Source organism: Aquarana catesbeiana, linkage group LG06 (genome assembly GCF_042186555.1).
Source record: "Aquarana catesbeiana isolate 2022-GZ linkage group LG06, ASM4218655v1, whole genome shotgun sequence".
NCBI classification, from domain to species: Eukaryota; Metazoa; Chordata; class Amphibia; order Anura; family Ranidae; genus Aquarana; species Aquarana catesbeiana.
The window spans coordinates 78,357,878-78,429,966 of NC_133329.1; the positions used below are offsets into that span (position 1 = coordinate 78,357,878).

General features: G+C 42.9%; 1 protein-coding gene across 1 annotated transcript; it reads right to left on the minus strand.

Annotated features, from left to right (window-relative positions):
* Positions 1-22,967: 22,967 nt before the first annotated feature.
* LOC141148020 (olfactory receptor 1500-like) lies at positions 22,968-23,903 on the minus strand. Its single transcript, XM_073635178.1, has one exon. It carries the CDS (start codon positions 23,901-23,903, stop codon positions 22,968-22,970), a length of 936 nt encoding a protein of 311 aa, XP_073491279.1.
* Between the last annotated feature and the right edge of the window lie 48,186 nt (positions 23,904-72,089).

The following is a 72,089-nucleotide window of genomic DNA, read 5'->3' on the forward strand; positions in this document are numbered from 1 at the left end:
GTGGCATTGTCGCAAACCACCATTCCTGGCTGAAGCTGGCGTGGCGTCAACCACCTCTGAGCCTGCCCCTGCAGAGCTGACAGAATCTCTGCCCCATTGTGGCTCCTGTCCCTTAAGCAGACCAACTCAAGCACCGCATGGCATCTTTTTGCCTGAGTGCTTGCATAGCCCCTTGAACGTCTATGGAACACAGCTGGTTCAGAGGACAAATCTGCAGAGGAAGAGGCCATAGAGGAAGAAGAAGAGGAGGGGGTGGAGGATAAAGTTGTGGCAGAATCACCACTACTAGCATTTTGGAGGCGTAGTGGCAGAACAAGCTCCAACAATACTGAACCCTGTCCTGCATCCTTCCCAGCTGCCAGAAGAGTTACCCAGTGCACCGTGAAAGAAAGGTAACGTCCCTGTCCATGCCTGCTGGACCATGAGTCAGCGGTAATATGCACCTTACTGCTGACCGCCCTGTCCAACGAGGCCAAGACATTGCCTTCCACATGCTGGTAGAGAGCCGGAATGGCCTTCCGTGAAAAGAAATAGCGTTTGGGAACCTGCCACTGAGGTACCGCACATTCCACAAATTCATGAAAGGGGGCAGAGTTTAACAGCTAAAAAGGTAGCAGTTCCAGTGCTAGCAATTTGGCCAAGCTAGCATTCAGACGCTGAGCATGTGGATGGCTGGGACTGAGTTTCTTTTGACGGTTTAGCAACTGGGGTAGGGAAATTTGCCTGCTAAAATCGGATGTTGGGGTACAGCTAGCAGATTGGCCGCAAGTACTTGGGACACCTACAGTCAGGTCCATAAATATTGGGACATCAACACAATTCTAATCTTTTTGGCTCTATACACCACCACAATGGATTTGAAATAAAACGAACAAGATGTGCTTTAACTGCAGACTTTCAGCTTTAATTTGAGGGTATTAACATCCAAATCAGGTGAACGGTGTAGGAATTACAACAGTTTGTATATGTGCCTCCCACTTTTTAAGGGACTTAAAGTAATGGGACAATTGGATGCCCAGTTGTTCCATGATCAATATGGGGAGTGTTATTCCTGCGCTACCAATCAGTGCTACTAAGATAGTTTTAAATAAGGAGAAGCAGCTTGCACCGAATGGGGTTCAGCCTTAAACCCTGATAAATGGCAATTATGAACTGGGGGTTGGTGCTGCGCTAGTCCTGAGGATGAATCAAGTGGCTGAGTGTGCTGGGTAAGGATTCCAGCCTACACTGCAGTGAGGGGTGGTAATACAATCCTAAACAACAAGTAAAGTGTTTGGTGCCAAACCGGGTGATCCAGATAATAAAAAAATCTATATCATACTATAATGTATCTATGTAATATACATAATGTTATGTAATAACATAAAAATGTTAAACCAATAAAGTAATATAAAAATAAAAACCAGTAGCTGAGCAACAAAAAAAAATATTAAATATTCTCCAAAAAACACAGTAATTTGCCTCTAACACATATAAAGTGCTGTGCATATATATCCAAAAATTGATGCAGTATATAAAACCGTGATAAGTAATTGAAACATGTGACTGAAACAATCAATGCCAAAAAAAAACGCAGAAAAAACAGAAAAAAATTCTTAATACAATATTACAATTAATAGCCTTAGTGATCTTAAGCAAAGTGCATCATGCAATAAAGTGTCCAGCAAACAGCGGGTGCTCAAAATTCAAGTAATAAGTTCAAATGAAAGTGACCAAGTGCAGCATAAATCAGCTTCAATGTTTCCTTGGTGGTGTCACAATATCATAACATGCAGATGAACTTAGGTAACATAACTTCAGAGGAATGGTGACTGTGCAGTATATAGCAAGAATTATATCCATGCAGGAATCCTCAAACGGTGGGCAGTGGCCTCTTACCTCACTATACTGAGGTTCCAGCATAGAGCAGCAAACGCTATTGGTGTCTCCTATGCAGGGGGGTCCTAGGTGGTGTGTAGTCAGTTAGTCAGACCTCAAGCCCATAGGAAACATCATGTTGGAATGAAGAGATAAAATCCCATATAGTGTAGTATTTTGTATAAAAAGTTAGACTTTATTTAGTTTAAAACATCACACAGGGTACTCACACAGTGTACAGTGGACGGTGCCTGTCCCTACGCGTGGCGTGGCATGGCGTCACGGGTCAGGGGGATCCCCTGATGAAGCCACGCGACCCGTGACGCCACGTGTAGGGACAGGCACCGCCCACTGGTAGCAGTGTACGAGTTCGCCGCTCGTCCGGATACATTGTACCGTCCACTGTAAACCATTGGTGAGCCTCAAAAACAGGAAGGCTAAAAAAGCCTTCACAGTTCTGGAACAACATCCTATGGACAGATGAGACCAAGATCAACTTGTACCAGAGTGATGGGAAGAGAAGAGTATGGAGAAGGAAAGGAACTGCTCATGATCCAAAGCATACCACCTCATCAGTGAAGCATGGTGGTGGTAGTGTCATGGTGTGGGCATGTATGACTGCCAATGGAACTGGTTCTCTTGTATTTATTGATGATGTGACTGCTGACAAAAGCAGGAGGATGAATTCTGAAGTGTTTCGGGCAATATTATCTGCTCCTATTCAGCAAAATGCTTCAGAACTCATTGGACGGCGCTTCACAGTGCAGATGGACAATGACCTGAAGCATACTGCGAAAGCAACCAAAGAGTTTTTTTAAGGGAAAGAAGTGGAATGTTATGCAATGTCCAAGTCAATCACCTGACCTGAATCCGATTGAGCATGCATTTCACTTGCTGAAGTCAAAACTGAAGGGAAAATGCCCCACGAACAAGCAGGAACAGTAGAGGCCTGGCAGAGCATCACCAGGTATGAAACCCAGCATCTGGAGATGTCTATGCGTTCCAGACTTCAGGCTGTAATTGACTGCAAAGGATTTGCAACTAAGTATGAAAAAGTGAACGTTTGATGGATGATTGTTAATCTGTCCCATTACTTTTGGTTCCTTAAAAAGTGGGAGGCACATATGCAAATTGTTGTAATTCCTACACCGTTCACCTGATTTGGATGTAAATACCCTCAAATTAAAGCTGAAAGTCTGCAGTTAAAGCACATCTTGTTTGTTTCATTTCAAATCCATTGTTGTGGTGTATAGCGCCAAAAAGATTAGAATTGTGTAAACGCCTTGACTGTATTTCTATACCTTCATTCCTCTCAGTGCAGGTTTCATTCTATACCTTCTATACCTTCATTCCTCTCAGTGAGGGGACTGGAGGTATAGTGGGGTTGAAGATCCCAGCTAATGAGGAGCAAGGAGAGGTCCGCCTTGCTCTTTGATGTGGGTCTTTTAAGTGCTGTTGCCAACGGACTGTATGGGAGGTCGTCATATGTCTGGTCAAGCATGTGGTGCCCAGGCGGCTGCTGTTTTGGCCACACCTGATATGCTTCAGACATATGTTGCAAATAGCAACGGTGCTATCTTCTGCACATGTGTCAAAAAAGGCCCAGACCAAAGAACTTTTCAAAATATGCAGGGATTCAGCAGCGCCCTGCACCTGCTTAGCTCTGCGGCGTGATGCAATAGGTGGCTGCCCTTAAGCTGCCCCCTGGAGGGTATCCTGCCTCATTGAAGATGTACCTCCTCCTCTCTTCTATCAGGCACCCAAGTAGAGTCAGTGACCTCATCATCCCCTCCCTCCTCGTCACTGGAGCAAACTTGGTAGTATGCTGCAACTAGGGGAACATGACTGCCAGTTTCTTGACCTTCTTGGGCACCCCCTCTCTCTAGGCTCACGTTACTCCCTTCCTCAACCTGGGTACCATCATCGGTGCCTTCAAATCGCTGCCCATCCTCCTGCAGCATGTACCCGACACTGTGGTCGAATAGTTCAAGGGACTCCTCCGTGCATGATGGTGGGGCTAGAGAAGGAGTGACTGTTGAGATGGAGCCGATGGAATAGGCCGCTCTGGCAGCTGCATTGGCAGGCAAACTACTCTGAGCCTGGGTGACAGAGGATGAGGATGAGGATGAGGACGGTTTTGTTATCCATTCCACCAACTCTTTTGCATGTTGTGGCTCAATAACATGACCAGCTGCAGAAAAAAGGACAAGCGCACCCCACAGCCACGTGCTGAGGATGCACTGTGTCCATGACCAGCACTGTTGACTGTAGACGCAGAGCCTGCTTGCCCTCTTTTAGTGGCCTGTGAGCGTCTGCCTCTCCTTGGTGGCCTTCCGGACATGCTGTAAATTTTGTTTAGCAAAACCACACTACACTGTATTGTGTACTGTGTACACCAACAGAAAAGTAGTAGGAACTGCACTAGGGGTGGATGATACTGTTTACACCAACAGAAATGTAATAACAACTATGGGTGTACTGTATGTATTGTGTACTGTGTACACCACCAGAAAAGTAGTAGCAACTGCACTATGGGTGCACGGTACTGTGTAAACCAACAGAAGTGTAATAGCAACTATGGGTGCACTGTATGTATTGTGTACACCACCAGAAAAGTAGTAGCAACTGCACTAGGGGTGAACGGTATTGTGTACACCACCAGAAGTCTAATAGCAACTATGGGTGCACTGTATGTATTGTGTACTATGTACACCACCAGAAAAGTAGTAGCAACTGCACAAGGGGTGCACTGTATTGTGTACACCACCAGAAGTGTAATAACAACTATGGGTGTACTGTATGTATTGTGTACTGTGTACACCACCAGAAAAGTAGTAGCAACTGCACTAGGGGTGAACGGTATTGTGTACACCACCAGAAGTCTAATAGCAACTATGGGTGCACTGTATGTATTGTGTACTATGTACACCACCAGAAAAGTAGTAGCAACTGCACAAGGGGTGCACTGTATTGTGTACACCACCAGAAGTGTAATAACAACTATGGGTGCACTGTATGTATTGTGTACACCACCAGAAAAGTAGTAGCAACTGCACTAGGGGTGAACGGTATTGTGAACACCACCTAAGGTCTAATAGCAACTATGGGTGCACTGTATGTATTGTGTACTGTGTACACCACCAGAAAAGTAGTAGCAACTGCAGTAGGGGTGCACGTTACTGTCTACACAAACAGAAGTGTAATAACAACTATGGGTGCACTGTATGTATTGTGTACTTTGTACACCACCAGAAAAGTAGTAGCAAGTGCACTATGGCTACACGGTACTGTGTACTGTGTACACCGCCTGAAGTATATTAGAAAAAGTACACCAGGAATGGCCTGCAGTCAGATATGGTATATATATATATATATATATATATATATATATAAAACAGAAAAAATTCCGCGCTAGAAATACAAAAGAATAAGCAGCAGTAAACAGTGCGACAACACCAACCCAACAAATAAAAATAAATAAACTGCGCTAAAACAAAAATTATATGTGTTGGGTGAGTTAATAGTGTGACCAAACCCCAACAAAATATAAAAAACAAGTCCAGAAAATAAAAGTCCAAATTCCCAAAGTAGTAAGTGTTCAGTATAAGTGTGGATGCTGTTCCAAAATGAGCTATGATTGCTCTTACCAGAAATCCAAAGATATAAGCAGATGGCAAAAAACCCTTGCCAGGGCCTCTGAGGTATTGGACCAATCAGCACCGTCCGTGGTCAGATCAAAATCCCCTCAATAAATGCAGGAGAAAAACAAACACAAGAAAAAACTGGCCATAGTGTAGTATGTTAAATGTTAAACATGGACAAACGAACATACCAATCACCCTGGTGTGCACATAAAAACAACCAAAAGAAAGGGGGGGAGGGAAGTGATTGCTGATCGTCCCTCACGTGCCTCTCTTCTTCTTCTGCTTTGGCCTCGGGTTCTGTGTCGATTGGATCTCCACTCTAAATCAAGAAAATGAGAGAGAATATCTGTGCTTTATGTCAGCTCCTAACCTACTAAGAATCTGTTTATCATCGTGATCTGGTAAGCACAATCTACAGCCACGGTGGTGGGGTTTTTTTTCACTTCCCTCCCCCCCTTTCTTTTGGTTGTTTTTATGTGCACACCAGGGTGATTGGTATGTTCGTTTGTCCATGTTTAACATTTAACATACTACACTATGGCCAGTTTTTTCTTGTGTTTGTTTTTCTCCTGCATTTATTGAGGGGATTTTGATCTGACCACGGACGGTGCTGATTGGTCCAATACCTCAGAGGCCCTGGCAAGGGTTTTTTGCCATCTGCTTATATCTTTGGATTTCTGGTAAGAGCAATCATAGCTCATTTTGGAACAGCATCCACACTTATACTGAACACTTACTACTTTGGGAATTTGGACTTTTATTTTCTGGACTTGTTTTTTATATTTTGTTGGGGTTTGGTCACACTATTAACTCACCCAACACATATAATTTTTGTTTTAGCGCAGTTTATTTATTTTTATATATATATATATATATATATATATACACACTGGATACACATATATATATATATACACAAGACTGGCAGTATATATATATTAAATACACTGCAGCTAACTGAATAACCTGCCTGCCTGCTCAATCTAAATGACACTCTCTCTCCTTCCACGCCAACAACACACTTCACAGGGCCGACGTGCAGGCAGCCTTATATAGTGTGGGGCGTGGACTTAGTCCCCCTGAGCCATGATTGGCCAAAGGCACCCTGCCCTTGGCCAATTATGGCTCTTCTAGCTGAGGGAGCTGGGATTGGCTAAAGCATGCAGGTCATGGTGCATGCTTTGTCCAATCATCATACAGCAATGCACTGCGCTTCAGCATAAAGCTCATCCCTAGTAATAATAGAAATAATGTGCTTCAATCATATTAACCATGGTGCCAGGATTATTGAAGCACCAACACCAGCCATTGCCCCGAAAAATTGCCCGCAAAAAATTTGGTAGTGCCCCTCCCAAGATTAGACTCTGGATCTGCCCCTGGTGGGGACGGGATGAGTTGAGACTTTCCCCTTGTAACGGTGGTCAAGGAGGGTTGCCAACTAATAGAGACCCTTCTGCTTGATGCCACTTATTCTTCGGTCCTTTCGCAGGCTTTGTAGCATGAGGGAGCCCATGCACCTCAAGTTTGCGGAGGCATGAAAAGCAGACTACTCATGGCTACTGAGGATTACAGTATTTGGAACTGCCTCCTCCCAGCCGTGTACTGCTCCCAAGGGTTCTGGGGATGGAAAGCCGTCACTTAAGGTTTGACGTATGTCTTCTTCTGCTTCAATGTCTCCAAAACTGCCAGAATCCTCCTCCTCCCCTTCCTCCCCCTCCTCCTCCCTATCCTCTTTTTGTGTTCTGTGGCATAGGAAGTATGGTGTCTGCATAAAGTGGGCCTTGAGAGGAAAGGAAGTCCTCCTCTTCCTCCCGCTGTTCTGCCTTGAGTGCAATGGCCATAATGCCATGCAGAGTCTGCTCCAGCAGGAACACAACAGGGATTCTGTCACTAATGTACGCATTGTCACGGCTCACTTTCCTTGTCGCCTCCCCAAATGGTGACATTACAGTGCATGCATCCTTTATCAGCAGCCATTGGTGTGGGAAAAAAATCTGAGCTGGCCTGAGCATGTTGTTGTGCTATACTCACACAGGTACTCGTTGATTCCACTCGGCTGCATGTGCAGCCGCTGCAGCATTGCCAAAGTAGATTTCCACCTCGTGGGATTGTCTCAAATCAGGCGGTTTACAGGCAGGAAGAATTCCCGCTGAATTTCAGCCAACTGAGCACTGGCTGTGTATTACCACCTGATATGGCTAAAGACTCTTCTGGCCTGCTTTAGCGGATATTCCAACCCTGGGGGACAACATTAAGAAATGCTGCACTATCAATTTGAGGACATGTGCCAGGCATGGCACATTTGTCAACTTTCCCTGTCTTAGGGCGGACAGGAGGTTTGTCCCATTATCGCATACCACCATTTCTGGCTCCAGCTGGTGTGGTGTTAACCACTTCTGAGCCTGCCTCTGCAGAGCTGCAAGAATTTCTGCTCTGGTGTGGTTTGGTCCCCTAGACACACCAGCTGAAGCACTGCATGGCACCTTTTAGCCTCATTGGATAGCCCCTTGAACGCTTAATGGGTATCTGTGGTTCATGTGATAATTCAGCAGAACAGGTCATGAAGAGAGGGTAGAGCTGACAAATTTCACATCATCACAACAAGCTGCAGCACTGAGCCTTGTCCTGCATTCTTCTGAGTTGCAAGCAGAGTTACCCAGCGTGCTGTGAATGAAATATATCATCCCTGACCATGCTTGCTGGACCACGTGTCAGCAGTAATGTGGACTTTGAGGCTGACTGCCTTGCCCAACGATACCACAACATTGCCTTCCACATGATGGTACAGAGCTGGAATGGCCTTATGTGATAAGAAATAGTCACTGGGAACCTGCCATTGGGGTACAGCTTATTCTGCAAATTCACAGAAGGGGCAGAATCCACCAGACGGAAAGGCAGAAGTTGTAAAGCCAGCAGCTGACAAGCTTGCATTTAGGCGCTGGGCATGTGGGTGGCAGTAACTGTATTTTTTTTCACTGCAGCAGATGGGGCAGTGAAATTTGCAGGCTATAGTCTACAGCTGGTAGTGTGCTACTGGCAGATGTGCTGCAAGGACCTGGGACACCCTGCGCTATACCATCATTCCTGTCAGTGGAGGTGGCTGAGAGGTCATGAGGGTAGACTAAGGTGAGAAAGGAGGAGGAACAGAATTGCGTCCCTTTTGTGTGGCTTTCAGGTGCTCTTGCCAATGGGCTGAGTGGTGGGAGGTTAAATGCCTTGTCAAGCATGTGGTACCCAAATAGCTGGTGTTTTTGTCACACTTGATGTGCTTGAGATAAAGTTTGCAAATTGCAACAGTGCTATCCGCTGCACATATGATAAAAAGGGCCAGACAACAGAGCTGTGGGAAGTGGGTGAGAGATAACAGCTCCACAATGTGATGGAATAGGGTGGCCGCTCTCTACTCTTCCATGATGGCTGCCTCATTGGGATTGTGCCTCACCCTCACTTTCCTCCTCCGCTCTATCCAGCACTCAAGTCGTGTCAGTGACCTCATCATCATCATCATCTCCTCCATCCTCATTATCGCTGAAAACAACTTGGCAATACACTGCAGCTAGGGGAACATGACTGCCAATTTGTGTAAAGGTGTTCTCCCCTCTCTGTAGGCTCATGTTTCTACCTTCCTCAACCTCAGAACCAACATCTGACTCAAGTAATGGCTGTGCATCATCAAGGAGCAAGTGGATGATGCTGTGTTCAAATAACTCAGCTGACTCCTCCATGCCTAATGATGGGGCTATGGCAGGAATAGCTATGGACAAGGAGGTAGCATAAGCCACTCTGGCAGCTGCAGTGGACTGCGTAATAGTCTCTGCTTGAGTGACGGAGGATGAGGTGGTTGAAGATGGTTTAGTAAGTCAGTCCACCACCTCCTCTGCATGCTGTGGCTGGATACCACAAGCATCACTAAAAAGGGGAATGATGCCCAGCCTGAGGACTGACAAAGTCCACCTTTGCCTGTGAACACATACACTGCTTGCCCCCCCACAGCGCCATGGAAACGTCTGCCTTGTTGGCCTCCCAGACATGATGGGGGTGCTTATTAACAAAATTTAATAAAGATGTGGAGTACGTGGATGCACTTTAATCAATGGAAAGTGGTGTATAGTGCACTTTAACCTGAGTACTCACTACACAGACACTCCATTGACACACTGCAATATACTGTGTTAAACGTGTAGTAACGCACGGAAATATACTGCATTAAACCTGCAGTAAAGCACTGAAATATACCGCATTAAGCGCGCACTAACGCACAGAAATATACTGCGTTAAAAGTGTAATAACGCACAGAAATATATTGCACTAAATGTGCACTAACGCACTGAAATATACTGCGTTAAATGTGCAGTAAGGCCTGATTCATACTTATGCAGGTTGCAGTTTGCATCTTCCAGGTGCATTTTGCATTTTTCAATACACGTTTTTGAAAAGTCCCTGGCCCTTTCCATAAAATGCACAGAAGTGAACTACATACATAGGAAACCATGTTAAATGGACTGTACTGTATTTCTGCAAAACTGAAAATGCACTAAAAATGCATAGGTGTGAACCAGGCCTTATGCACTGTAATATACTGTGTTAAACGCAGTGGCGGCTGGTGCTCAAAATATTTGGGAGGCCACAAACAAACTGAAAAATGTAACTATTAGTAATGTAGGGCTATAACTAGCCATTTATCAGGTGATTATGTATCATTACTGCTAGATAAAAACTGTGCCCATCATATGCAGCCTCACTGCGCCCGTCAGTTTCAGCCTCACTGTGCCCGTCAATTGCAGCCTCACTGTGCCGATTATGAGGGGTTCCCACCACCCCTGTGCTGAGTCTCTGGGTCTGTACACTTAATGTGCCTGTTATGAGGGGTTAATTTTGTTTATTGAAAAATCTTACAAATAACAACTTATATACAATAAAACCATAATAAATAAATAAAACATATTTACAAAATAATTGAATATGACTATACAAAACAAAAAAACAAGAACATAATAAATGGTGCAAACCAAATTGCACACAACATAATCCCTACGAGAGAGCCAGAGTAATAGGGCGTACACACGGTCGGACTTTGTTCGGACATTCCGACAACAAAATCCTAGGATTTTTTCCGACGGATGTTGGCTCAAACTTGTCTTGCATACACACGGTCACACAAAGTTGTCGGAAAATCCGATCGTTCTAAACGCGGTGACGTAAAACACGTACGTCGGGACTATAAACGGGGCAGTGGCCAATAGCTTTCATCTCTTTATTTATTCTGAGCATGCGTGGCACTTTGTCCATCGGATTTGTGTACACAAGATCGGAATTTCCGACAACGGATTTTGTTGTCGGAAAATTTTATCTCCTACTCTCCAACTTTTTGTGTCGGAAAATCCGATGGAAAATGTCTGATGGAGCCCACACACGGTCGGAATTTCCGACAACACGCTCCGATCGGACATTTTCCATCGGAAAATCCGACCGTGTGTACGGGGCATAAGAAACATCACCGTCACCATGCATGTAGCCTTTTAAGTTGCCCCTCACATATAGTTTTCCATGAAAGGCAAGCCAAGCCTGATTCTCTAAACTTTATTGGGATTCTCTCCAAATTAATCAATCACAAACCCACCCCCAAAACTAGGCTTGGGCAATCTCTTAAGGTCAATGGCTCGCGAAAAGCAGAGCTCATGATCCGCTTCTCAAGAAGTTTCCCTGGAAGAGATCTGACTTCTCCTGCTGTTATTTGCCACTGCCGAAGCAATTTCAAACATGGGCAACATAAGCCAGGAGCTTATCATGCTTGACCCTCAAGCTTTTCACTGGCCCACCATTTTCCCAGTCTCTCAGAAAGGGCCTAAACCAGGACTGAAAAATACCAAACACAGGCGGTCTCTCTGCCAACATGTTACCAAGATTGTACTTCACAAACATCAGAGAGAAAAAGACTACAGGTTTGATCATCCCTAGACCACCCTTCCGCCTAGGAAGGTAAGTCACATTCCTTTTGACAAGGTTTATTATGTTCCCCCATAACAGCTGGAAGAAAACAACTATAGACCCTGGTATAGAGAGAAACTGGCAAAACGCAAACAAAACTGACATACAGAAAAATTGGAATCAGGTAAGTCTTGATCAGATCAACCTTTTCCCTAAAGGAAAGCCGTCAACCTTTCTAGCTTGCCACCTTGGCATCAACATTCTCACTGTTCACCAATTTGCATGACCATAGTCACCTGGACCAAATTCAATGCCTAGAATTTTTTGTTGGGGCTCCGGGAAGTCATCCTGGAGAACAAAGCTCTCACCTTCCATGCCCATCCAAAAAGCTTCACATTTGTCTTGGTTGACCTTTGAACCTAATGCCTCTGTATACTGCCTTATCACTGAGACCACCTCCTGTGCCTGCCCAGTCCCAGAGACAAAAACAGAAACATCATCAGCATAGGCCACAACCTTCAGAGGCTCACCAGTGATACATAAAGGTACCCCATACAATGGTCCACTCTCTAGCCTTCTAATGAAGGGGTCGATTGCAAACACATATAGATGAGGACTTAATGGACACCCCTGACGCACACCTGAGCCGACCACAAAGGGCTGCCCAACCCAACCATTAACTAGAGGAAAGCTTTCAGCCCCTTTGTACAAAATCTTGAGCCAATCAATGAAACCCCCCTCCAGGCCATATTTGCTAAGAAGGAGCCATAAGTACTCATGATTAACCCGATCAAAGACCTTAGCCTGATCCAATGTCAGTAAAAATGTACCCCAACCAGCAGCCCTACAACGCTCCAAGGCCTCCAGGGCAGCTAAGACTGCTGAGAAAGTGCTTCTACCCTGGACCAAGCAGTGCTGGTGGTGGGATAACAAACTGCCTGCCACTGATGATAATCACCAGAAAAAAATGTTTGCCAGTGTAGCACTGACCCCCTAAGGAGCTGCTGGTAATTGTTTGGGCCTGCCTCTCAACAACAGGAAATTTGTCTCAACCCCCTAGGCACAACTGTATAGTAATGTTAGTGTGATGCACAAACACAGGAAACAACCCAGCAATAGTATTATATACCGTACCTTTACCGTTACCTGGGCATCTGTCACTCTGCCTGCTATGAATAGACAACGTCTCACACCATTTGTACTTTAACCACACAGTAAGTTTTTACTGGTAACTGGTAATGGATATAAAATACAATATTGATTCTGATACACAAAGTTAAAACACTAATAATCAGGGTGCATGTAGATATTAAGACTCAAAGATCATCTGAGTAACGCATGTGGGCGTGTCTCAAAGTGGGACTGATGCTCAGGGTGGTAAAACATTGACACTGGGCACCTTCCCACTCCCAATGCAGGCACACAAACACACTCCTAACCTGTAGTCCCAGAGTGTGTGTAAGAGAAACAATAAGCGCTTGATAGTGAATGGTAAAGTCTTTGATCTTCTTTCTTCAGCTAGCTTTATTATACTGCAATATTTGTAATCCAGTGAGTAAACAAATGTTAAAATAAGATAAGGGTGGTAGGTGAACTGTGAACTTAGTTGTGTGAAACACGTACAAACTTCTTCTATGAACAATGTAACCGAGCACTCTATATTATGTGAAAGGTAAACTTTGAGGTCTGGTAGGAAACAGTGTATAACAGTGAGATCACTCTGTAGAACTACAGGTCTCAGCAATCCTCCGGACTAGTCTGCAAAGCGGCAAAGTAATATATAAATCTTGGGCAACAGCCCTCTCACCACACAGGACCCAGACAACTGTGCTGCTCCTCTTCTGTGATCACAGTCCTGCTCCTAGTTGGCACCGTCCAGCTGTACCGCTCTGTCAGATGACCGAGAATCGTTTTGCTGGCTCCTTTGGGTGTCCTGGATCCTCCAGTCCGATCACGTGCTGACCCAGCACACTGTGTATCAAACCTCTCCGGAGGCTTCAACTCTGCTCCGCAGCATCTTCTGATCACACCCACACAGATCCCTGCAGGCAGGTCTCACGTCCCGGGAAGAAGAGAGCGAAGCATGGCCGCGCTGTCCCTTTTATAGGCCTACCCAGCAGGCTGTTCTGTCCCTGGCATTGTGGGTAGGTGAACAGGGCATCATGGGTAAGTAGCTCCCAGCCTAGTTAAACAGATGAGTCACTTCCTCTAAGCCTCACAGTATAATGCATAGTTGTTGCGGCCACTAGAGGGAGCCATTCCCTTATTTAAGGAATACACACCATCCAGTACAAGGATGCTGGTAAACCCCTATGTTACACCAGTATCTTTCCATCGACATTAAGAAGACTAATGGGGTGCCAATTTCCAGTTATCGAAGGATCTTTACCCTTTGACAGAAGGATCACTGCAGATTGCCTCATGGAGGGAGGGAGAGAACCCTCCTGCAAACAGCCATTAAAAACCTCCACAAGGTAGGAAGCCAGGATCATCTTAAAACATTTATAAAATTCGGCTGTCAAATCATCTGGCCCTGGCGTTTTCTTGATGGCCAGTGTATCAATAGGCTGGATTACCTCATCTGCAGTGATTTCATCTGTCAAATTCATCAAAGGAACATTATTCTCCATACCTGGTGTAGAGTCCAAAAAAAAAAAACATCATCCTTGTCCGATCAAGGTTCCTTCCTTCCAGGAGATTGGCATAGTATGACCTGACAACCTCCAGGATATCTGACCTAGACTTCGTCAGAGACTTCGTGCTGTCCCTCAGGCCATTGACCGTCAAATTCATCAAAGGAACATTATTCTCCAGACCTGGTGTAGAGTCCAAAGAAAAAAAACAACATCCTTGTCCCATCAAGGTTCCTTCCTTCCAGGAGATCGGCATAGTATGACCTGACATCCTCCAGGATATCTGACCTAGACTTCGTCAGAGACTTTGTACTGTCCCATTGACCGTCTTAACTGCTACGCTCTGTTTACAGTTCTGGTGAGGGTCAGGTGAATGGTATTTCCCGTAATCCCTCTCCTGAACCAAAGAGGCATGCCGGTCATATTGATGTCTCCTAAGGAGGAGCTTCACCTCAGAGATCGCCCCAGAATCTCCTCCATTCGAAACAAGGTGGTCAAGTTTACTCCACAAACTCTGGTAGGTGATATAGTCTGTTAACCACTGAATGAATATACCCATAGTTTCTTAAAACAAAATATCAGTAACATAGGACCTCCTTTATGAAAATATAATCAGTTATATCAATCAAAAATGATTTGACAGCTTCTTGAAATTGAAAACTCAAATGTCAACATCTGTAAGTTATTAACTCAAAAGAACTCACACACACTATATTACAGGGGATTTCATAACCTCAGTTATATTTTTTTAAACCAAATTTAAATTTAGATATAAAGAATATAACATAAATCCAAGCTTACCCTTAGGGGGCAGTACTACACTTACTATAATAAAAAAAGACCACCATAAGGTAACTCTATCTGACTCAAAAAAAATGTATTTGGGAACAATGTTGCATGACAGAGTAATTGTCAGCCAAACTATCACACTACTGAAACCTGCAAAATGGAATAGCCTGGAAAGAAAGGAGGTGTAACATACCAGTCCGGGAGGGGTTAAATAAGGTAAATGCATTAAATATGCAGCTGAATAATATATTTCAAAAGTTTTACAATTTCTTGTGTATATAATTGATACCCACCTTAACCTCTTCACACCAGTCGCACACATATATGCGGCCTCATATAAGCGGCCCTGTGTAAACCACTTACCGTGCTGAGAACCGCGCTCCCTGCACATTCCGGTTACCGGAAAGCCCACAATGCATACTAGCGATTGGGAGTTTTCCGATCATGTGACTGCTGTGACAGCCAATCACAGCAGCCACATGACCTGAATGCCCGCCTCTGCCTTCCAGCTTTTACAACCTTTAAAAACCTGGGAGGTGGTTGGCGGGAAGGGATAAAGAACAATCTCCTCTCTCTGGCATTAAGCTGCATAAAAAAGTGCTGTTCTCTGGGTAGAAGCACTGGGCCAGCAAATTTTTGCTTAGTCATGGCTAGAACTCTGCAATCAGTCATCATGAGTGTCGCTAATTTGGGATCTCTACCTCTGACCAGGGGGAATGCTGGACCTCTGCAGAGATCACTGCTTCACAAAGAGAGCAAAGGTTCTGATGTGGCTGCTCCTATGTTAGAAAAAAGCTCCTGTTTATCACATTTCCTATTATGTTTTAGGAAAATGTATACGTTTTGTACTTCTTTTCTTCTTTATTATTGTCAGGATTTAAAAAGTGTATAAATATATATAAATATATATATATATATATATATATATATATATATATATATATATATATATTATTTTTTTTCCGGCTCCTGAGTTTAGTAACACTTTAACAATACTTTTCAGTGCTGACAGAAGCCCATTGTTATTTCCAATCAGTGATCAAAACAGTGACTTCTCTTTTATCAGACATCTGGGTCCAAGGTTTAGACAAACATAATTGTAAACCAAGCTGCACTGTTGTGTTGCATAACCCATAGTGCTCTGGGAATCTTTTGTTAAGTATTAAATGTTTATTTGTAAAACACAAATCATTATATTAAATAAACAAAGATAAAATAAAGATAAAAATAGGGTTATTTCTACAGCACAAAAAAGAGAAAAAATAACTCTGAAAGCAAAGTTGCAGCAGCTAAACTAAATTAGACAAATCCTCCACAATTCCAATAACAAAATGAGTAAAACATTTCAATCAGTGCTCACAAAAATGCATAATGGTCACTAATCATCCCAAAAGCAAAAACATAAGAAATAAATCCACTTCTATTGTAATAATGTTGTAACAGTTACAAAAGTGTCCAGTAGTGCCGTACAGGAATAGGTTTAATAAACTCACTTGCTGTGGTCCATTTCTCGATCAAGTAGGTTTAGTTTTGCAGCTGAGTACACAGTGGTACTAGTAATCTTCCTATCACAGCCAAGTGGAATTCTTTCAAGTTGGCGCAGGGTAGAAATTACTGGGGGAGTTCTAAAATAAAGTTGACCCCAAAACCATCAATGTTTCCCTTCAGATAGGACGTCTTATCCTTTGTGCAATTGTCCATCACATTATGCTAAACTTATATGCCTGACTTGCAATTGCCCAAAATTTGAAAACACTGAAAAATAGGTTGGTGCTGTAATATTGCTTTGTTGGGTTTTCTTTTGCCTTCCTCTGGATCAACTGGGTATAGGATTGTGTATATATAGGACTATTCATGTATACAGTACATATGTATATACTGTATAAATATCTTTTTCTTTTTTTTTTTATTCTTTTATTGGTTGAACTAGATAGACTTGTGTCTCTTTTTCAGCCAGACTATGTAATAATAAAATGTAAAAGCTCTATAGTAATACTACAAATAATAGTTTATTTCATTTTTTTCAGCTTATAATTTTTTTAATACTGTATTTTTAATTTTTTTTTTCAAATATAAATGTTTTTTATTAATGCCCCACGTGGGCAAAAACAATGCAATACAAGCACACAGCAACACCGTAAGAAACGATTACATGGATAGAAGGAGCAACAGGTTTCATATATATATATGTGATCATACATTTTCATTACCGATATTGTATCTCTGTTATGTTGATAGGAGATGATGAAGTACAGTACACAGTGATATAAACCTTACCTATGTATGAGTATTTATCCAGGGGGTAAGGTAAAGAGCCCTAGGACTCCTACTTCTACATACACGTTACACATTTTACTAACCTATTCCCTCTTCCCATTTCCATCTCCATCCTCCAGCTGGTGTACTATATGTGCGCTTGCATTAACAACCAAAGGAAAGGAAGGTAAAAAGAAGGGGGGGGGAGGGGTGACATGGGAGGAAGGGGGGGGGGGGGGCTAAAATGAATAGAGGGAAGCAGAGGTTGGGTTATGAGAGTGGGACAGGTTAGGGCCCTGGTTGATTCAAGACAGCCCAAAGGCCTAATGCATTAAGGTGTCAGTTCTATCAGGAAGCTCTGAGAGCAATACCCTCTGGGGAGAGGATGAAGTGTTTCCACATTGCCCATGTCTTGTCATATTTTTCTTGTTGGTGTGTCGCAGAAAGCACCAGGTCTTCTAGCCTACTGATATCTTCTACCCTCTGAATCCAGTTTGCTACTGTTGGTGGTGTTTGGCTTTTCCAATGAAGTGGAATACAAGCTTTGGCAGCATTTAATAGGTGACGCACAATCGACCTCTTGTATAGTTTTGCCGACATGGTAGAGACATGTTATAAGAAGAAGGCCGGATCATTCAGGATACGGTATTCTGTAAATTTCTGAATGATTTCTCTGGTAGAATACACATTTTGATCAAGTTACATCTGCCAAACCATGAATGCAGGCCTTTTTGCCATGAGTCCAGCAGGGCTTGAGTCTTGAGCAGTAGGGGAGGAAAGTTTAGGTCGAAAGTGCGAGTTAAATCAGCTGGGACTAAGGTACCTAGGTATGTGAGGGCAGAGGATATCCATTTAAAATTAAAACTAGATTGAAGAGTGGACAAGAGGGTAGGTGTTATCCCAACCCCCATCGCTTCTGATTTCGTATAATTAATTTTCAAATTAGAGATAGTTCCATATATGTAGAATTCACGGAGGAGATTCGGGAGTGAGATCAATGGATTTGTGAGGGAGAAGAGTAGATCATCAACAAAAGCTGATACTTTATAGTGATTGTCCCCAACCAAAAGGCCTTGAATATCTGGGTTCAGTCTGATCTTGCATAGAAATGGCTCTAGGGATAGGGCGAATAAGAGGGGAGATAGTGGGCAGCCCTGCCTGGTTCCGTTTTTAATCTGAAAGGGGTCTGACAGGATGCCATTCATTTTGACCTGTGCAGTAGGAGTTGAGTAGATTTGGGTAATCCACTTAATCATAATTTCCCCTAGCCCAATGTGTCTGAGGACCGCAAACATGTAAGGCCAGTGGACTCGGTCAAACGTCTTTTCAGCGTCGGTGTTGACAAAAATAGATGGTATATGAGTCTGATTAGCTATATGAATAAGATTCAGTACTTTTGTTGTGCTGTCCCTGGCTTCCCTTGTGGGGATAAACCCCACTTGATCTAGATGAATTCGTTTTTGCATATGTCGGGCTAGTCGAGTCGCTAAAATTTTAGTGAACAGTTTAAGATCACTGTTTAAAAGGGAAATGGGCCTGTAGTTACTACATATGGTCGGGTCCTTACCGTCTTTCGGTATTACGGTAATATGTGCTCCTAGAGTGTCTTTGATGAGGGTCGCTGTCTGTCCCAGGTCATTGTAAAACTTTACCCTATGGGGGCTAAGAGTCGGGAGAAGGGTCTTATAATATTGGAGGGTGAACCCGTCCGGGCTTGGGGCTTTACCTGGTTTGGTTGAGCTAATTGCTAATTCCAACTCTTCTGCAGTGATCGGGGTATCTAAGTCGGCTTTGTCCTCGGAAGTCAGTGTGGGCATTTGAGCGGAGGTTATGTATTCCTCCATTATTGAAGAGGAATTTGATGGGGTCGGTAAATTGTATAGGGTTTCATAGTAATCTCTGAAAACTTGAGATATCTGGTTTGGTAGGCTGACTTTGGATCCATTTGGGGTCCTCATGTGGGGGATGTACGTTTGTGTTTTAGCGTCCCTAACTGCTCTTGCCAACACCTTCCCACATTTGTTCCCAGATTCGTATGCCGTATGGCGGCATCTTTGTAGCGCCGCTTTGGCTCTGTAGCCAAGGATGTCGTTAATTTGATTGCGAAGCAAAGCCAGTTCCGCTTCTAGAAGGGGGCTAGCGGAGAGTTTATGTTGCAGTTCTACTGTGTTTAGTGTGGATAGAAGCCGCCCTAATTGTCCTTCTCTTTCCCTCTTAATACGAGCCCCGTGTTTTATAAGAATTCCCCTTATTACCGCTTTATGGGCCTCCCATATTATCCCCAGGCTACTGTCTACAGTGGTATTTGTTTGAAATTAACAGGTTAATTCTTTATTAACTTCTTCCAGTACTTCTGGCCTTTGCAGAAGACTTTCGTTTAAACGCCAAATGCGTGTTTTATGTGAGGGGTATTGGAAAGTGCATATGTCAGAAAGATGGGGGCATGGTCAGACCACGTCCGCAGGCCAATAGAGGAACTCTGTACCTCATGGAGTTGGCGGTGAGGGATTAGAAAGTAATCTATTCTTGTATATAGTTTATGGGGGGGGAGTAGAACATATAGTCCCTCTCTCCCGAATGTTGAAGACGTCACATGTCAATCAACTGGGACCCATGTAAGGTTTGGGCAATACGTTTTCGAGTACTCGTTGGAATGGAAGAGGTACCCGAGGAAGTATCTACCGCTGGGATTAGGGGAGTGTTAAAGTCCACCCCAAGTATCAGGAGGCCTTCTTTGAAGTCAGATAGTTTGGATAGGGTGCGTCTTAGAAAAGTGTCCTGGTGCTCGTTGGGGGCATATATAGTCGCTAATGTCAATTGTACGTCACCTATGAGACCCTTGATAAATGCAAAGCGCCCCTCCTTGTCTAGCATGGAGTTTTGTAGGGTCCAAGGTAGTCTCCCGGACAACAAGATTGAAACTCCTCTGGATTTAGTTTTTTTGGTAGAATGGTATGTTAAAGGGAAAAACTTATTATTGAGGATCGGGAGCCTGTCTTCCTTAAAGTGAGTTTCTTGAATGAAGGCTACGTCTACCTTTTCCTGTCTTAAATCATTCATGAGCATGCGTCATTTCTCTGGTATATTTAGGCCTTTCGCATTGATGGAATATACCTTTAGGCTGTCCATCATCAACCAGGGCTACCGCAGGAAACAGAGAGGGGGTGGGAAAATAGTAGGAAAGGACCAGTAGGGGGGATGGATGGAAAAGGGTACCGGTGGGAAAATACAGCAAGGCGTCCACTTAGTAAAGGCCCTCAGGCTCGTCTCTATTGATGTGTCCCTTGTGTGGGTGCCGCTATACCACCGTAAAAAGGTGTTTAACAAGAGCTGAAAAACCAGACAGATTAAAAATAAAAAAGAAGTAAGAACTAATAAAACTTTGGGGGGATAGGGGGGCAGTAACACTACTAGTATTAGCAAGTATCCAACTTGCAGGTGCACAACTCGTCCGTTGTTGGACTAAAGTTGTGCTGGCCTATTTGGGGGAGTGACTGGTCTAAGCCGCAAGGGGGTGCTCCCACCCTGGCCCGTCCAGCCCAGCCTTACAATCTGTAGTTTCGGGGCTGTGGTAAACTCCTCACTAATGGGACTTCACCCTCCATACCACTTATCCCCGGTCAGGTTCACTCCAACCCTCTCTTCCAAATCTCACAGAAAGAGGGAAAAATGGGGGTGGCATAAACTCAAAATCATTTCCTTGCTGCACCTTTGTTCCACCGGCCCATAGGGGCCCGGCCCTCTGTTTGAGACCGATCAGAAGAGAGTGCTCGAACGCGCCACCGGCCGGAGGCCACAGGAGCAATAAACACATAAAACATTTCTAATAATTCTAAACTGTCAGTTGATCCCATTAAGCTTCTTATCTAGTTCATGAATGACATGAAGTCGGGAAAGCTAGTACCAACATTTATTTATCATTTCAACAAGGCTTACGTTTAGCGGTACTGAGTTACATTCAATAAAAGACAAACCTTAGCAACATTTTTTCAAAAACTTAGGCAGAGGAACTTAGGAACAAGAGACTCTCTCCCCTCTTTAATACACAGGGAGTCGGGTCCCCCGTCCCCGCCCCCGCATCACCCCGGGCCGCCCACGTCATATCGGTCAGCAGCATAGGTCTCTCTTACTTCTATGGGTCCCAAAGTTTCCATAGATATAGTCATATCACTGAGACCTCTCCACCAACCTAACCGCAATGTGTGTGGTTTTCAATGACCCTTCTTTCCACCGTTGTCTGTGTAATAGACGGAGAGGATATCTCATGCGATATTCCTTTAGGAGGTAAATGTAATAACGCTGTGTTCCGCTATCCTTGTGTACTGTCCATCTATAACGTTTCAGCTAGCGTCTGAGGAATCGCTTTTTGAAGTTCACAGGCGTCATAGACGTCACAGGGCAGAGGGGGGGGAACAAAAATTGAAGTTCGAGGCTCAGCTCGTCCGGTTCTTTGCTGCAAATGAACTCTGGAAAAAATCCTGAAGATTGCTAAGTAGCAAGGAGAGGTTGTTCTAAAATAAATGTCATTTCAGGAGTATAAATTTGTAGCTACCTCTGGGTAAGAACGGTTCTCTTTAGGCTTCACGTGTGCCATCTGGCGTGGGTGCCCTGGATCTTCGACGCTGCCTCTGTGGTCTGGATTGGGTGTTGCTCCGCGAGGTGTCCGGTCCCGAACGGCCACCCTGTTGAGGGATGAAAATGAGCCAGTTCTGGACCCTAACCGGTTGCACCCCCAAGAAATCAAAGAGAGCCAGTAGGTCCCTTGGGGAGCGTAGGGTAAAGGTGTGCTGGTCCTTTTTGAAGAGGACTGACAAAGGGTACCCCCAGCAGTAGGTAGCTGCATGTTGGCGGGCTAGATCTAGGACCGGGCGAAGCATAGACCTTCTGTACAGCGTAGCCCGGGAAACATCTGGAAGAATTTTAATATGTGCACCATCAAAGTCTATCTCCCTGGCCTCCCACGCCCTGCGGATTATGCTTTCTTTATGGGAGTAGTGATGCAGGTGGCAAATAACGTCCCTAGGTCTGTTGGGGTCTGCTGAACGAGGGCCTAATGCCCTATGAATGCGGTCAAATTCCAGCCTTTGGGGGAGCGTATCACCCGGGAGTTTATGGAAGATGTCTGCCGCGGTGGCAGCGAGGTCCTCGGAGCCTGTAGCCTCAGGAAGACCTCTGAGGCGCAGGTTGTTCCGCATACTCCTGTCTTCCATTTCCTCCATGTGTAGCTGGAGCATGGTTGCTGCATCTATATGGGCCTCTTGTAGGTGTTCCAAGTCTGCAACTCTGTGCTCAAGGTCTGCTACTGAGGTCTCCCCTGCTGACAGCCTAGTAGATAATGTCTGCAGCTCCTCTCTTACCTCCTGTATCTCCTTGCGGTGCTGTGTCTCGATCCTTGTTATGAGGGATTTAATGTCCTGTTTAGTTGGAAGGGCTTTTAGCAATGCCCACAGCTCTGCCTCTCCGCCTGTGTCACGCAGCCCGAGCAGCGCTGTCTGTGTTCCCGACTGTAGAGCCGCTGGAGTGTCAGAGAAGGAGTCTGACTCCATCGATGCTGCGGGGGACGCCGGCCGGTCATCTACTCCCTGTGATGATTCCGCCGCTACACGCGGCTCCGCCATCTTGGAAGCAGGGGACTCAGGCTGGGGCTGTATGAGGAATTGTTCTATATTTCCTCCGGTGTTACCGATCCTGGGCACTTTAGGTTTCCCCTTAGTTCTCCTCCTCTTGGGGTACATACCGTGCCTGGTGGGGTGGAGTGGGATCAGAGTTGGCTCGGGCTAGCCGGGATGGGGCCGGGAGCTCTAGTAAATTGCGTCCTTAGTCAGTCATGTCCAGGCCACGCCCCCTATTTTAAATATTTTTAAGGCTTCAGAGTTATCTTGCTCTTCACCAATCTCATCAGGGCTCTTTTGACGTCTTTATTACGTATGGTGTAAATCAGAGGGTTTACCATGGGTGTTACTGCTGTGTATAGCACAGTGCAGATTTGCTCTAAGACCTCTGAGTACCGAGATTGTGGAATCAGTACCACTGATGCTGAGTTTGCATAGTAGAGGAGGATTACGGCGAGGTGGGATGAGCAGGTGGAGAAGAGTTTTCTCTTTCCATCTCTTGAATTAATATTTAAGATAATGGCAATTATTTTTACATAAGACATTACACTGCACAAAAATGGAACAACGCCAAACAACAACAGCTCCGGGTAAAGCAACATGAAGAACATTTCCATTCCCGCACATGAAATCTTGATCAAAGCTTTAACATCGCAGAAAAGTTGATGAATTATTTTTGAATTGCAAAACGACATAGTTAACGCTGCCTTTGTTATCAATAGAGAATTTGTACAAGTGAAGATCCAGGTGACTGCAATTAATATCAAACTATTTTTTCTCCCCAAAATTTGGTGATAGTGTAAAGGCTTACAAATAGCAACATATCGGTCATATGCCATAATGAATAAAAGAACATCTTCACTGGTGCCAAATAATAAGTAAAAGTAGAACTGAGTAAAGCATTGAGTAAATGATATTGTATTATTGTCAGTTAGTAACATATGTAGAAGTTTGGGAACAGCGACTGTTATAAAGCAAATATCTATAATGGATAAATTACAGAGAAACAGATACATGGGGGTGTGTAAATGGTCATCAATATATATCACTGTGATGATAATTATATTTATTAACAGACATGTGAAATATATTGAAAGTAAAATACCAAAAACGTATAGTTTATATTCTGTTTTAAAGAAAAATGGCACAATCTGAAACACTTTAGATTCTGTATAGTTGTCCATCCAAACGGCTCTTCTTTTGTAAGAAAAAGTAAAATATGATTATCATCAAAAATGCCACGGTTTATTTGGTAGAGGACTGCAGGTTCAGATGATTCAGTGTTCTCTTTTCATGCTGACATGCTATGACACATTTTAATTATACATACATATAAAATTATTATGACAAAGTTTAAAATTTTTGGTATTTTAAATAAACGCCTCCCTGGTAACAAAAAGTTGAAGAATTATTATTATTATGGTGCAGTCTGAAACCCTTTAACCTCCCTGGCGGTATGATTATTTCAGATTTTTGATGCTGAAAGCGGTACAATTATTTTGCATGAAAATTTGGCGTTTTATACTGTAGGCCTGTAATTCTTAGGAATAACTCACTTAAATCTGTCCAAACAAGAGTCTAGTAGAAATCCCGGGTACGATAAAGTTTGAAACACGAAATCATAAATTATAATATAATAAATAACTATAAATAATTATAACAAATAATAAAATAATAAAAATTATTCAATAATGTAATCAAATCAAAAACACTGAAATTTGCTCAGTTGCAGAATTGTCGCCATCATTACTTTCAGTGTTTGATGACGAATTATCCCACAAATCACTATCGCTTAATTCTGCAAGTGATTCTAATTTATTATAGCTTTTTTCTAGCTGGTCTAAACCTGCTTTTGATGTAAAGGGATGGTTTTGGCTGCTATGGACAATCTACAGTTTCCAGGCAAAAAGAACAGTTTTTATAATATAAAACTGCATGCAGGACACTAGGGACAAAAGGGAGTTGAAATAAATTGATACAGTAATGTAATCTGTAAGATTACAGTGTACTGTATATGTATTGTGTGTTTTACTTTTTGAATTTGGCGCCGTTCTCCGTCCCTGTGCGTCGCAACACTCGCAGGGAACGGAGCCCGGGCACAGTGATAGATCGAGCGGAGGTCGAGCCGCTCACACTGTGGGGAGACATCGCAGGATCCTGGGGACAAGGTAAGTAAGCTCTTCCTGGATCCTGCGATGCGATCCCGAGTCTGGCTCGGGGTTACCACTTTTGGTACTGAAAATCCACCCCGAGCCACACTCAGGAATACCGCCAGGGAGGTTAAATATTCTTCAAATTCTTCATCAAAACCGCTCTTCCTTTGTAAGAAGGAATAAAATATGATTACGATCAACGTTGACACCATTTATTTTTTTTTAAAAACACTGCAGATTCAGATGAATAAATATTCAGTTTTCATGCTGACATGTTGTGGAACATTTTATTTATATGCACATATAAAAAAAATTTACTTTATTCCCACTGTAAATAAACACATATTATGGATTTTTCCTAATGTTCTTATATTGTAGCTATACTAAAAAAATAGTATTATGAAGGCCATAGTAAATTTATATATGTAAATGGTGAAGATAAAAAAAAAATTTTATGAAAGAATGGATTAGAGTATTAAGGCCATATCCGCAAAGAGTACAAAAAGGATTTGACCAATAATTGCTGTAAATTGCAAATATATAAATATATTGTCCCAAAAAATGTATACACAATTTAAATGGTTATAAAGCCAGTATTTATAACCATACAGTTTACTTTCAAATTTTAAAATAAAATACATAAATTTACTTTTTTATACTTATCACCTGTTGTCAAACTGATGACCAATCTGGTCCAGGCATTGCTGATAAGGCCAAGCATAGAATCACAAACATTGAGAATCATTTTGTTTGCTATTTGGGCACATTCTCTTTCAATGGCTACTCTTAATTCATCAATAGTTGTTGGTTTTGTAGCATAAACTTTATCTTTTAGAAATTCCCATCAGGAAAAAGTCCAATGGGAGAAGGTTTTCAGCTAAACCTCTTCACACAATACATCTGTTTAGCAGATTCTTATCAAGATAGGCCCTTACATAACGATGGTAGTGTGGGAGTGCCCCATTTTGTTGGAAATAAAAGAATACATTACATGACAGATTCCAGCAGCAAACTCAAGTAACAGGCACCAGTTACGTTACCATAAAAAAGGAACGGTTAAATTATTCCATAAGCTGACAAGTCGCACCACACCATCACTCCTGGTAAATTAACATGAAGTTCCTCTATAATGTCCAGATTCTGAGGTGCCCAGTCAGTGCATTTGTGGCAGGTAGGGATGAGCCGAACACCCCCCCCCCCCCCCCCCCCCCGATTCGCTTTGCACCATTGCGAACAGCAATGCCTATGGGAGCCTATGGGAAACGAACATGAAAAATCAAAAGTGCTAATTTTAAAGGCTTATATGCAAGTTATTGCCATAAAAAGTGTTTGGGGACCCGGGTACTGCTCCAGGGGACATGTATTAATGCAAAAAAAGTTTTAAAAACTGCAGTTTTTTTCAGGAGCAGTGATTTTAATAATTCTTAAAGTGAAATAATAAAAATGAAATATTCCTTTAAATATCGTGCCTGGGGGGTCCCCTTAGTATGCCCCCCAGTCCATTACCAGGCTCTTTGGGTCTGGTATGAATATTAAGGGGAACCCCGCACCAAAATATAAAAGAATATACTTTTTTTTTTTAAATTGCGTGGGGGTCCCCCCAAAATCCATACGAGGCCCTTCAGGTCAGGTGTGAATATTAAGAGGAACCCCAATCCAAATTTTTTTCAAAAATGGCATAGGGATCCCCCCAAAATCCATACCAGACCCTTATCTAAGCACGCAACCTGGCAGGCCTCAGGAAAAGGGGGGAGACAAGAGAGCACACCCCTTCTGAACTGTACCAGGCCACATGCCCTCAACATGGGGAGGATGCTTTGGGGTCCCCCCAAAACACCTTGTCCCCATGTTGTTGGGGACAAGGGCTTCTTCCCCACAACCCTTGCCTGTTAGTTGGGGGGGTCTGTGGGTGGGGGCTTATCGGAATCTGGAAGCCCCTTTAAACAAGGGGACCCCCAGATCCTGGCCCCCCTTATGTGAATGGGTATCGGGTACATTGTACCCCTACACATTCACCAAAAAAAGTGTCAAAATTGTAAAAATGACTGTAGACAGTTTGGGACAATTCCTTTATTAAAAAAGAAAAAAAAAAGTCCCGTGATGTCCATTCATCCTCGATCACAGCGTCCAACGGACCGAGAAAAAAAAAACGGAATAAAGCTCCGCCTCCATGGGAGGCTCCCGCTGATTGCAGGCTTTCTGCATTGACAGCTGTTATATAGCTGAGTGCGGGGGCCACCTGGTGACGTAAACGGGTGACCCCGCCCCCTCTGATGTTATGTGACGTCACATGAGGCAGAGTTTTTTTCCGTTAAAATTCAATTTTCTTTTTTTTTCTCGGTCTGTTGGACGCAGTGTAGGGGTTAACCACTAGGTGGCGCTGTAGGGGTTAAGTGTGTCCTAGGGAGTGATTCTAACTGTGGGGGGAGGGGCTGTGTGTGAGACATCACTGATCACCGCTCCCGATTACAGGGAGCATGATCAGTGTCAGTGTCATTAGGCAGAACGGGGAGATGCTTGTTTACATTGGCATCTCCCCGTTCTTCCTCACCATGAGACGATCGCGGGTGTGCCCGCAGACATCGAGTCAGCGGGACCCGCGATCACGGTTATGGAGCTGCCGGCGGGCGCGCCCGCGAGCCGCCTCTTAAAAGGCAACGTGAAGGGCCTGGTATGGATTTTGGGGAGGACCCTACGCCATTTTTTTTACATTTTGGTGTGGGGTTCCCCTTAATATCCATACCAGACCCAAATGGCCTGGTAATGGACTGGGGGGACCCATGCTGTTTTTTGCAATAATGTTTATGTATATTGCCAAGACCCGACAATACATTACAGCCGCAAGCAGTTTTACATTCCTTTTTTTCCTTTAGAAATGTCATTTTTCTGTGGTATTGTTCTAAACATGGTAAAGATGCGCTACTTTACAGGCATACTATAGACACCCCCCAGGCATGATATTTAAATAAATATTACATTTTTATTGTTTCACTTTAAGCATTATTAAAATCACCGCTCCTGAAAAATGTCAGTTTTTAAAACTTTGTTTAGCATTGATACATGTCCCCTGGGGCAGGACCCGGGTCCCCAAACACTTTTTATGGCAATAATTTGCATATAAGCCTTTAAAATTAGCACTTCTGGTTTTTCATGTTAGTGTCCAACTCGAACATCGGGCTCATCCCTAGTGGCAGGTAATTGAAGCAGGTGCTAAGTTTAAAAAAGTACAATTACTATTTTATTAAAAAATGTGAAAGTTGTATGGTAATAAATACTACTGTATGATCCATTCAAATTATGTGTACATTTTTGGGGCACCTTGTATATATAATTAAAAATATTCTTGAATATTCTAAATATAGTTACAGTATAGTTATATAATAATAATATGTTAAAGTGAACCTGGGCCCAGATCATGTACCTTAAAGTATTTACATATTCTGAACAAGCAATCAAATCACTTTAAAGCAAAGCATTAGGATAAAAATACCAATTCTCCCCCATACCCCCTTTTTTCTGATTACTGAGTAAAAAAACAAAGCTGCATCACTGATTTCACTTAAGCCACAGTCACATAATCATCTAGTGCCGGTTCCTTCTTCCCTGTTTATTTCCTGCATAGGTCCTTCTTCCAGGTGTCCATGTCACTGACTGTGTGACATGGACAATTCCCATTGGACGGCCAGTGAAGGGGTACTCTTGGGATCCAGAAGAAGACTGATGTCAAGCGAGTGGAAGTGAAGGGGAACATCCAGCGAAGATTAATGTGCGGTGCTGGACTAGTGGTCCTTCTTCCAGGTGTCCATGTCACTGACTGTGTGACATGGACAATTCCCATTGGACGGCCAGTGAAGGGGTACTCTTGGGATCCAGAAGAAGACTGATGTCAAGACTGATGTCAAACGAGTGGAAGTGAAGGGGAACATCCAGCGAAGATTAATGTGCGGTGCTGGACTAGTGGTCTCTGCAGGTGGAAATGATGTCAGTAAGGAACCTGAATGGGGGGACACAGCACTGACTTCACCAGGTTAATAAAACGTAATACCTGGGAGGATGGACAGGGGGTGGGTTAGTAAGGTTGCCACCTTTTCTTGCAGCCAAACCCAAACACTTTAGCGGCCCACAGCAATTTTTTTTTAGATCAGAGCCCCTTTATATCAACGAACCCCCTCCTAGAGACTAACCATTGGTCTGTAAGGGAGGGTCGCTATTATAGGGGACACTGACCTAATGGGGGGTGCTAATATAAAGGAACTGTGATATAATGGGGGTTTCTAATAGGGGGAGCTGATTGCTGATCTAATGATTGGTTAGCATTAGATCAGCTGTCAGCATCCCCCATTAGAAACCCCCATTATCTCACAGTGCCTTTATATCAGTGCCCCTTCCCTTTCTTTAGAGAGAGACCACCTCCATATAACATCACCCCCTGCCCTCTTCTATAAGATTGTCTAATGCCTTAGGCCCCTTTCACACATACGGACCAATCATGCATTTTTCATCCATCCATTGATGGATAAAAAACAGACATCAATGCATTCCTATGGAAAAACAGATGACAACGGATGATCATCTATTTTCATCCGTTTTCATCCTCTTCCATCAACATCCGTTTTTTTTAACAGATGAAAGCTCTATTTTTCATCCGCCAAAAATACGGATCAAACGAAAAATGGATGTTAACTGACAAATGGTTCATTTTTCTTCCATTTTTGCATTGGTAGTGGATGTAAAAAAAATGATGAAAAACTGATGAACTGAATGGATAAAAAAACAGATGAACTGAACCGATGAAAGGAACGGTCCATATGTGTGAAAGGACCCTTACTGCAAGCATGTGTGGGAGGCTGGAAGCTGGCTGGAGTTAGGGGGCAGATCTGTGAGGTGGAGTGGAAAATCCCATGTGCTGTGCAAAAGCATCATTGGTTGCTAGGAAACCGTGGGTCCTAGCAACCAATTACTGCAAATCTGGGGGGGCAGCTAATGCCGACAGGGGTGAAAGGCAGAGCAGAGAGCACACAGAACAGTAAGAGCAAGGTGCAGCCAACATAAATTCCTGAGGATAACCCACTGAGTTCCCTCACTGCACTGGGACAGATTTAACTGACTGGACTGGAGGTATATTGTGTCCGGGTTTCAGGTGGACAGAAACCTGGGCACAAGTTGCAATATGGAAAGAGAAGTATCACCGCTCCAGGAGTTTTTGACAGACAGAAAGTAGAATCTCTCTCGGTTCGGAAGCCGTAGGTGCTGGCAATTGCTAGTAGCAATAAACAGGAATTGATTCTGGACAACCGCACTGAAAAATAGCCTTATTTATTGGGAAAATTCACATCAAAATCAAAGATAACAGCAGACAAAAGAGCTGACGTTTCGCACTAACGTTAGTGCTTATTCATAGCTGACAATCACAAGGCAGGAAATCGAATAAATACTCTCTCTAGTGTTAAGCTCATGTGGCTGAATGATTAGTTGATGACTCAGGTGTGGATGAAGTCCGTAGTTAGCCATCATGGGCAACACCTTTTAATAATATAACAATTTCTCATACCCGAATGTGATTGAGAAGTAATGAAATGGATAAATAGGTGATAAGTAAAAAGATGGAAATGGTAAAGTGCGGTTTTATCTGAGGGAAATCTTGAAAACATGACCTGTTGGGGCGCCTTGAGGACTGGAGTTGAGAAACACTGGGTTAGATGCAGTGAGATGGGGGAAAAATACATTTATTGAGCTTTAACCACTTGCCGACCAGCCGCCGTCATTATGCAGGTTGGCACGATCCCACGAGTCATCGTAGCTATACGTCGGCTTCTTTAAGCGGGATAGCAGGCGCGCGCAGGCCTCCGGGGTGCAGATGCTCGTGACCGGCAGTCGTGATGACGAGTGATCGCGGGCACGAGAGGCAGAACAGGGACGTGTGTGTGTAAACACACAAATCCCTGTTCTGTAAGCTGAGGAGATGCAGATCGTGAGTTACTAATAGCTAGGAACCACAATCTCTCATCTCCTATAGTCAGTCCCCTCCCCCTACAGTTAGAACACACAGTCAGGGAACAGAGTTAACCCCGTGATCACCCCTAGTGTTAACCCCTTCCCTGCCAGTGACATTTATACAGTAATCAGTGCATTTTTATAGCACTGATCGCTGTATAATTGTCAATCGTCCAAAAAATGTGTCAAAAGTGTCCGATGTGTCCGCCATAATGTCGCAATCATGATAAAAATCGCAGATCACCACCATTACTAGTAAAAAAATAATAATAATACAAATGCCATAAATCTATCCCCTATTTTGTAGATGCTAAAACTTTTGCGCAAACCAATCAATATACGCTTATTGCGATTATTATTACCAAAAACATGTAGAATACATATCGGTCTAAACTGAGGAAAAAATTAGCTTTTTTTAAAAAAAAATGGGGATATTTATTATAGCAAAAAGTACAAAATGTTGTGTTTTTTTCCCTCTTTTTTGTTTATAGCACAAAAAATAAAAACCGCAGAGATGATCAAATACCACCAAAAGAAAACTCTATTTATGGGAAAAAGGGACGTCAATTTTGTTTGGGTACAGTGTCGCACGACCGTGCAATTGTCAGTTAAAGTGACGCAGTGCCGTATATCGCAAAAAGCGCTCTGGTCATTGAGAAGCCAATTCTTCCGGGGCTGAAGTGGTTAAAACAATGCCTCATTCATCTCTGTAATCGATGAGGGTTGGGGAAATTTTTTATTTAATTTTCAAAGTTCATAAGTTTCTCAACACAGTATATGGAGGGCAGATCTTCCAGGTCTCGAATGTAAACAGCTAGCAGGGGTTTGTAAGCTGTTAGAAAATGAAACTGAAACTCAAATCTTTGTTTTGATCTTTGAGAGAGGCCTGGAGTAGAGACAAAGACTAGACGGATGGCCAACATGACTGGGTCAGAAGGGGTTTGAGACGAGGTGGAGTAATTAATAGGTGGGGCACGTAAGTGTGGTCACTTACCTGATTGGTGTAAGAGGGGAGCAGGAGTGGCTTCAAGAGTTGGTATGTGGTCTGGGAGGGGCTCAGTCGGAAGAGAGATCAGACAGGACATCTTTCCACCCTCCCTTCCTAAGGGTTATTGGGTTACTGGGTTTTTGTATTTGTTTTTGTTTTTCTGTTTTTTTGCAGGTTTTGGAGCTGAGGCAATCTTTTCATAGGGGCTGGTGGGGCACGAGGTCCTTGGATGAGGTCCTTGGATGGTGATAATTAGGGGCAAAAGGTACATTTGTAGGGACCCGTCTCAGGTACGGCTCCCATTATTTTGGCTGGTGGTACCTGCAATGTTGGGTTTGTCACCGGCTGGTGGCCTAAAATCGGTGGTTTCGCAGGTACTGTGAGTGTATGCCCACAAGGACCTCGGGGGGCCTCTGGAATACTGTCTGATGTATTATGTGTTAATGTGTTAATATGTGAATATGCTAATATGTAATGTTATATATTTGGTTAATAAAAAGGCTGCTATGGCCATTAAACTCCAGTTGGTGTCACGTTTGGTTAATATAGCATAAGGGGTTGGTGGAGTGGTGGTCTGGCAATGAGTCAAAGCCTCTTTGGTACCCTAGTCAATGATTTTTGGGAACAAATAACTGGCACCTAAGAGGGGCAAGGAAGGGCTTGCTTTAAAGATTGCTTGGTAAGGATATGCAAGTAGTGTAATGTCCATAGTCTGAGCACATGTCTACTTCAGCTATAGTATTATAATGTGATTCAGTAGATCATTAAAGCAGAGTTCCACCCAAAAAAGGAAGAAGGACAAAGAACAGCACCCTCTAAATCAGCATGTAAACAGTTTTAATTGTAAACAATAGATATGAATACACTCACAAAAGAGAAGTATGTTCAGGCATGGAATATAGTTCATCCGCTCTGACTTCGGGGTGAACGCTGGCGTCACTGGCTTAGATGTTGGCCTGCGATCTGGTCATCCTCCGGCCGCACTGTTGGTTCATAGTGCTTCTGGATGGCTGGAAAAATGATCAGCGGTGCACACAGGAGGCGTCACTTCCGGGTCAAGTAAGCGGGCAGTGCTTCACGTTCGGAGCATGCATGCTCCCTCCTCAGGCTTCACTGGTGGCCATCTTTGAATGGGGTTATTATACACACACACACACACGCTATATATGTAACCATGGTGACATAAAAATAATAATAATAGCAATACTATGATATCACGGCTAAGACACTGCATTAACTAATAAACGGCTCCTATTGGACTATGATACTTACTCCTGACCACCAGTAGGATCATGATTTATCTGGCAATGGTAAATCTATGAAAAGATAGTGGTAATACTTTTAAAATTTTTAGAAATGATAAAAAAACAATTATTAAGTAAAAAACTTTATGTAAATTAATGATAAAAAATCAACAATAAACAATTAATTAATCACTAGATATTAATTAATTGGTGTAATTCCACCCAAAAATGGAATTTCCCCTTTAAGTACTCATGACCTCCTGACATGCCACATTTGGCATGTCATTTTTTTTGGTGGGGGGGGTACCTAGTTTTCACAGGTACCCAGCTCCCACTCCCTCTTCTGGTGCTGCGGCACTGGAAGAAAGTTCCCCTCTCCCCCTCCCTCCCTGCAATCTTCTGGGACACGTCACAGGTCCCAGGAGATTGTCCGGCTATTCATAACACGCAGCACAACTCGCGCATGCACAGTGCGTGCCTGGCTGTGAAGCCACAGCCGGGCGCCCACACTTGCAATGCCAGCGCTGCAGAGAGGAGAGGGAGAGAAGCAAGGCTTTGGGAGGCCGCATCCCTGGACCGTGGGACAGGTGAGTGTCGGTTTATTAAAAGTCAGCAGCTGCTCTAAAAGAGAGCGTGTAGTAAATGAGGTTCACCTTAATATTACTGTTACCATAGGCGTGCCAGGTATACCTGGACATACCCTAATCACCCCTTGTGGTGCAGATTCCCCCGCTACCTGAGCTCCCCTTGTTCAACCCCCTCACACCACTGCCAGCTTCCCCTCCTCTCCCTCCAGGGGATGGTTCAGGATGGAGAACGGGGGAAGGGGCCAGTAAATATGTTATTTACCGGTCCCTTCCTTTTGTGAATGAACACAGTGAGTGATCAGTACACTGTGTTTATTAATAATTGATGCATAGTAAACTATGAATGAATGGTAAGCTGCTCAGCACAGAGTGCTTCCCATTCATTCGTTGTCCAGTGCAGTGAGGCTGCAGAGAAATGGACTGGGGAATCTCTGTCCTCAGTCTCTTTCTCTGCCTCAAAAGTGAGACATCAGGGGGTCTATGTAGACCGCTGATATTTCACCAAAAAGCCCCCCAAAAGGGGGACCTAAAAAAGTTGTAAAGAATATTGTAAAAATAATAAAAAATAAAATTGTAAAAAATAATTTTAAAAATAATGAAAAAAAAACTACTGACGCTGTCCACTGCCCTACTGACACTATCCTCTGCTCTACTGACACTGTCCACTGCTCTACTGACACATCCACTGCTCTACTGACACCATCCACTGCTCTACTGCCACATCCACTGCTCTACTGACACCATCCTATGCTCTACTGACACTATCCTCTGCTCTACTGACACTATCCTCTGCTCTACTGACACTGTCCACTGCTCTACTGACACATCCACTGCTCTACTGACACCATCCACTGCTCTACTGACACCATCCACTGCTCTACTGACACCATCCTCTGCTCTACTGACACATCCACTGCTCTACTGACACCGTCCACTGCTATACTGACACCATCCTCTGCTCTACTGACACCATTCACTGCTCTACTGTCACCATCCACTGCTCTACTGACACTGTCCTCTGCTCTACTGACACCGTCCTCTTCTCTACTGACACCGTCCTCTTCTCTACTTACACCGTCCTCTGCTCTACTGACACAGTTCTCTGCTCTACTGACACCGTTCACTGCTCTACTGACACCGTCTACTGCATACTGACACCATCCACTGCTCTACTGACACATCCACTGCTCTCTACTGAGTACACAGTCAGTTAATACATTCCCATTCATTCATTGTCCAGTGCAGTGAGGCTGCAGAGAAATGGACTGGGGAATCTCTGTCCTCAGTCTCTTTCTCTGCCTCAAAAGTGAGACATCAGGGGGTCTATGTAGACCGCTGATATTTCACCAAAAAGCCCCCCAAAAGGGGGACCTAAAAAAGTTGTAAAGAAATTGTAAAAAATAATATTGTAAAAATAATAAAAAATAAAATTGTAAAAAATAAATTTAAAAAATAATGAAAAAAAAACTACTGACGCTGTCCACTGCCCTACTGACTCCAATCTCCACTCTACTGAGACCATCTACTGCTCTACTGCCACTGTCCTCTGCCCTATTGACACTGTCCACTGCTCTACTGACACCATCCACTGCTCTACTGCCACATCCACTGCTCTACTGACACCATCCTATGCTCTACTGACACTATCCTCTGCTCTACTGACACTGTCCACTGCTCTACTGACACTGTCCACTGCTCTACTGACACATCCACTGCTCTACTGACACCATCCTATGCTCTACTGACACCATCCTCTGCTCTACTGACACCATCCTCTGCTCTACTGACACCATCCTCTGCTCTACTGACACCGTCCTATGCTCTACTGACACTGTCCACTGCTCTACTGACACTGTCCACTGCTCTACTGACACATCCACTGCTCTACTGACACCGTCCTCTGCTCTACTGACACCATTCACTGCTCTACTGTCACCATCCACTGCTCTACTGACACTGTCCTCTGCTCTACTGACACCGTCCACTGCTCTACTGACACCATCCACTGCTCTACTGACACATCCACTGCTCTCAACTGAGTACACAGTCAGTTAATACATTTTAAAATGTTTGTTTACATTTATTTATAAGAGTGCGCATATATATATATATATACATGCACACACACACACACATATAATATATACACACACATGGGTTTGACCTTTGGGGTGCACACACATATGACTGATACAATTTAATAACTTCAACTGGATGTGACACCATCTGGACTGTTGGTTATTTTCAGAGCTTCCTTATTAAGTCATTATCATTAAGTTGTTAATATTATTTGAGAATACTTTCTATTTTAGAATAAGGTAAGGTGTCATGTAAAGTCTTTTGTGGTTGCTGTGTTCTGGTGTAGGGAGCATATACACCTACTTTAATCCAAAATCGTATTTTCAGTCAATTGTCTTCACCTAAAATAAAAAGAAGTTATGAAAATAACCATTTAAACTATAATACAAAGTGCCATTAAGCTGGCTGGTGAACAAAAAGATTTAAAATGTGACAGGTCCTCTTTCAGGGTTTGTTCACACATCTACCACCAATTAGTGTACTGCACCAGTAAAATAATTGAGGTGTGTATATGTATATCCATGCTGTCCCAAAGACTGACGATACTGTAAATGCACCCAAAGAATGAACCAATCTTTAGCATATTTGGCTTTGAAGACAAAACAATTCTGGAAGTCTTGTCAGGATAGGATGTTGTTATCATTTTTGTCCATTATTTTGCATAGTAAAGACACTTACATCAGGTAGGACATGCAGTGTGGTACACTGAAAGGCATCTTATGTGTTAGAATTATTGGAATATTTATAATGTGTCGTTGCTGCTTATAATATTAGCACACTAAAAAAAAATCCTCCTAAGGGACAGATTTATACTTAAAACCACACAGCTAATTCATCCTGTCCTGAGGGGTTGATTACAACATTAAATGTTTGCAATACCGAATTATTATTATATTTTTAACATATATGTTTTCTCCATCTCTGAGTGCCACCATAAGATCCTGATTAAACAGGAAGCAGAAAGTATCAGGCCATGTCCCTCTTTCATTTACTGACAATCATAGGTGTGCGCACCCCAAAGCTCAAACACACATGAACGCCACCTGCTGTCACAGGAAGGGGGCTCTGGTCGTGGGAGACAGTTGCTGGGGAGCATATTACAGTACACCCAAAATACGGGGGGTAACGTGTTCCTGAGGTTGAATCTAGACTTTAATATAATGGGGCAATTACATTGGCCACTGGCACCCCCTATCACCCACCTGGTGCAGCTATTGGATAATGCTAATGCACATGGGGTGATTAGGGTGTGCCCAGGCACACCCAGCAGACCCTGTGCGCACGCCTATGCTGACAATAAGAATACAGAGCCTATTAAAGTATTCACCCCTTTACAAGTTTTCACATTATATTGTCCTAAAACATCAATGTACAATGGGTTTATTTTTGTTTTTTACAACTGAAATATATTCTTTCATACCAGAGTTTACACAGATTTCTGCAAAATTATTTAAATAAATTATGATGAAAATGTAAATAATTGCATAAATTGTATAAACCCAGAGGTGTAACTAGAACCTTCAGGGCCCTGGTGCAAGCAACCATGAAGAGCCACCCTGACCCCCAGCTGGGGCCCTTCACTCTGGGCCCGAGGACCTTTACTCCTGTCGCAGGGCCTTTTATTGCAGTCCCATAGCAGGACCCTTTCACATGTTCTGCAGTGGGCCCCCTTCCTGCTGTCTTGGGTCCGCCCCACGGTGGAAGAATGCCAGGGCCCAGTCGCAAAGGCGACCTTTCTTACCCTGACAGTTCTGCCACTAGTGCCAGTAGTTTTTATTGTTGTTATTTTATCTAGGGGCAGAAGGACCTAGGTTAGTCATAGTAGGTGGTTGGGTGTAATTAATACTTTGTTGACCCCCATGGGCTCCTCTGCCCCTCCCCCCTCATCTGGGACATGTAGTCCGGCCTTCTCTGGATAGCCTTCCCCCATGACAGGTCCTCCGCCTCCTCCAACTGACTGGTGTATGGCTTAGGAACAGGAAGGCAGGGCCAGCTCAGGGGTGGGGTTACCAATCTATAATCCCTTCTCCAATGACAGGTCCTTTTTACCCATCACACTGGCCAGTGAAAGGTTCAGGGACAGGAGGGTGGATCAGGCTCATTGACAGGGCACATGGTTACCAGTCTCTAATTCTCTCCCCCATGACAGGTCCTCTTGCCCCCTCCCACTGATTGGTATATGGCTCAGGGACAGAAGGGCAAAGCAGGCTCAGGAACATGGCATGGGGTTACAATTAACATACCAGTCTGGCTCATGCCTGCTCCTGCCATGCTGTCACTGTCCAGGGGGCGAGGGGGGGGGCTGCTGTCTGCTCATCTCTTGCACTACCACACCATCATAGCTCACTCTCCACCTCCCGCCCCACCCTCTCCGATGCTCCCCCGCACCGTGCTGGGTACTATGGATTTCGGCACAGGGGAGCTGCATTGGGCCGCCTGGAGCATGGGGCTGGGTCACCATTGAGACCACTATAGCTACGCCCCTGTATAAACCCATTGAATTCGGTAGGTACACTTTTAGGTATTTAATACTCCATGAGTCTGTTTAGCTAGGTCTCTGTTTGCTTTTCATATCTGGACAATGCAATTTCTCTTCTCAAAGTCTGTCAGGTGTCATGGGGAGATGCAAATTATCTATTGGACTGAGATCTGGACTCTAACTTTGCCATTTGCGGGTGTTAACAATATTCTTTGTATAATATTTTTGTGTCCTTTTTGGGTTTATGTTTGGGTTCATTGTCTTTCTAGATGACAGATCTCCTTCTTTCATGAGCAGACCATTTTTTGCTATTCTATTCAGTACTGCGCTACTTTAACTTGGGTCATCAAACTGTTCTCCTACACTCCATAAATATATAAATAATATACAAATAATAATATACAAACAATACAACCAATGAACCCTTCTGATTGGTTGTATTATTTTTATATTATTTATATATTTATATATTTATGGAGTGTAGAACAGTTTGATGCCCCTGTAGAAGTCCAATTGGACGAAACGCGTCGGTCAAGGCAAACTCTTCTCTACACTTGATTTTATTTTACGTGATCACGCTTTTAACTATTTGTATATTGGTTCTACCCAATAAACCTACCTCTTTGACCTGCACTATTGGAGTACTCCATTTTTTCTCTCCTCATACCCTTTGGATTGGATACGAGATCTGGATGCCCTCCATCTTTTGTTGCACGGTTTCTTCCGGTTCGTGAACACCACTGCAGCAGGTCCAGTCTACAGGAGATGTCTTTTGAGATCCGGGACTTCCATCTCCTCCCAGGACAGCCATCCATCTGGATCTCTAAGCCTGTTTGATTCGGTGTTGCCGACATCCGAATCCACCTGTTCTGGTAAGAGTGTTTCACCTCTTTCTACTTCAAGATTCCCATGCTGATGAATTATACACCAGAAGGTTTTTCACTTGCACTGGATTTCATATCTCATTGCACTGTGGGACTTTATCACTTAGGTTGTCTATGTTACAGTGGATATTATCCACTGGTCATTGAACTTTATTGACTTATATACATTTTGGTTTTGTTTTGTTTTAGCGCTACATTTTCACATTAATCCTAGAATCTGGCCTTTTATACAGCCTCCACATCCAATTACTGGCTACATCTTGCTGCCTTAACCTCCGCAACATTTCCAGAATTCACCCCTTCCTGACTAACGAGACAACAAAACAACCTATCCACTCCTTGGTTATTTCCTGCCTTGACTACTGCAACTCTCTCCTCACTGGCTTACCTTTACACAGGCTATCCCCCTTCAGTCTATTATAAATGCTGCTGCTAGACTAATACACCTTAATAACCAACCCATGACTGCTGCTCCTCTCTGTCAATCCCTTCACTGGCTTCCCCTACCCCACCATATAAAATTTAAAATATTAACCACAACATACAAAGACATCCACAACATTGCCCCCAGTTACATCACCAACCTCATCTGCAGATATCACCCAAATTGCCCTCTCCGCTCCTCTCAAGACCTCCTGCTCTCTAGCTCTCTTGTTACCTCCTCCCATGCTCGCCTCCAGGACTTCTCCAGAGCCTCTCCCATCCTCTGGAACTCCCTGCCTCTGTTTGTCCGTTCAGCCCCTATCCTGTCTGCCTTTAGGTGATCCCTGAAAACTCACTTATTCAGGGAAGCCTACCCCACCTCCACCTAAGAACTGTACCTGAATCACCTCCATCTCATCATCCTTCACAGCTATTAACTTTTGTACCCTCTCCCCCTCCCTTTAGATTGTAAGCTCCATGAGCAGGACCATTCTATTCCCTCTGTATTGAACTGTATTGTAATGATACTGTCCCCCCTCTACATGTAAAGTTCTGTGTGAATCTTTGGAGCTAAATAAATCCTGTATAATAATTATAATGTAAAATGATCTTCATGACAATAAGTCACCTCCCTCTCACAGACATCCATATATTCAAAATGGGCACTCCGAAAGTTTTTTGTAAAGAATCCACTAGTTATCACATGAGAATATACAATATTTCTGCAATTCATAAACCTCAAAAAGAACAATGATATCCTCCAATAAGAGCATCCAGACTCAATCCACATATGTGAATGGAAGTTGAACATATTCCCACAGCAGGAGGATCCAACATCAAACATACACACAGGGATTTAGACACAGTCCTATAGTGAATTTCAAGCAATTACTTCCTCATAGAGCAAAATGTGTTATTAGTGGCCATTTTCTCAACCACTTGTGGACCGCCCACCATACATATACTGCGATGGGGGGCAGCTCTGTGCCAGATCACGTATCTAGTATGAGATCTAAAACCTCCGGGTCTGTGGCACATGCGCACCCCCCCGGCTACCTGCTCCCACTGTGATCACACACACAGCGAGTGCCCAGTGGTGGGTACCGCGGACTCAATGTCTGCTGGCACCCAACGATTACACAGTACACAGGCAGAATGGCCGTCGGCCTATGTAAACAAGGCAGATTGCAATTCTGTCAGAAGGGAAGGCATTGATCCTGTGTTTCTGCTAAGCAGGAACACAGATCTTTGCCTTCCCCTAGTCAAAGCACCCCCCCCACTGTGATTAAGCACAACCTAGGCACACATTTAACCATTTGATTGCCCCTGATGTTAACCCCTTCGCAGCCAGTGTCATTAGTATAGTGACAGTGCATATTTTTTAGCACTGATCACTGTATTAGTGTCACTGGTCCCCAAAAAGTATCAAACGTGTCAGTTAGTGTCAGATTTGTCCGCCGCAATATCACAGTCCCGCTGTAAGTCGCTGATCGCTGCCATTACTAGTAAAAAAACATAAATAAAAGATAAATAAATAAAAATGTCCCATAGTTTGTAGACGCTATAGCTTTTGAGTAAACCAAACAATATATGCTTATTGGGATTTTTTTACCAGAAATATGTAGTAGAATACGTATTGGCCTAAATTGATGAAGAAATTCGATTTTTTAAATTTTTTATTGGATATGTTTTATAGAAGAAAGTACCGTAATACTTTTTTTTTCAAAATTGTCTGCCTTTTTTTGTTTTTAGCGTAAAAAAAACGTGGAGGTGATCAAATACCACCAAAAGATAGCTCTATTTGAGGGAAAAAAGGAAAAAAAATGTATTTGGGTAGAGAGTCGCACGACCGCACAACTGTCAGTTAAAGTAACGCAGTGCCATATCACAAAGAATGGCCGGGTTATGAAGGGGGGTAAATATTCCAGAAGTCAGTTAGTTAAGATGAATTTGTATGTAAATTGGAACAAACACATTTTTCAAGTGTAATTTCATGTGTAAAATTACAGGAGTGAATTCCCTTTCCTAGGGGTAGATTGCCTCTCGCTTCCTGTTGTCTATGGGACAGGAAGTGAGATCAAATCCTTCTAATGAGGATACAGACAGCAGTAAAAACCTCACAGATGCTCTAACCCCACACCATACAGTACTATTCAAAACTGAAAAATAAATAAATGCAACTTGGACACATGTATGTCTTAACATATTATTTTTTTTACCTGTGCTTGTAGATACAGATGCATGTGTAAATGCTTACACATTTTGAGTATTGTACTGATAGTGCTGAACTGCAAAAACAAGTCCCAGTACTGCATAAACTGTGGATGTCAGATGGATGATTGAATGGGAGCTCCGCATAGGCAGCTGATATGAGCTGTTCTAGAACACAGGTGGATATACTGTACAGTAACACAGTCCTGCTATCATAGAAGTTACAGGTACAAGTACAGGGCACACTCCCAGTAGTAGTGGGCACAGAGCACAGTACAGTACTGTGATGGCCTCAGACAGTGCCCGCAATGCACAAGTTCCATAGACAGGATTGGTATAATAAATCTCACCAGTTCCACAAGTGCCGGGCCTTTCTGGCCATGCAGTGATTTGGGATTCCACTACTGTACCTGGCAAGATGGCCACCCGACAGTTTCCAGGACCAGCGTGGAGCATACCTCCCAACTTTTTAAGATGGTAACAAGGGTCACCTATTAGCAAAAGTATTTATGCATAGGACACACCCCCTACCACGCCCCCATAAAAGAGAATTATACAAAATAAATTATTACTTAAACTTAAACACAGAAGTGCTTTTTTTTACCACTACTATTCCTTTATATTGGCTTTTTAAATTTACAAACGCAGCAATTTAAAAATTGGATGAAAGGTTTAGCACTGGGAAACACTTTTCGAAAGATAAAAAGTGCATTTTATTAGAGTTGGATCGAACACCCCCGGTTTGGTTTGTGCCAAAACTCTCCAACATCACAAAAGTTTGGACCCAAACCATGAACCCTATTAAAGTCTATGGGACCCGAATTTGAACAAGCAAAAGTCCCCATTTTAAAGGCTAATTTGCAAATTATTGACCATAAAAAGGGTATGGGAGACCGGGTACTGCCCTGGGGACATGTATCAATGCAAACATTTTAAAAAAATATATCTTTTTAAAGGAGCAGGGATTTTATTGATGCTTAAAGTGAAACAATAAAAATGAAAAATTCCTTTGGATCTGGTATGTATTTTAATTACATTACATTACATTAGTCTAACTCCCTCCCCCCCGTGTACGTGCATACTTTAAGTACATAACTGTAAAGTGAATTTACCCCCTTCAGTAATTTAGTGTTCTTTTATCCCCATTAATTATTAGCTAGTGCATGTGATCCTTCATAAAAAAGAAAAAAAAAAGGGGTGGGGGAAAACACCCCCCCCATTATCATTTACACTCGTGCTGTACTAAAGACTTGCCTCAACCAAAATCCTTGTGCCCTGTGAAAAATAAAAAAAGGGAAGACACTTTCCTCTTCCCTTCTCAATTCATAAAACTCGTGAGTTAAAATATTAATTATTCGGTTATTAATTAGTGCATAAAATTTTATTAGCCAGTGTCGAGAAAGAGAACCCACCCCCCCCCCCCCCCCGTGCATTACACCCCACCTACCCAGTGCAAAAAGGGAGTAGGAGAAGGAGAGAAGAGAAAAAAAAGAAAAAAAAAAACCCAAACCCTCTCCCCAACAAAGGGATACATATTATTTTACCCTCCACCCTCTTTACCCAGATTTAGCATAAGAGAAAACATGTCAGTATATAAAACTTTCTTTCCAGGGTCAATCTTCTTATTATGCTTATTCCTAATGACTATACCATATCTTCCTCCCCTATTCATTAGTATTCCCCTCTTCTATTATCTCCTTAGCACACTGTTCCCATTTCGCCCAGGTCTTTTCAAATTTCCCTTTTTGGTTCTTCACTACACGGACCCACCTCTCCGCTTCCTTTATTAAATTGACTTTGTTTCTCCATTCTATTACTGTCGGACCCTGAGCTTGCCTCCAATACTTCGGAATTAATTTTTTCGCTGCGTTTAATAAATGCGGGGTTATACTTTCCCTGTAGATTTTGATAGGTCCAGACTTCCCATGAAATAGGTACTGTATAGGCTTAAATTCCAGGGGATCCACTGTTAATTTCTCAATCCATGGGGCCACTGATTCCCAGAACAACTTAATTACTGGGCATGTCCACCACAGATGGAGAAAGGTACCCCTCTGTCCACATCCTCTCCAGCACCTATCACTTGTTGTTGGGGAGATTTGTGCTAATTTAACTGGAGTCCTATACCACCTTGACAGAAACTTATATGCCATTTCTTGCACCTTTGAACTTATGGATGTGGTAACCGTTAACAAAATCGTTTTTTTTATTTGTTTATCTGTCCATACCTGACCCAATTCCTTCTCCCATTCTCTTACAAAGTATGGGGTTGTCTTTTCCTGTCCCCTTAGGATCACTCTATACCTCTGTGATAGTATATGTCTAGACTCTGGCATCTGTACACATTGCCTCTCAAACGCAGTGAGTGAGTTCATAGGTCTTATTAAGGGCTTTATTTTATTAAAGAAACTCGTCATTTGGTAGTATTTCCATTCTGCCATATGTATCGTCCCAAATCTCGAGAACATTTCTGTCAATGGTAGTAGGGCTCCACTTGGGGCAAACTTGCCACATTTGGTGTCCCCATCTCGACCCCAGGCCCCCAGATACCCCGTCTCCTCACCGGGGTGAACCAAGGGAATCCCTCCAGAGGAGTCAGAGGGGATATCTGGGGAGCATATTGACCTCTCTTGTTCAACCTATCCCACACTTTCAATGAGTTCAATGTCAACGGTGACGTCCATTGGGACAGCCCTCTCAGAGAGCCTTGGATCCAAAGCGCTCCTGCCAAATTTCTCCCCGCCATTGACATCTCTGCTTGCACCCATGGTTTTCCCTGTAAGTCATGACACCAGTTCAGTATCCTAACTAGAGTCATGGCCTTATAATATGATGCTATATCTGGTATTCCCAGGCCTCCCTCAGCTCTACTCCTTCTCAGGATGTCGTAGGCCAATCTAGGCCTCCTATCACTCCACACAAAGGCCACGAACAGCCTACGCACCTGTCTGAAGAGAGTCCCCAGTAACCTGATTGGCACTGTGCTCAGTACATAGATTATTCTTGGTAGTATACTCATTTTTATAGCACTAATTCTCCCAAACCAAGTCAAATATTTACCCTTCCATTTTTTTAACTCTTCTGTTATTTCTTTCAACAATGAGCCATAATTAAGTTCATACAATACTTTATGATTTGCGCTGATCTGTACCCCCAGGTATGTCAGAGACTCTCTATTCCAGACAATTGGGTACATCCCTCTCAATGACCTTTCCATTGCAGCTGGGACATGGCTGGGGAGGATGACTGAATTCTCAAAATTAATTTTGAAATTAGATATCTTGCCAAATTTGTGTACCTCCGCCATTAGTGCAGCTATGGATGTCTGAGGAGCGGAGAGAAAAAAGAGAAGGTCATCCGCATACGCTGCTACTTTGTGTTCCACAGGGCCTATGCACGTCCCGGCTATCTCCCTATTATTCCTGATTTTACACAAAAATGGCTCCATTATTATCGCAAATATCAAGGGTGATAACGGGCACCCTTGCCTAGTGCCATTTCGTATGTTGAAACATTCTGATAGTGTCCCGTTGACCTTGATCCTTGCTCTTGGTTCTACATACAGGGACATGATCCACCCCAACATTCTTTCCCCCAAGCCTATCTTCCCCAACACTTCTCTCATAAAGCCCCAATTCACTCTGTCAAATGGCATGCCTTTTCGGCATCCATTGACAGAGTGATCCTTGGGGCTCTATCCTGGCCGGACCGCATCCAATGAAGAATGTGGAGCGCACGAGTGGTGTTGTCCCTTGTCTCACGTCCTTTTACGAACCCCGTTTGGTCCGGATGGACCAAATCTCCTATATGTTCTTGAAGTCTCAGGGCCAGAATTTTTGCTAATAGTTTGGTGTCCGAGTTGAGCAAAGAGATAGGCCTGTAATTGGCACAGGCCTGGGGGTCCTTTCCCTCTTTTGGCAGTACCGTTATGTATGCCAAAAGTGCTTCTGGTGGAAGTGGGTTGGAGGCACTAACTGAATTGAAATAACTACAGAGTGGTTTTACCAATACTGGAAGAAATTTTTTATAGTATAAGTTTGTCATCCCGTCTGGCCCTGGACTCTTTCCCATTGGCAGGGTTGCTATCACTTTACTCAGCTCCTCTACCGTGATTGGACGTTCAATATCATCTATAATTGTTCTGGGTAGCATGGACATAGAGGCTTCCTCGATATATTCCCCTATCTCTTTCCTCCCTTGTCTCTCACTTTCCCCTATTCCCGGTGGCTCTGTCTTAGAGGTATTATACAATGCCTCATAAAATTTACCAAACTCTGTCACTATGGCTTTCATTTCAATTACTTTCCTGCCTTGAACTGATAGACTGTGCACATGTCTAGAGTCTTGTTGTTTTTTGAGTTGTTTTGCCAATAGCCGTCCACACTTATTTCCTTGTTCATATGCTCTATTTGCGAAAAACCTCGTTTTGTTTTTTACTCTACGCTCTAGGCACTGAGAGAGCTCTGCCCGTAAGCTCTCCAAGCGCCTGCCATCCGCGGGCTCAAGGTTTTTCTTATGTTTCATCTCTAAAACACCAATCTTCTCCAATAATTCATTTATCCCCCTTTTACCTTCTTTCTTTATATACGATACATAAGCGATCAAGTCCCCTCTAATAACTGCCTTGTGGGTTTCCCACACCGCTTGATCTGACACTTCTTCTGTTTCGTTTATTTCGAAATATTCTTTTACCTTAATACTTAACTTCTCCACTATTTCCTCCTTGTCCAACAATGATTCATTCAGGCGCCAAATTCGTTCCGAACGATCCATTTGAATTGGACGGAGGGTCAGAGTTATTGGGGCATGGTCCGACATAGTTATAGATTCAATTGTACTCGCGATGACATTCTCCAGATAAAATTGATCCACCAAAAAAAGGTCTAACCGTGAGTACATATCATGTGCTTTAGAATAATAACTAAAATTCCTAATCCCCCTAATTCCTAATGCATGAAGAACTCGCCAGCTATCTACAAGGTGCTGGGAGCATAGAATTTGTTTAACCCGTTTTATGGCTCTGAAAGATAGGGCGGTTCTACCCGTCGAGGTGTCTATACTCGGGTCCAGCACTATATTAAAATCCCCTCCCACCACTAAACAACCTTCTTTAAATTCTTCCAATTTTTTTTATGTTTTAACCAAAAAATTAACAGACCCTTCGTTAGGTGCATATATCGAAGCGAAGGTATATCGTTTCCCATGAATATACCCTTCACAAATAAAAAACGTCCTTCTGGGTCACTCTGCAAGGTCTCCATTTTCCAAGGGCAAGACTTCTTAAACACAATCGTAACCCCTCTTGCCCTTGCAATTGGCGACACCGCATGGTACCATTGATTCATTATATTCTGGGGTAGACCGGGGATTGAGCTACCCCTAAAATGGGTCTCCTGTAAGAAAACAGCATCGGCCCCCAAATGCTGTAACTCCATCCAGAGGCGCCCTCTCTTATTTGGTGAGCTCAGTCCCCTTACGTTATATGACAAGATTTTCAGTATGGCCGTCATTTATTATATCCTTAGGAATCCCCATTCCCCTTGACCCTGTTCTCTGTCTTCTCCTCTGCCAATCCCGCCCACCCTTTTAACACCACAGCCCCCAACATTAAACAAACCATTAAACACAGACCCATAAAAAAAGGAAAAAAAACTGCTCAACATGTATATCATAAAAATAAACCTTACGTACACCTCTTACATACCCAACACCTCCCCTAGGGGTATATCTAAGAATCGGGGAGGGAGCCTGCGCACATAGACACCTCCTGTGTACAGGATACCTCCCTTCTCTGCCTCTAGCAGGTTAACTAGTCCCCTCAATTGGGGCTGACCTATTGACCAAAAAAAGGTCCCCATTTCCCACCACACCTCCTCATATACCCCCCCTCCTCCCGAGCATTATGGACCCCTTCCTAGGTGGGAAAAAAAAAATTTTATGGGAAAAAAAAAATGTCCTTTATCAACTATCTAGGTCTTCTTTGGGCCTCACCCCTGTTAACCCTTGCTGGTACTTCTTGCCACTGTTCAGACCGCTGTAGGGGGGGGTCTTAAAAATGTATTCTCCAATCTATAAAATCCACCATAGGAAGGTCCAGTTTCTCCACAAATGATTTTAAGTCATCCTTTGTTGGTAATGTTGCTATTCTCCCGTTCCTGGAAGCTGTCAAACTGAATGGGAATCCCCACCGATATTTAATCTCTGCCTCCCGTAGGGCCTCTAACAGTGGGCGGACCGATCGTCGCTTGAAGAGAGTCCGTCTTGATATGTCTGGGTACAGTGCTATATTTAAACCTTCGAGTATAATCGTGGGCTTACTACGGGCCAACCTCATTATACTCTCTTTCACTGCATATTTATGAACTTTGCAGATTACATCTCTGGGTACATCAACCTTTGTACTATAGGGTGGGACCCAGTGTATCCGGTCTATTTCTATGATATTTGGAGCTTGATCCCCTATGATCTGTCCAAAATTTTTTTGTACTGTAGGGACTAATTCTGGCATTGTAATTGATTCAGGCAGTCCTTTTATATGAATGTTTTGTCGCCTGTCCCTATTTTCATACTCATCCAGCTGGTCCCTGTAAGAATTTAATACCTCTTTATACTTTTTAATGGAGTCTTGGACATCTGCCACTGCATTTACAGTGGTCTCTTGTTCTTTTTCCACTTTCTCCACTCTGTACCCCAAGTCCCTGATGTCCTCCTTTAGACTTTCCACCGCCTGCAGACATGTTTGTTCAACTGCATTAATTAGTTGTTGAATATTGTTTTTAGTGGGAAACGCCCTCAGTAGTTCCCAAATCTCCCTCTCTGAGACCTCACTCCATCCATTCAGCCCCTGCGACCTCCTATCACCAGTTTGGGGGCTCGTCTGATCATGCAACAAAGTCTGGCTGTGTGCAAGCATACACAGACCCGTATCCCCTCCTGTTACTGTTAGGGGGTCCTGCCTGAGACTTTGATCTACATTTGTAACTTGGTCTTCCCCTCCTGTTCCCAACATGGTCTCTGTGCTTTGTGTCGCCTCTAATGTCTACCCGTTAGCCTCCAAATGAGTCACTGCACCCCGATCCTGTGCTAGTGAACTTTGCATGTCAGTGTCCATTGATAGGTGTCCCACACCAGAGTTTAATTGGCCCTGTTCCTTAGCCCCCGCTTCTTCCCTTCTCCTTCTGGGGCTCCCACCACCACTGGGGGGGCTTTGTTCAGGGGTTTTCCTCCCCCTGCCTGCTGTAGGTGATCTCTTAGCATACACAGCGGGACCTTCTCCTATCGCCTGGGTAATCTGCTTCTTCAACGGGAGCTCCAGCTCCGGTCTGTCTGTGGCGTTCGCTCCACTCCGCTTCCTTGCGTCCATTTTTCCTGCCTGTTCAGGGGCACAGGGAGATAAATAGGCTCGAATGCCATCCGTTGAGCTCCGTCCCCTTCCCGCTGCTGGCTGTAAAGTGGCTTGTCTGTGGGTTGTCATCCTCTGACAAGCTGCTGCTCTTACGCCTGTAGAATCTACCCGGGGAGCGGGAGGAATAGCTAAGCGCTTGAACAATCCCTCTCATCCACGGTTCAGCTGGCCGCTTGTCAGAAGCTTGCCAGACTCAAATCAATCTGCAATGTTCGCTTTAGAGCAGGGGGGGCCAGAGCACTCTCTCATACACACTGATCCTCAGCTCGGATGATTGCCTGTGTGATCAGCCCGGGAACGTGGAGGGGGGAGGAGCTCTCACTCACACACACTCATCTATCCCCCAGGGCTCGTCTAAGGGATTTTTTGGGGGGAGGTTCAAAGTGCTTTGGAATTAGCCATGACATACAGCAATTGTACAAAAATGCAATTTCAGTGCAATGCAATTTCCTCCTCCAAGGAACTTTCTTCCACTAATAGTGGAAGACTTGTTTTTCGCATATGGCAACTTTTAAAGGCTAAAACATCCAAATGTATTTTTAACTACCTAAATACCAGCATGCTTCTTTATTTACAAAAAAATTGTGGTAAAAAATTGAATCACCTTGGGGTGTCCACTGTTAAAATACCATTTTATGGTTTAATATTGATATTCTGTAAATTATATTGATGAGGAAAGTTCCAAGAAAATCCGTTCAGTTCTCGTGTAAAAACTCAAAAAATGTATTTAATAATAAAATCGGTAAATATTTTGGTATATGGGTATTCACTGGAAGAAAATTTAAGTGGAAGATATTTAAATCAAATAATGTGGGTACCAAGGCAGTACAGGGACCTTCCTGGGGACGTGACACAAATAACAAAGGAAACCTTAAGAGCTTGGGATACCCTATTTAAAACTAGGCTATGGCAATATAACAGCCCATTGATGCCCCTCTTGGGTACAAACTACTTCACACAAGGGAAGGAGAATAAGCTATACCTGAGGTGGACACTCTCGGATAGTTTAAGATTAAAAGACATTATGAAGGGAAATGCCCTGTGTTCAATAGGTGAATTACAAGAGAAATACGGGGAATCAACATGGGACATGTGGAGATAAAGGCAACTCTAACATTTTGTAGACACTCTCCCAAAACCCCTTCACTCCATTAAGGAGCTTACCCCATGGGAAAGCTTATTGGATCAAGGGGGGATAAGAGGCCACAGATTATCTAACATATATGAGATGTTGATCTCCTCCTGGGTCTGGAGCCATTACGCCTTTTAGAGAGTTGAGAATTGGAACTAGATCAAACTATACCAGAGCAAATGAAACACAAAATCATAGATTTTGTACATTCAACGTCAATAGATACGAGAATAAAAGAAATTCATTATAAACTGTTAACTAAATGGTATTATGTCCCAACAAAACTTCACAAGATTAATTCAGAAATATCACTGCTGTGCTGGAGGGAGTGTGGATTTGAGGGCACACATGCTCACATATGGTGGCAGTGTACCAAGATCCAACCTTTCTGGAGAGAGATATTGAAAATGATTAAAAAGATTACTGGGTTGAAATTGCGCAGGATCCTTTGCAATGTCTGTTACATGCCACGGGAGAGCCAAGGAAGAAATATAGAGCAGCAGTAGTACCATATCTATTAAATGCAACGAAAGCTCTAATACAGAGACAATGGAAAATAAAAAAAGCTCCTCTAATAAAGGATTGGTTCAGAGAAGTGGATAAAACTAGAGTGATGGAAGAATTGATGTCTTTACAAAATGACTTTAAACAAAGATTTTATAGAACTTAGAGAGAATGGTTGGATTTTAAACAAATGGAAGTATACTGGAATTATGTGAGAGAGTGAGGAATCACCATTGGGGGTGGCTGGGGGGATAGGGGAGGAGTTTCTTAATTCCCCCCTCTTCAGCCCTCCTTTCCCTTTCCCTCTACCTTCCCCCTTTCCCTTCCCTTCCTTTCTTTTTTCCCCTCCCCTTCCCCTTTTTTCCTCCTCTTCCCCCTTTCCTTCCCCTCCCCCCCCCCTTTTTCCCCTCCCCAGCCCACCCCTATCCCTCCCTTCCCCCCTTTTTTTTATTCTTGTATTTTCCTAACATCTAGGAGGTAATTCTCATTTTGAGAGTTGGGTTGAAGGGGAATGAGGTATTAGGTGAAGAGGGAAATATAATTTAGTAAATTATATATACATTTTAGATTAATCACAAATTAAACAATACACTTTTGGTTATTTCATTAAAAGATTAGGTTAAGAAAAGATTTGAAGTGTTTGGGCAAGAGAGATACGGTAATAGGCTGGAATGGGTGGGCAGGCACATTGCAAACCCCCCCTCATTGATCCACCCCTTAATAAATGATTAATTTAAAAACCTATTATAGGAGCACTGAGATAATACGATTGGGTGAGTTCTTAGTTTTTCCCTCCCCTTTCCCTTTCTCTTCTCCCACCCCTTTCCTTCTTTCCTTCCCCTTTTCCCTGCTCCCCCCCTCCTCCCTCCTCCCCCCTTTTCCTTTCTTAACTTCCTCCTCTCCTTTCATTCTCCCCCCTTCCCCCTTCTTCTCCCCTTCCCCCTTTTTGCCTCTTTTTCTCACTACGTCCCTCTCAGTAGAAATGGTATAAACTGTTAAAGTTGGACGTTGGGAGTGGGAAATTCCAGAGTAGAAGTATAGACCTAACCTGTATAACACCTTTAATCCCCTTCTTTTTATACTTCAGTATACTTATGTAAAGTACAGTCTACTTATGTAAATTTGCAATGTATATGGTTGTACTATTTTTTATATGTTTAGTTTTTGAATTTTTCTTTTGAATGTTATGTTCCTTTTTCTTAAAAACTAATAAAAAGAGTTGAAACAAATAGCAAAATATTACAAGAACAATATCAAAATATAAAATGTAAAAATAACATCAATATTGTAATTATATTCTTAAGATGAAGATTTAATTAGATGTGTATCTTTGTGTGTGTGTGTGTGTGTGTGTGTGTGTGTGTGTGTGTGTGAAGTTTCCTCATGGTGCGAAGCAAATCTCTGCCCCACTGTGCTTCAGTCTCTAGCTTCTACTCCTAAAATCTGACCCCTCTTTCCTAAAAAGGCCGGTCCAAAGTTCTCATTAGTCTTGCAGTTCTACAAAAAACCATGGGCTTTAACCACCTCACGTAATGGTGGGAGTTGCTCAGTCTCTATGCATTGGCATTCTGGAGGAGTGGGCAACAACAATGTGTGAAACCAATTAACGTATACAATATAAGTTTCCTTTAACACCTAAATCAAATACTACATATACTTATATCTATATATATATATATATATATATATATATATATATATATATATATATATATATATATATATATTCATTGAAAACCCAATGTACTTAATAATATCCTAATCAAGATATATTGTAGTAAAAGAACTTATACTCTTAACTAAAACATAAAGTTACATCTTAAGAAATGTGAATCCTTCCTTCTCATGTGATGGGGGAAGATGAGGGAAACCAACGCAAGATTCATGTTTGGTTCTCCATAGGAATGCTTATGAAGCTTATACCATTTACAAGTATAAGAGTCTATATAATTTCACTTTTTCCATAACTAAAAGATATATATGTAGCGGGCACCTGCTTTTAGGTAGGTGACCCTTTTTGCTAGCTTTCTATGCCAGGTGAATTTAGACAGGCTTATGCTATTACAGCAGGCCTGTTGTTGTTAACTACCATTTGAGTGGCAGGTAGTTTATGTGATAGTCTCGACTATCTTTGATTTGCTTGGTTGTTCCTGGGACTCTCATATAAAAAGGGAGTCACGTGGTGTCCAGGAGTTCGAGTCCAGTCCTGCTCTGAGGAGCGCGAGAGCCAGCCTGGTTCCCGGAAGGGGTGGTGGAGGTTTTTCCCCTCCGGGGAGCCAATGGAGCTTCACTTTTGCGAGAAGGGTGAAGGACCGGTCCTCATGGAGGAACAGATGACATCTTACAGCATGTAATTGCTGATGTCGTTGGCCGCCCCAGTGGGGAGGGGAGCGGGCCACAAAGCGGAAGGAAACTGGGTGATCGATTGCATAGGAGCGACACGCGGGCTATTGATCAAGTGAGTGAAAAGCCTAAGGGAGAGATACTGTCCAGAGGCTGAGGGATGTTGGTATGCAAGTCAGCAAGACAGGTGGTTGTGGCCTGTGACTTTGGGTTCAGCATTGCCCCAGGATTCCAATCAGTGAAGCGGGAGAGGTCATTCAGAGTGACTCTTATCGTTTATTCTCTGTCAGAAATCTACTTTCATCTTCCCTGATAAAGTAATCATCCAGTTTTGAATCGCTGTCACCCGCAATGCTGTGAGTCTTTGCAAGTGAAGCAAGGAAAAGATCAGAAATTAACCAAAGAGCATCTCAAAGAAAGTCCTTCTCCCATCCCAGTTTGTGTTGTTGAATAAAGCATTAAAAAAGGCATTAAGGACTGAGACTTTTAAATCTATGGGCTGCGAGGGTTGTGTGGTAAATGTGAATTACGGATAAACATTTATTTAGCCACTCCTTCGGGGGTAAGCGCTGCATGTGGGGGCTTCATCCAGGATATCTGTTTCATGTTTGCCACTAACCATCTCCCATAACAACGAAAACCTGCATTTCAGTGATTGTTGCCAAGATAGCCTGCAGTACAATGGTACCTACCACCAGGGGTCGCTGGGGAGGACTTTGAAAATGTACAGCTACAGTTCCTCGCGCGCTGAACTAACAAGTGGGGAGTGGAGCCACGCCCCAGAGGAAACGTTTCTTGATGTTCAGTGTGCCATGCGCCAGAGCGAGAGAGGCGGAGGAAGATGGCAGAAGGTGTTGGGAGTGCACTTGCCATGCAACGGCTATCTGATTTGCAGGACCGGGTTTTGATTGACACCGGTGTTCGGTTGGAGCTGACCAGAGGACTGGCGTTGGGAGTGATTGACAGAGTGGAGAGGCTCTGTATAATGTGTCCTGGATGTCGGAGGCCTACAGTTGGAGTCACCGCCTGGGCTCAGTGTGGACATTGCGGTATCCAGTTAATGCGATTGGGACCCGTCCAACAGGAGGTCAAATATTATTCTGTTAATGTTACAATGGGACTTTGTCTGCCGCAAGAACAGGTGATTCGGAAGGCTGGAGAGGGTCGTGTATCGCCTGCAGTAACAGTGGAGGAGCTTCCGTCTGATTCGGCTGAATTGGAGCCATCAGGAGATCAGGTAGGATCTACTGAGAAAGCCTGTAATCTGGCTGGGGACCCAGGGACTGTAGAAGTTATTGTCCAGTCTAAGGAAACCCCTGAGGAGCCAGTTATCAGTGAGCCTATTGATTTGCCCGTCCGGAAGGAGCCTAAGTTACAGGAGGGGGATCCCTCGGGTGAGCCGGACGGGGTAAATGAAGATCGGGTTATAGATTGGGGATCACCACAGATCTTGCAGAAATATGGATCGATGGACAATCTATTTGAATGGTCATCCCCTGAAGAGTTTAATTCGAGTAGTGAGGAGGAATGTTTTGAAGAAAGTTCAACTTCAGTGGAGGCTTCCACAGGAGTGTCCGGTACAGTTAAATTTCCAGTACCCCCATTTAATGGGCCAAACACTACCGTTCCTAGCAGGCCAGCTACGTTCCAGCAATGGGTCAGTAGAGCTACTGACGCTTGTGTTTTGCCTGGTAGAGGAAAGGCTAAGGACTTGCCTAGACTCTCTAGATTCCAGAGAGAGGTTCAGCGAAAGGTAGCTCAAGAGTGGGGCTTTGATTATCCTTATGTCCCGAAACAAATTATGGATGTTGTAGAAAGTTCCCGGGAGACATGGGAGGATGAACTTGTGTGGGACTATCTTCATGTTCCCATGCCAAAAAGGACACCTGACAGTGAGGTTTGGGTCCGGTTCAAGGATATTCATCGGGAGTGGAAGCTTGGAAGAGCGATCCACAAAGACAGAGTATTAGTGGTAAAAGCTGGACAAAATACCCACAGTTACTCTATCTCGGTGAGAGGAGCAGGAGATAGTCGAAGGAGGTTGCCTGACCTGAGATATTATTTGTGAGCAGGATTGCATTCACAAGTGACCGTTTTCTACCCAGATTGACTGCAGGATGGCAGATGGGTTAGGGTGAGTTTTCCCCAAGTAAGCTGTTAAGCAGGAGACTCGCATTCATGGTGCCTAACAAGGACAAAGTTATGCACACTAGGGTGTGCTGTATCTGCTAAAAGTCCCTTTTTAGCACAAGTACTGCTTCAAGGACTCTTGTTTAAGAGCCAAACAGAAAGTTTATTTTGCCAACGGGCAAAAGGATTTATTTGCCGAGCATGTCTGTTGGGATGCGCTTTGCAGGAGTACTGCTGGACTCCTTTTGAGGGAGCGTCTATCCCAATGGGAACACACATGCCATAAAGAATTGTGTGCTTGTTTAATTACCCGATAGAGGATGATAACCCCCTCTGTATGGTAATGTTGTGTAATAGTCAGTATAAGTTAGAAATATTTTGTGTCTTCTTTTAGGTATACTGAAGATGTGACGGCTGTCCATTCTACAGATGAAGGCCTGTGGTAACCAGAGTATTCCTCCTGCGGGAGCAGTGCTTTGGTTCCGCTTGTATTGAATGTTAGATGTAGGGATCTACAGTCAGGCCATGTAAATACTGTTGTGCCGATACTGTGTACAGTGACAATTGATGTAAACCCTGTTTAAAGTTCATTTCCTTCTCCCCATTCCAATTGATGTAATGAGATGCTCTTTCTTTCTTAAATTTTAGGGAGTTACCTTGAAATTTATTCTCCACAACTGGGGACAGTTGTGATTCAAGTGGGGGGTGTATGTAGCGGGCACCTACTTTTAGGTAGGTGACCCTTTTTGCTAGCTTTCTATGCCAGGTAAATTTAGACAGACTTATGCTATTACAGCAGGCCTGTTGTTGTCAACTACCATTTGAGTGGCAGGTAGTTTATGTGATAGTCTTGACCAATCATTAATTTGTTTGGTAGTTCCCGGGACTCTCATATAAAAAGGGTGGCACGTGGTGTCCGGGTGTTCGAGTCCAGTTCTGCTCTGAGGAGCGCAGGAGCCAGCCTGGTTCCCGGAGGGGGAGGTGGAGGTTTTTCCCCTCCGGGGAGCCAATGGAGCTTCACCTTTGCAAGAAGGGTGAAGGACCGGTCCTCATGGAGGAACAGACGACATCTTACAGCATTGATCAAGTGAGTGATAAAGTGGGCTATTGATCAAGTGAGTGAAAAGCCTAAGGGAGAGATACTGTCCAGAGGCTGAGCGATGTTGGTACCCAAGTCAGCAAGACAGGTGGTTGTGGCCTGTGACTTTGGGTTCAGCATTGCCCCGGGATCAGTCAAGCGGGAGAGGTCATTCAGAGTGACTCTTATTGTTTATTCTCTGTCAGAAATCTACATCCATCTTCCCTGATAAAGTAATCATCCAGTTTTGAATCACTGTCACCCGCAATGCTGTGAGTCTTTGCAAGTGAAGCAAGGAAAAGATCAGAAATTAACCAAAGAGCATCTCAAAGAAAGTCCTTCTCCCATCCCAGTTTGTGTTGTTGAATAAAGCATTAAAAAAAAGCATTAAGGACTGAGACTTTTAAATGTATGGGCTGCGAGGGTTGTGTGGTAAACGTGAATTACGGATATAACATTTATTTAGCCGGCCGCTCCTTCGGGGGTAAGCGCTGCATATATATGTATATATATATATATATATATATACAACTAAATTATTCTGTAAAGATCTAATCCATTCATTCATCTGTTAATATTTGTTAATTGATGTATATTAGATATTAGATTAAAGACATTTTCTAACATTTCCCTCTCAAAATGATTGATTAAACAATCTTAATCATTTTCTTATCTAAATTTTTAAACATTTACAACCGCATCTCATTTGTATCCATACATGCTTTTAGATATTAAGATAATTGATTTGAATATATTTTCAATTTTGATTCTATATAAGGAAAAGTGAACTTATTAAAACTTTTGCTTCATATACCATAAAAATATTTCCACCCTTATTATTTTCTTTTTCTTTTACCAAACAATCAATCCCCTTAATATTCATAAATTCATAAATGTAACATTGTTGTACAATACTTTGAAGTATGGATGTCACTTCAGAAATATATGTTTCATACTTTCCCTCCAAATTGTGTTTAGCATAAATCTATACTCCATACAACCTTTCAAATAATCTTGTCAAAATTTGAACTTAAAATATGTTTTTTAACTTCAATTCATTCATATATGTGAGATGATTTTAAAAATAAATACATATTACAATGTAAAGTTAGTCACTTGTCTATATGACTTTAGGAAAAAATGTACTGTTATCTTAATTAACCACTAGCTGACCAGCGCTCGACCATGTACGTCGGCACAATGGCACGGCTGGGCAAATGGGCGTATAGGTATGTCCCTTTTAAATCGCAGCATTGTGGGCGCGCGCACGCCCGCCACGTCCTCCGTGACCATGCCCGCGGGTCCTGCGGACTTGATGTCCACCGGGGGCCCGCGATTATGTCACGGAGCGGAAGAATGGGGAGATGCCTTTGTAAACAAGGCATTTCCCCATTCTGCCTAGCAACATAACAGAGGTCCACTGCTCCTTGTCATCGGGAGCAGTGATCGCTGTCATGTCAGTGGAAGCCCATCCCCCCACAGTTAGAACACCTCCCTAGGACACACTTAACACCTTGATCGCCCCCTAGTGTTTAGCCCCTTCCCTGCCATTGTCATTTACACAGTAATCAGTGCATTTTTATAGCCATGATCGCTGTATAAATTACAATGTTCCCAAAATAGTGTCAAAAGTGTCTGATGTGTCCGCCATAATGTCGCAGTCACAATAAAAATCGCAGATCGCTGCCATTACTAATAAAAAAAATTATAATAAAAATGCTATAAATCTATCTCCTATTTTGTAGACGCTATAACTTTTGCGCAAACCAATCAATATAAGCTTATTGCAATTTTTCACCAAAAATATGTAGAAAAATATTTATTGGTCTAAACTGAGAAAGAATTTTTTTATATATATTTTTGGGGGATATTTATTATGGCAAAAAATAAAAAATATTGCTTATAGCGCAAAAAATAAAAACTGCAGTGGTGATCAAATACCACCAAAAGAAATCTCTATTTGTGTGAAAAAAAGGACGTCAATTTTGGGTGCAACGTCGCACAATCGCGCAATTGTCAGTTAAAGCGACGCAGTGCCGTATCGCAAAAAGTGCTCTGGTCAGGAAGGGGGTAAATCCTTCCAGGGCTGAAGTGGTTAACACCAGATGTTCCTCCTAATTAAAGTGACTCTATTAACCCTTTCAACTCTGAAAATACACTATATGATTGTAAAAGTTGATGTGTAAAAAATATTTCATCTTGATATGATAAACATACCACGTCACATAAAAACGTATATATATAAAAACTGCATATATATTTGATGGATAAATTATTTTATCAGTAATCAAAAGTAATTTGTTTTTTATAAGTGTCTCTCTTATTAGAGGTTTTTTTTTTCTTCTTATGCCCTGTACACACGATCGGACATTGATTGGACATTCCGACAACAAAATCCATAGATTTTTTCCGACAGATGTTGGCTCGAACTTGTTTTGCATACACATGGTTGCACAAAGTTGTTGGAAAATCCGATCGTTCTGAAAGTGGTGACGTAAAACACGTATGTCGGGACTATAAACGGGGCAACAGCTTTCGGCTCTTAACTTATTCCGAGCATGTGTGGCACTTTGTGCGTCGGAATTGTCCACACACGGTCGGAATTTATGCAAACGGATTTTGTTTTCGGAAAATTTTATAGCCTGCTCTCAAACTTTGTGTGTCGGAAATTTCCAATGGAAAAAGTCCGATGGAGCCCACACACGGTTGGAATTTCCGACAACAAGCTCTGATCGCACATATTCCGTCGGAAAGTCTGACCGTGTGTACAGGACATTATTCTTCTTCCTGCACTCTGTAAAGTTGGAAAAACTTTATTTAAGATAAAAAGACAACAATAATTATAAAAAATGAATCTCTTGTGTCAAAACTTCTCCCAGAACTGATATTCTTCAGCTTCAAGGGTTTGCTTTCATCTGGAAGGTTCTTTTGGTGACTTACAAGTCAGATCCTGAAACAGAATGCAGTATCATCATTTTGAATTTACTAATGCAAAATATACCTTCATTTACTTATTAATTTTACATATCACAATCCTAATATTTTATTATGACCTGAAGACGTAAACAACGAAACGTACGTCGAGGCGGTACCTGGTCACGTTTTTTACCTACGCAATATCTGGTCCGGCTGGTTGACGATGTAAGCCAGTGGAATGCACACCATCCAGAGAGGCGAGATGGAGGTGACTCCACACAGCATTTCCCTGACAAGCCAGCAGCCCCAGTGCCGGGATAGGCACTCTTAAATGTAAGGGGCCATTCGGCCACTTTTTTATACTTTGATTTTAATAATAAAAAAACGGAATTATACTATGGAAGTTCTCTTGCTTTCTGTGTATATCCTGCCTTTGCCATTGAGGAAGAAGGCCCCTATCATATCCATCCCATCCATGTGAGCAGGCACTATCCTGCACAAGCGCAGTTTGACTATCTTTCCTAGGAAAGAAGTCAAATTGGTCTGGTAAGCAGATCACTTATCCACTTCACTGTTGGTGTTCTTATCTCTCTAAAAGTTTGGTGGAGGATTATGAATCTTTGTTGGAAGACACTGCTACATTCAGAAGATTGAAGCTTCTTCAGATTTATGTTTTGTTGTGGACTTTCTTGTGGATTTTTTATTCACATATTTATGTGTTTACACTTGTCACTTTTTTGGGATTGTATTCATTACTTATATATATCCTAGAAGACGGTTATAAATATACTCTTTTTAATTGGTGGGTACAAAAATTACTAACTAGCTAGCAAGTACTATTTATATATAGCGCCCCTACATCCAATTTTTCACATACCATTAGGAGCACACCACTCTTTGAGGGGAGCAGGAATCTATTTATATATATTCTTTTTAGTATTTTCTAATAGTTTGGCGCAGAGTTTTTCACTTAAACCTCAAAAACATTTCTAATTACCTTACTTTGCTCTTCTTTTCTTAAACTGGCCTATACTCCGTATGCTATTATTCTGTGTATTTTATATATAACAGGATGCAATTTCTCCTTTTTGTCATGATTCGAAACCTCGTTTTTACAAAGAAAGGTTTCAAAACAACTCAGAAGACTGAAGTAAACTGTGTCCATTCACTTCTCCTCTTTAAGATTTAGAGTCATGAGTGCTGTACTCTAATTTTTGGCATCTTCCAATTCAGCATTTTTTGTAGAATTTTTGCTGAATAGCATAACCATTCTTTGGGTAACACATAGCAAGACCTGCTGAACGACTCTTAATAGTATTAACAAATACTGTCTCAAAGACCCTCTCAGCACTTGTTCTAAAAACCCCATTTACAGGTTTTCTGTATACATTTGTACAAACATCATTTTGTAAATATAGCTGAGAATGTTCTGTTACCAAATCTACCTGTATAGATTTAAATTGTAAACTTTTAAACAATGGGCAATATTTGTCATATAATTCTCCTGAATGAAATCTCTCTAGAAGAAGTTTTAGTGATAGATCAGGTGTCTGTAATATGATCTTACTAGATCTCACAATCTTTTCTGTTACTTTGATTGAAAAATAAACACTTAGCAATTGCTTAATATGTGTAAGGTCTCTTCCATATTTGTCAAACCTCTGGAGAAAAAGCCTATTATTTTCTGATCACCTTCTTTTAATTGAGACAAAGTTACTGAAATCGAATTCTCAGATACATCAGTATACAAAACAACAGAAATCGACAAACTTTAATTGTAGTCAATGAAGGCGCATTCTGCAGATCCCTTTTCAACATTTCAAAGGCATCTGTCTGGGTTTTACTCCATTGATCAAACACAACATCTTTTTGTCTCAAAAGATCAAATAATAATTTAACTTTATCATCACATTTCTGTAAAAACTCTTTGCAACGATTTACCTCGCTCAAAAATTTATATAATGCCTTTTAAGATGTTGGAATTGGAATAGCAGAAATGCTTCTAACTTTTTCCTGAGATAACTGTCTCTGTCCATGACTAATTTATATATGAAGGAATGCTACCTGACTTTTCATCAACTGAACTGACCCTGTGTTCAGTTTCAGCCCTGCTGTTTTTTAATGGAGTATATAACTCAGACAAAAGAGTGACATGTTCCTCTATACTCTGTGTAGACAACAAAAACTTGCTGGAAAATACATTCTGGTCTAGAAAATTTTGATAACACTTTCTTTAAACACTCGTGCACTATACTGTCACTAATGTACAAGCCTGAAATTATTCTAGTGAATGCATAGGTTTCTTTATTAAAGCTGAAGGCAAGTTTATATTGACAGCTTTTAGCTAAGGATACAGAAAAATGACTATTGCGAATTAATTATTTACCAATTTAGGACAGATTTCCTTCATGTAATACGCGTTCCCTCTGTTGGTGGGAAATTACGTCATCAAGAAACAGAGTTTTCTTGCACGTGCCCAAATTTCTCACCAATTCTGATGATTCTATGATTCCAGGTTCATTCGATGATGCCGAAAGTTCATTTGCTGTTTCTATTACTCCTGGAAGCTTGACTGCATAATCAATGCTTGTCTTACTTATCTTCCATCTCTTCAAGCGGATGGAGAAATAAGTCAAAAATGTTCAATATTCGGACAAAATTAAACTGACTATGGCTTGCCACTGTTAAAATACAATTTTATGGTATTAATACCAATATTCTGTAAATTATAGTGATGAGGAAAGTTCCAAGAAAATCTGTTCAGTTCTCGTGTAAAAACTCAAAAATTGATTTAATAATAAAATAGCAAAATATTACAAGAACATTATCAAAATGTAAAATGTAAAAATAACATCAATATTGTAATTATATTCTTAAGATGAAGATTGAATCAGATGTGTATCTTTGTGTGTGTGTGAAGTTTTCTCATGGTGTGTTTGAAGCAAATTTCTGCCCCACTGTGCTTCGGTTTCTAGCTTTCACTTCTAAAATCTGACCCCTCCTTCCTAAAAAGGCTGGTCCAAGGTCCTCATTTGTCTTGCAATTCTACAAAAAAAACGCAGGCTTTAACCACCTCATGTAATAGTGGGAGTTGCTCAATCTCTATACATTTGCATTCCTGAGGTGTGGGCAAGAACGTGTGAAACCATTTAACGTATACAAAATAAGTTTCCTTTAACCACTTGCCGACCAGCGCATGACGATGTACGTCCAAACTTTGAACGGGGATATCGTTGTTATGATAGCAGCTAGCTGCCAAAACCCCGGTATCCCCGTTTTCGTGCGGTGGTCGGCTTTCTGATAAAAGTGGTCCCTGCGGTGGATTCGCTGTGAGATCACTTTTATCGGTGGCGGGAGAGGGCCGCCCTCCCGCTGTGATCTGGTGCCCTCCTCCGCTTACCGGAGCCGTCGGTAGCGGCGGAGGCAATCGCGTCCTCCTTTGTGGTGTGCCTGGAGACGAGTGAGGCTAAGATGGTCCCCACTCGTCTCCGTGACACTGCTGGGCGGAAGCGACGTCAAAACGTCACTTCCGTCCACGTCTCTTAAAGGCACATTTTTTTCAATGTCATTTTTTTTAATGACTTTTTTTTTTTATTGCATTTTAGTGTAAATATGAGATCTGAGGTCTTTTTGACCCCAGATCTCATATTTAGGAGGACCTGTCATGCTTTTTTATATTACAAGGGATGTTTACATTCCTTGTAATAGGAATAAAAGTGACACAATTTTTTTTTAAAAAACAGTGGAAAAATAAATAAAATAATGTAAAATAAATAATAAAAATAACATTTTTTTTTAAAACCCCACGTCCCGACGAGCTCGCGCGCAGAAGCGAACGCATACGCGAGTAGCGCCGCATATGAAAACGGTGGTCAAACCACACATGTGAGGTATAGCCGCAACCGGTAGAGCAAGAGCAATAATTCTAGCCCTAGACCTCCTCTGTACGGCAAAATATGCAACCTGTAGAATTTTTTAAACATCGCCTATGGAGATTTTTGAGGGTAAAAGTTTGACGCCATTTCACGAGCGGGCGCAATTTTGAAGCATGACATGTTGGGTATCAATTTACTTGGCGTAACATTTTATTTCACAATATAAAAAAAAAATGGGCTAACTTTACTGTTGTCTTATTTTTTTATTCAAAAAAGTGAATTTTTTCCAAACAAAGTGCGCTTTTAAGGCCGCTGCGCAAATACGGTGCAAAAAAAATTATTGCAACGACCGCCATTTTATTTAAGAAAAACCATATATAATGTTTGGGGGTTCTAAGTAATTTTCTAGCAAAAAAAACTGTTTTAAACATGTAAACACCTAAAATCCAAAACGAGGCTAGTCCTTAAGTGGTTAACATCTAAATCAAATACTACATATACTTATATCTATCTATAATATATTATTTTCATTGAAAATCCAATGTTCTTATTAATATCCTAGTCAAGAAATATTGTAGTATAAAGAACTTATAATCGTAACTTAAACATAAAATTACATCTCAAGAAATGTGAATCCTTCCTTCTCATGTGATGGGGGAAGATGAGGGAAACCAACGCAAGATTCTTAATTACTAACACATGTTTGGTTCTCCATAGGAATGCTTATGAAGCTTATACCAATATGTATACCTTAACAAGTATAAGAGTCTATATAATTTCACTTTTTCCATAACTAAAAGATATTATTATGAATATAAATATATATATAACTAAAAGATAATAATATAAATATATATATATATATATATATATATATATATATATATATATATATATATATATATATATATATATATATATATACAACTCAATTATTCTGTAAAGATCTAATCCATTCATTTGTTAATATTTGTTAATTTATGTATATTATGTATTAGATTAAAGAAACTTTCTAACATCCACTTTCCAAAAAGGGGTCATTTTGGGGATGCTAGTAATGGCATTTTTATTTATACTAGAAAGTGAAAAGGGAAACTTCTGTTTCAAAATTTTTTAGTTCTTTTTGCTTATGTAGCAATGTGGACTACAATTGCAAAGCACAGTGACCCTCCGGTATTTCTATGCATCGCATGACCCTCTAGTCCCCAGTGTTATGACCTGACATGTTTGTGAGACACACTAAAGGCATTATGGGATGAGTAAAACCTCAGACTGATAATTGTTTTGCATGACTATGCCCTTGGAATACATATCCCAGAGATCTTTGCTACCATCAGAGAGATTGCTGGGAGGAGCTATAAAAGAAGCAAAAGTTCCACCCTGTGCTCTCTTCCTCCTGGGCCTGACACGAGACGGACCTCTCCGTGCATGAAGAGAGAGGTTGCGGCCTACCATGCGGTGTACAACATTCCAAACCGGATGAGAGGGGCCTAGCACTGCTTGCTGTCCGTCAGACATCCATCCAGCACCACTCCAGTTGCCTGCCAACCTGTGTTCTGAGCTTTGCAGATCAATACGGTGGATCCGCTGCACAAGTGTCGCTACAGGAGCTGCTGTCCAGAAGGCATTAAATCGGCCTGGTCATTGGTATAAGGGCAATCGCCCACCTTTACAAATCCTTTCTTACGGTTTCACTGGGACACTTTACACAGACATCTTTACCTTGGGAATACTTTACTGAACCTATCTTGAACACTGTACATAGACACCTTTAGCTTCTACCATTCCAAGAAACCTTATCCCCTGCTACTACCCCTTATTGGATAAAATTAATGAGCTCCTACTGCTGGTGAAGACCATCAGATCTGCAATGGGGGCATTGCTGTCATTATTGCTACAAGGGCCCTTATACCATTGCCATTAAGTCTGACCTCTCATTAGGGTTAAAGGTTTATAGGCTGGCTGAGGTTTCCCTGTTAGAAATCAGTCAGTATAACCACCTAATCTTTGTTTATCCTTCACGTGCAAGCAGCATTCCACTGTACATGTGTGTATATAATTGACTGTTTACCTACAGATATCTTGGCTCATGTTATTCAGAGGAATTCCTTTTCTGAGTTGGTGCTGTTGCCCAAAACTCAGCAGATCTATTACCTCCTCTTTGTGACAATATCTTCTTTGAACTGTTCTAGTAAACATTATCAGAAGATAAACACACAGTTCTCTGACTTATTAATTTAAGGTGATGCAAAGATGTCTGAAACCCAGAGTGTCAGGTGGGCTGGACTGTTCATCAGGTCATGGCAATATAGATGAGCAAGTAAATCAAAGCAGTCCCTTAGGAGGCCGTGCTTCACTTACTATAGTAAAAAAAAGACCACCATAAGGTAACTTTATCTGACTAAAAAAAATGTATTACAGAGTTGCATGACAGAGTAATTGTCAGCCAAACTATCACACTACTGCAATCTGAAAAATGGAATAGCCTGGACAGAAAAGGGGTGTAACATAACAGTCCGGAAGGGGTTAAATTAGGTAAATACATTAAATATGCAGCTGAATAATATATTTCAAAAGTTTTACAATTTCTCATGTATATAATTGATACCAACCTTAACCTCTTCACTCCGGCTGCACACATATATGTGGCCTCATATACGCGGCCCTGTGTAAACCACTTACCACACTGAGAACTGTGCTCCCTGCACGGTAGCCAGTGGTTACCGGAAAGCCCCCAATGCATACTAGCGGTTGGGAGTTTTCCGATCATGTGACTGCTGTGACTGCTGTGACAGCCAATCACAGCAGTCACATGACTTGAATGCCTGCCTCTGCTTCCCGGCTTTTAGAACCTTTAAAAGGCTGGGAGGTGGTTTGCGGGAAGGGATTAAGAACAATCTCCTCTCTATGGCATTAAGCTGCATGGGTAGAAGCACTGAACCAGCACACCTTTGCTTAGTCAGAGCTAGAACTCTGAAATCAGTCATCATAAGTGTCACTAATTGGGGATCTCTACCTCTGACCAGGGGGAATGCTGGACCTCTGCAGAGATCACTGCTTCACACAGAGAGCAAAGGTTCTGATGTGGCTGCTACTATGTTGGAAAAAAGCTCCCATTTATCACATTTCCCATTATGTTTTAGGAAAATGTATATGTTTTGTACTTCTTTTCTTCTTTAGTATTGTCAGGATTTAAAAAGTATATATTGTGACATTGGGGATTGTTCAGCTCAAGTGGATAGATGCGTTTTGGTGCAGTGAGTCCACATCAGATAGGCCTTTATAGTTAAGGGCCTGGTAGCCCACGTTTATTAAAGGGAAAAACAAAACAAAAGTCCATCCAGGAATCCCACGCAGGGGTCCAAGCTTCAGCAAGTAAATACAATAGAAAATCCAAATGAAAATGCTAGCCCACCTGGCTACTCTTCAGCAGTATTGCAGCTATAGGGAACAGGCCCCTCAAACAAGCTGCTTGGATGCACACAGTCTTAGGCTCCTTGGTCACACACCGTTTCAAGAGCTTCAATGCACACAGCTTCTGGCTCCTTTGACGCACACAGCTTTACAGCCCTTCAATGCATACAGCTGCTGGCTCCCTGGATGCACACAGCTTTGAAGCCCTTCAACGCACACAGCATCTGGCTCCTTGGACGCACACAGCTTTGAAGCCCTTCAACGCACACAGCATCTGGCTCCTTGGACGCACACAGCATCTATTCTCACACAGAGACAGTTACTAGCAGCCACTGCTCCAACTTCACCTTCCTCCACTCTCACTAGCCCCTCGTTATATGGGCTGTGTGCACCTGGGCACACACCCTGCTGGCTGTCCACAAGACCCGGACACAGGGTTGGAGATCCTGTCCCACCCAAGACTCTGAAGGATCTCCAAATTACAGAGCCCCATAAGGAACTAGCAAAACCTGGAGAAAACTGCCAGAGCAGTTTTCTCCGTTTCAAATATACACTCTGTAGCTCTGCACTCAGCCAATATACAGACTCTGTGTCCACTTTAACCTCATTTTCATAGGGACAGAGCCTTGCTCTGCCACATACCCCCCCCTCTTGTTTCGATCCGGAGGGAGAAACACCTGCACCCACCATAGCAGTTGGGACACTTCTGTGCTGGCCATCAGCCACGTAGGCCCAACCCTTTTTTCGGGTGTGCTTCCAGGTACGTCCCACCTTGGATCTTAACAGGGTCCTATAATTCCGTATACTCTGCCTTCCCTCTCTTCTCTTGGGGTTCCTGAGCATACTCTCCTCTCTTGGGGGAACTCTGCCTTCCCTGATCCTACCTTTCAGCTTACAGACGTCAGTTTTATCTTTCACCACAGGTCTTTCAGGTTCAAAAACCTCTCTCTGGTTACCCACGGCAACCACGTCACTTTTAACAGCACCAAACATTAGCAGATCATACATTTCAATGACATCCTGTCGAACACAATCAGTGCCATCTATCTCAGTACTTGTTGTTAGGACCAGACCTGAGGAGGGACAAAACACAGGCAAGTGATTACACCCTACGGGTCCATAGCACAGCTTCACCTCACCTGTTGTCCAACACTCCATGGGTAACTGATCTAACAAATGACACTGATCCAAGCACAAACTACTTCTTTCTGATGTACACATTACCTTGTTGCAGCAACCAACATTAGCACTTTCCTTTACAGTGTCTCCGGGTACTTTAAGTTGTACCTCTTTCTGAGTGATAGAAAGCATCTCTGCTAGTGCTGCGTCTATTTTGGGCCCTACTTTCTCATGAGGTTTAACGGGTGAGACAGTATCCACGCCCTCTATTGACCACTGCTCAGCCGCACCTCGGACCACACCAGCAGAGATGTTTATAGTCACTGCACCAGCCGGAGAAACCTTTGATGTCTCCAACAGTTCTGGGCGCCTTCCATACCACTCAGTAACTGGGAGCACCCTCTCAGAGAACCTCAAGTCTATTTGCCACACTGTTAATAAGCATTGGCCCCACCAATACCATTGTAGATCAAGACTTCCCAGCACAGTTTGTACCACCTGGCTCCACCCATTGGTACTACGCAGCACCACCTGGTCCGACTGCGGTGGAGACACCCAAGTGTACAATGAGTGCGTTTTTACTAACTCCAGCATTTCAAGTAAGTTCTCTGTCATCTCCAAACATCCCATGTCTAAATACCAGACCTTTCTAGGGACTTTTCCCCTGTCCAAGACATGGAGGGGCTCATCCACTGCAGCTTGTGAGGTTGAGACATTTGAAGAGACCTCCAACTCCTTGGAGGTACCCCTCATCACAGCCTGTTGCTCCCCTGGAGCGCTGTCAGACACATGTCTCACACTTTTCCCTTCTGTACCAGTGTCAGTGAGCCACTGCAGGTCATTACAAGTCACATTGTCACCTTGACACTTGAGCTGTTGGGCTGTGGACAACACATCTGCTATGCCAGCACCCTGAACAGTTCTTTCAGACTGGAGGGCATTAACCTTCGCAGGGACAAACGTGTCCTTGAGCACCAGCCGATCTGCGATCCCTCCATTGGGCATAGCAGGTGTTCTGTCCACCACATTATTTAATATTGCGATTGCATTCGCATACCAATTATCCCAGTCTATTGTGGTTCCATCACCTACTCTAGAAGGCCCCACAGGAACCTGGGATTCACTAGCCAAAACATCACCTGTGTCATTTCTATACATATCCCTTTGGGTGCACACATCATCTGACAAGGCAGGCTGTAATACATGCTTTTGCCCTACCTGCTCTGGGGGTGCTACTGACACACACAGCTCTGCACTTTCAGCTTTTGCTGGCTGAATTAACCCCTTGACACCAGGGTTACACTTAGGGTTGTGGGGCTGCGCCCGCACACTCTCACTGTGTGACTCAGTCTTCCTTTGTTTCACCAGAGTAGCACCACAGCCATCCTGGAAAACCTCTGGCTCCAACACATGGAGACCCCACGAGACTCCCATGGACAAGCCTGCGCTTCTGGTTGTCATGGGAGATATCCTACTCCCATCATTGGCAGTGAACACATTTCCAACATTTTCAGACATGACATTAAAGGGAACACATTTTTCAATGTCATTATCACCAATACCATCACATTTGCCAACAGTAACATATTTGTCAGCATAACCATCATAATTTTCATTACGTATAGACATAACTGCTACTTTTGTGGATTGTCTATTACCAACCACAGCCTGTGAGCCTCTCCTCACATCACCCTCTATCTTTAAAGGGGAACTCTTTCCTCCTTGGGCAGCTCCATAGCTGACCTGGGAAACTCTCTGCTCCGTCACTGCAAGCTCCTCTGAAGTTTCTCTGGGCAACTCTGCAGCACCTGTCACTAGGGAACATGGCACAATAACAGTTTTGGTCACCCCTAGTTTAACCTCTCCAGCACTCTGCTGGATTATAGCAGGCACATGCATAGTTCCCATGTTCATTTGAGTCTTTAACCTTGCTGTCAGCTGGTCCTCACCAAGTGCCTCCCCACTGCTCCGGGTAGCACACTGCAGCAAGTCTATGTCCATTTGCACTGCGGATCTTCCTGCTGGACACACTCCCATGTCACTAGGTTCAGTCCCACAAACTGAAACAGTCTTACCATTTTCAGTGGCTGACATCATACCCTTCACTTGAGTGCGCTGTCTCTCAGCTGCATCCATACCAGCTACTTCCTCTGTGTGGCCACAGGACGACACTGCAGCCTTTCCAGACTCTTCAGCGTTGTTCCAGAACCTTGGGCAAGTAAAAATTCCATGCCCCACTTGACCACATTCCAAGCACGGTACTGGTAGCTGAACTTTACTTTCTTGGAATCTCCTTAATGACTGGCTCTCTGTTGCCACAGGATACCACTGGTCATGACCATCAGCAGACAGACTCCTTGGATCCCCGACATCCCTGTTGGCCTGGACATTGCTTCCACAGATGACCATATTCCTCTTTTTCACACGCTGTTGTCCACCTGGCTTCCTGTTGCCAGGGGAAACTTCTTTCACTTCCTTTTTAACTGGGGATGACATGATTAATTTACCCCAGGTCACAGAAATTTCACACTTGGAAAAATTCTCTGGCGTGGCTGGGGCATGTGGTGAAATACCCTCTAGCCATAGAACCCTTTCCCTTGCTTCAGCAAGGATTGCTTCCTTTTTCTGTTTTGAACGCCCCATGCTTGCTGTCTTACACACAGCAACTTGCAACACACTTCATAGCAAAGAGAAAAAAAAAATATGTGATTCTCCTTTCACAGGTACACAACCTGCATGCAACACAGAGAGAATAAATATGTGATTCTCCTTTCACAGGTACACAACCTGCATGCAACACAGTCCATCAAACTTCTGTGCAATGCTGTTCGCCTGGCTGCCACACACAGCTAGCAGTAGTTCCTGATGCGACTCACCATGGAGCAAGGACCCAGATTCAACTGTCTACATGCCCGCATTCGAGCACCACTTGTGACATTGGGGATTGTTCAGCTCAAGTGGATAGATGCGTTTTGGTGCAGTGAGTCCACATCAGATAGGCCTTTATAGTTAAGGGCCTGGTAGCCCACGTTTATTAAAGGGAAAAACAAAACAAAAGTCCATCCAGGAATCCCACGCAGGGGTCCAAGCTTCAGCAAGTAAATACAATAGAAAATCCAAATGAAAATGCTAGCCCACCTGGCTACTCTTCAGCAGTATTGCAGCTATAGGGAACAGGCCCCTCAAACAAGCTGCTTGGATGCACACAGTCTTAGGCTCCTTGGTCACACACCGTTTCAAGAGCTTCAATGCACACAGCTTCTGGCTCCTTTGACGCACACAGCTTTACAGCCCTTCAATGCATACAGCTGCTGGCTCCCTGGATGCACACAGCTTTGAAGCCCTTCAACGCACACAGCATCTGGCTCCTTGGACGCACACAGCTTTGAAGCCCTTCAACGCACACAGCATCTGGCTCCTTGGACGCACACAGCATCTATTCTCACACAGAGACAGTTACTAGCAGCCACTGCTCCAACTTCACCTTCCTCCACTCTCACTAGCCCCTCGTTATATGGGCTGTGTGCACCTGGGCACACACCCTGCTGGCTGTCCACAAGACCCGGACACAGGGTTGGAGATCCTGTCCCACCCAAGACTCTGAAGGATCTCCAAATTACAGAGCCCCATAAGGAACTAGCAAAACCTGGAGAAAACTGCCAGAGCAGTTTTCTCCGTTTCAAATATACACTCTGTAGCTCTGCACTCAGCCAATATACAGACTCTGTGTCCACTTTAACCTCATTTTCATAGGGACAGAGCCTTGCTCTGCCACAATATATATATTTTTTTCTGTTTTAGTCAGTTGCATTTGAAATAGGGAATTTTCATTGTCTGTAATCTTCTATCCAGGCAGCGGGCGTAGATCTAGTTGTCTTTTTAGGTCATCAAAGTATTACGAAACCCACAACAGTAAAACCACTCTGTATATTCAGTAAAGCATGCTTGTTATACTCACTGAGAAACCTAAGGGTTTTATCCTCTGCATTGTGTAAAAAGGCTGTTTGATCCTGTCTTCTCTGATTTTCCCCTTCTTCCACATTCCCCAAATCACCCCCTGATAGTACAGAGCCTTGAGGGGCAAGCTGTACATGCTCAGTTTGGTGTGTATTGCTAGAGAGTTTTTTTTGTCTTGAGAGAGTGCATGTAATCAGCACTGTCCAGACAGAGGGTCAGCGGTCCTGCAGCCTCACTGGACAATCAGGGGAGAATGAAAACTTGAAAACACAAATCATAACATTAAATAAACAAAGATAAAATAAATATAAAAATAGGGTTATTTCTACAGCACAAAAAAGACAAAAAATAACTCTGAAAACAAAGTTGCAGCAGCTAAACTAAATCCTCCACAAGTCCAAAAGCAAAATGAGTAAAATATTCAATCAGTGCTCACAAAAATGCATAAAGGTCAC

Bases quoted from the DNA above. Each gene is read 5' to 3' on its own strand.
- LOC141148020 (XM_073635178.1), bottom strand. From the start codon at position 23,903: ATGGACAACTATACAGAATCTAAAGTGTTTCAGATTGTGCCATTTTTC.